We start from the raw sequence: 72,089 nt of genomic DNA on the forward strand, positions 1-72,089 counted from the left end.
CAAAAAGGCCCCTAACTTCCAAACGGATTCAAGATTCAAAATTATTTTAATAGCCATAGTGAATAATCATATTACAAATGAGGAATTTGTCTTTGTGAAGGAGCAGACTGAGACAATCTTCAAATTATAAATTATAATGTGCAAGTAAAAGTCCTTTAAAGTGACATAGCGGGTCCATGTAAATGTCCATGCAATAAGTCCACTTAAAATATACAGCAAGTCCTTAAGTGATATATAATGGGGGGGTTGTAAAATGTCCATCTAAGATGTCAAGTAAAAGTCCTTTAAGTGTCCGATGGCATAATGTCTATGGGTGATTTAGTGCTGAATAAGAGTGTCAGAAATAACTGTCTCCAGTAGCTCGGTTAACCTCACACACATGGAGTTTTGGTAGCAGCAATTTGTGGCTGGATCTCAACATGTTTAGAATTTGTCAAGAGCTGCTTGTTTGTTCCAAATGAGCCACAAAGATTTGTGAAAGAATTTCTCCCGGGACAAAACTTCATGGCTGTCTGGCTATACCACTTTATTTTACACCACCCCAAGACAAACATACTCCCACCATGCATTCTGAATAGACGGGGAGTGAATGTGACTTGTGACTTTGTTATGTAACATCCTGGCATAACCGCTTATAACCGTCTATATGTCCATCACCTATAACTTTTTCTTTTGCATGTTTTTAGCAGGGGGGTCCTATCTGGAGGAACCCCCAGGGGAGCACGGGGAGAACACGCAAACTCCACACAGAAAGGCCCTTTTGACAAACCCACCTGGGCAGTGGGGACTGAGGACATGGGAATGGGGACACACCCTCAGCACTCAGGTGGGAATTTAACCCGGGACCTTCTTGCTGTGAGGCAACAGTGCTACCACTGCACCACCGTGCCCACCATCACGTCTAACTTTGCGCTTGTGTTCTACAGGTATACCTGTGCTTGTCAGGTTGGTTTGGGCTCCACAGTCTCAGCTGACAGTGTGGACATCGCTGCAGATCCTCTTTAGTGACTTCCAAACAGAAGGCGTCTTCTGTCGTCACATCCGCTCCTCCTTGTTGAATGTCCCCCTCAGACATCTGGGTGTCAAGCTCACTCCTTTCACTCAGTCTTGTGGTTTTAAAACACACATGTCACAGTTACTTTGTGAAAGCAAAAAAAAACTAAGATACTCATCATAGAGAAAATAGCTTAGTTTTACCTCAGTCCCTGTAATTGTCTGCTTAAGTCTCTGTAATTGATCAGGCCATTGTTGCCGGTCTTCAGCAGCTGAGCCAGCACGTGCAGCTGAAACTGCTGACACGGGATGCCCAAGTCCATCAGACCTTCCACCAGTGACATGGGATTCAATGAAAAACAGATATAGCTCATAATATAGGGGTTCAATCCATATGGATTTTCAAGGGCTGATACCGATATTTTTTAGACTGACTGAAGTCTCCAATACCCAGTTTGTGCTATTCAATATACACTTGACAATTCTGTATCCCTCCAGAATTTGAAAAGGCCTCTGAAACAGCATGTAGTCCATCATGGGGGACACTCAAACTCTCCATCGAATCCCAGGATAATAAAATGTAGGGTTAGCAGCACATTAAGGCCTCACCTATCAATTATGGGGAACTCTGGGATAATTAGCCCTTTAAATTAAGAATTACTGTACAAAAACAACTGAATAATTGAATAAACAAACTGCAAAAAACACATCAATGTCGGTGTTACAGACTGTTTTTTGTAGCTGTGGTCGGGGAGGAAGCTCAACTCATATCAGAGTTGGTCCACATGCTGGCTGATATTGGATATTTAAAAAGAGCTAAGGCTATTGCTCATAATGTGTTTTTCATCCCTAGAAGCAGAATTTAATTTACTCGACAAATGGGTTTGACTCATTGCCCTCGCAAGGATGCTCTTGTGATGATTTATCTACGAGGACTCCAATAAAACCTGGACAAATGGAAATGTCTCCAGCAGTATACGTTTTCCTCGCTATAGATCTATGAAGAGAGGTGATGCTATCTACTCTGTGAATCAGCCTGGGAACTGGTCTGCAGCAACACACATATCACCATGTGGGCTCCATGGTCGACTTAAAGCTGACTGGGCTCAAACCTTCAGGAGGATGAATGCTGCCTTCAGTACCAAAGTACAGTTTACTCTGGTGTCTGTTGTTTACCAGACAAAAGGAACATTGTTCTGGTTTTGTTTCCCAGAGCCAGCTGCTGCTATCGACAGGGGGGATGAGAGGGCCACAGGGAGCCATCCAGGAAATAAGCAACTACTTGCATTATTAAAAGTCTGAGTCACAATGCTGCCCATAATACTTCAGTGAAACCGCACTGTGGCATTTGGTCCAAACTGCCTCGCATATCTCTTTCTAATCTCTTCTTCCCCCGAGTTGATCTCTATCTGACATTCAAAGGAGCCATAGTCGGCAGTGAGGTTTGCCATGAAAGATGACAACAGAGGTTTCAGTTTGAGCGGCCATAGATCTTCATGCACAGATAGAGTAATCCTACCAAATGCCATAATTGTTTCCACCGGAGCGACAAGACGGGTGGGAGCGATGTTTCCCACAGCGGGTTCAGGCTGGGAAAGAGGGTGTAGAGAGGAGATGGATTACCCTGCTCAAAGTGCTCTGGGCGGACTGATCCGCTTCTGTCTGGCTCTCTGAGGCTGAGCAGCTCCTCCACTGGCTGCTGCTGGACACCAAACCAGCGGATCATCTCCTCCAGGAAGCTGTCCAACTCCGGCCCGCTGGACCTGAAGGCCTGGCAGGCTTTCTCCAGGGCTGCCTAACGGAGTTTCAGTCAATCATACCAACACCAAGTTAATTTGTCAGTTCACGCCAAACCAGCTCAGTGGGAATATTGTTACAGAATGCTCTTCTATTATGAATTTTGTTTTTCAATATTCATATTCATCTTTGCTCTCCATAATGATAAATAATGTTGGTTAAAGTGGTCATCCTTCCTTTATTGTTTGTTTCAAGATTCTAGATTAATTGTAGTAGCCATAGTGAGTAATTAGATTACAAACGAGGAATTTGACTTGACTGAATTATATGTGCAAAGAAGTGTCATAAGGGGTGGGGTGGTGGGGTACTAGGATAGTGTCTTTGGGGTAATGTCCATGGGGGGGATCTCAGCCCATTACTGCAGCCGGTGGTGCTCAGAGGGGGAGGGAGTCCTGATTCGTGGGGGCTTTTGGATCACATTGAAGAGGCCTGTGGCAGTTTGGTCGAAGCTGTTCCTCTCTTGAGAGATTCTGGTACTGCCAGAGATGCAGTCTTCTGCCATGGGGGAGGACCTTGAAGAGTCTATGTCCTGGCTGGATTGGGTCGGCCATGATTTTCTCAGACCGCTTTAGCATCCTGGTAGCCTGGGAACCTGATCAATCTGCCAGCTAGCTCATGTTTCATTTGCCGTGGCAGCTGCATCTGCTGTCTGACCCCGCTCCCCTTTTAACACTTTTCCACCAGCCTAAAAAGGACCGGGCCAATCACAGCCCTTTATTACACACCACGTTGTTACTCATCTGATTGGTCAATCACAGAATTCTACGTCTTTTATTTATTTCCAAACCGCTGCTAGCAGCACATTGCTACTCCAACAGCACAGCAAAACGTGTACCTCCGTCAAAGGATCACTATAGGTGTCCCTAAGTGTGTGTGTGTGTGTGTGTGTGTGTGTGTGTGTGTGTGTGTGTGTGTGTGTGTGTGTGTGCATGCGTTCGTGCATGCGTGCGTGTGAGAGAGTGAGTGATCAAGGTAAAATGTAATCCTGGAGACACCTATTGTAGTGGGAACTACCACAGAAGTGGTTTGAGTAGCCTACTGCAGATGTAGTCTAGTCAAGACAACATCACAGTATTTATTTTGTACATACTCACATTTTTCTTCTGGTCTTTGGTGAGTTTCGAGGGTCTTTGCCTTGTCCTCATTGTGCCTGTGTCCTGTCTCATCCAGGACGAGGAAGGATGTAGCCTGAGCTCTGTGTTTACAGGAGATATGAGACTGATGATGTGACCAATCACAGATGCACTTCACTCTGAGGATGAGAACACATGAAATACTTGGAATTAGATTACGCTTTTCCAGTTCAGTTCAAAGTATCAGCTTTAATGGCAAAGAAAACTTTTCTCAAAGTTCACTTTATCTGCAGGGAAACATACACAAAGCTGGTCAAACAAGACTATTTGTAAGAGAGACGGGCAGAATGAAAGAAAAAGGCCAGCAGGAAATTAATGAATGTACATGGAGTCGTTACTGTATAGTACAGCATAAGGCGCATAATGCTAACCCGGCTGTGTATTCACTTAAAAAATGACTAACAAACTGTTATTGCAAGGTGAAAAAACAAGCCCCATAAAAACTGTATTTAAGACATTTCAATGCTTTTTAAGGCCTTAATAATTTATTTTAAGACTTTTTCAGACTTTCTAATTACCCTATTATCCTGTTTTATAGTGCAATTAGATTAGCAGAAGCAATACTTTTCCACCAGAGTCACCTTATAGACGGTTTTAACTTGACAACATAAACATTCTAAATTGAACCCCAGCTCACTTCCTGTTGCAGTGTTTGCTAATACAAAAGGACAGGACTGCTAGTCAGGACTGACAATTCTGTGAAAACCGTCTATATTGTAACCAAGTGAGAAAGGGAAGAAAAGCTCTGATAGTTTTGCAATGGCTCATCCTTCCTCCTCATCTGAAACAATGAGCACAGGAAACAAAAACAAAGGTGACCATGCCGCTAAACACCAAGAGGGTGAGTGTGGCCCTTGTGGCTTCCCTCAGTCCCAGGCCTGCCCCAGGTTTGGGTGCTGGGGTGGGGTTCCTGAGATGCAGCCCCTCCCTCAGACACAGGAAATCCCGTCTGGAGACGAAGGTGTGCGGGGTCAGAAGACTCACTCTGGAGGACAGCCAGCCGGGATGCCTCCGACTCTGAGTGGGCTTTGATTTAGTGGAGATGATGAAGTCCAGCAATAGAGAGGAGGGTTGGTACAATAAGATACCAGTGTGAGTCAGCTCTAGACAGGAGCCTGAGTTTGAAATGCCTGAGCACATACTGTACAGTAACACACTGTATAGACTGAGAATAGATACTGTCAGAGCTGTGGTCGCTGAAGGGTCCAGGAGAAACATTCTTTCCAGTCTGAATGTATTGAAAAATTGAGGATGGAGATGATGCTGCTGACGATAGGCTGAATGAGCTCGGTGAACTGTGGATGAAGAGTGTGGTGAACTGTGGATGAAGAGTGTGGCTGAACTGTGGATGAAGAGTGTGGCTGAACTGTGGATGAAGAGTGTGGCTGAACTGTGGATGAAGAGTGTGGTGAACTGTGGATGAAGAGTGTGGTGAACTGTGGATGAAGAGTGTGGGTGAACTGTGGATGAAGAGTGTGGTGAACTGTGGATGAAGAGTGTGGTGAACTGTGGATGAAGAGTGTGGTGAACTGTGGATGAAGAGTGTGGTGAACTGTGGATGAAGAGTGTGGTGAACTGTGGATGAAGAGTGTGGTGAACTGTGGATGAAGAGTGTGGTGAACTGTGGATGAAGAGTGTGGCTGAACTGTGGATGAAGAGTGTGGCTGAACTGTGGATGAAGAGTGTAGTGAACTGTGGATGAAGAGTGTGGCTGAACTGTGGATGAAGAGTGTGGCTGAACTGTGGATGAAGAGTGTGGTGAACTGTGGATGAAGAGTGTGGTGAACTGTGGATGAGTGTGTTGTTGTTTCTTTACACCTCTGAGAGAAATACGACCCTCCAGAAAAATGTGACATGCATAATGAGGCTATGGTCTTATGAAATTCCCTCCAAGGCTCGCATAACAAGTCAGATGATCATCTCCAAGTGAATTTCAGATACTGACAAACACTCCTCGTGTGAACTAAGGTTTTACATATTAACTCTATAGAAATAGAAGAAAAACATGATCTGAGAGAGATCACTAGCATGAGCTTCCTCCGATACATGTGCAGTCGCCAGCCACTTTTCACCTGACAGCGAGGAGTTTCACAGACAGGACATCGCACATGTGCATTGGAGGATCATGCTTATCCCCCCAGTTCCCCTCCCCCCTGAACAGGTGCCTCAACCTACCAGAGGAGGCACTAGTGCAGTGACCAGGACACATAGGCCTACCCTTAATCCGGCTTTCCACCAGTAGACACGGCCAATTGTGCCGACGCCCGACCAAGCTGGAGAGAACATGGGGGCTCGAACCTGTGACCCTCGTGTGAGTAGGCAGGGAATCTAACGCTGCACTACCCGGACACATGGGGAAATGCAGTCTCAATTTACACATCCCTCTTTATGTTGACATCAGCCTAAAATGTTTTATATTAGGCTAATTGATTTGATTTATATTATGTTTATTGATTTTATTTTGTTTTAGTTATTTTTACAGTTCTTATTGCTTTTATTTACTGTACCACTGTTGCTTGTTTGCTTGCTTCTTCTTTTAATGTTCCTACAGCATTATACATAAGGCTACATCCAGTGAACTCCTGGAGCGACTGGACTCATCAGTTCCACTCTGTTTTCTCAAAGGAACACAAAGTTAGGTTTATAGAGTCCCGACTTCCTCCTTATAGTCAGTTGTTGATACAATTAGGCTGCAGTACAGTAGACCATACTGTGCTTCTGCACCGTCTGTATGGTTCACAGAAAGCAAAGGTCAGTTCACATGATATCATCCGCAGGTTAAGTAGGCTATGTCATTTATTAAAAAAAACGTATTCTAGTCATCCAAACAAAGAATGCTCAACTCCTGCAGTCAAGTATGTCACTGTGTAAAATTATGTTACAGCGTCCTCTGTTGGCTCAAAACGGAACTGAAAGAGATGAGGAAGTCTCAGTTCCTGCTCCTCTATGCAGAAATCCCTGAAAAGGAGAAAACAGACCTGGGAGCAGTGATATTACCACACTTACACAATAGCTAAAGACGCTGAGTTCAGCACTCATTGTGTTATATAACCATCAGGCTTATTGCCCTGCACATTGTGTTCAAAGTAGGACCTACTTCTCTGCTTTGACAGATATGTAGGTCTTTGATGACCAATACTGATACAGAACTGATTGACACTGCCGATAGCTGAAAATGTTGTGATGAAATGCAATGTTTTTAAATTTACCCATTTTATGGAGAACATTTTCCCCAAAATTACAGTTAGGCTATTTAGGGTCTCTTTCCGAATTGTCTTCTTTTCATGTGACACTAAAGCTCCACTAAAACCCAGGATGATGATCTTAATTAAACATAGAATGAATTCAGCGGTTTCCCATATTTACATCGCCTCCTGATTAGAGCGGATCTGAAACATGCCTGCTGCAGAGTCATTTGACCCTTTAGTGAATTTCTCCTTGTACCTTTAGACCCAAAGAAAAAGCCGGTAGTGGACATTAGTGGGTTTTGGGGCCAATCGCCTGAAGCTATCTTTTGTTGCCTGAAGCTATCTTTTGCTCCAGCCTCCATCAAGCTGCTGAATTCTAATACCGAATATTAGTGCAATAGAGCAATGTGCAATAAACAGTAAACACTCAGGCACTTTAGCACTTAACCCTTTACATCAGCTGTCTAGTGCAATACGGCAAACGTGTAACAAACACACTCGCACTTTACTACTTTACAGTGTGCAATAGGGCAATGTGCAATAAACACACAGGCACTTTATCACTTTACAGTCTCTTGGCTAAGCCGTCATGTTGTCAATGTCAAAGGTCAAAGGTCAATAGGTCATACCGGTATGTATGTTTTTGGTTTTTATGTGAAGCAAGTGCAACCTCTAGCACTGTATCAAATGCTTCTTATGTTGTACGATGTTTCTGCGATGTTTTTTTATGTGAAGCAACTGTGTACTGTGCCCAAGACAAATTTGCCCTCGGGGTCAATCTGAACCTGAATCCAAAAGGGGCTCTAGATAACCAGCGATCAAATACAATAAACATGTAGCCTAATCAAGCTGCATCATCAGGTGGATGGGTTAATATCGGCAAACAGAATTAACAGTCGAACCCCACAGCCTCTGTAACAACTTGTGAATATGACTTACCGTACATTCAATTAGTATTCAGTTTCCATCAGAAAGGCAGGACCTCTCATCCGTCAGCCGTAACTCACTGTTGAAAGACAATTCTTCTTTCCTGTAATACTGTCGGGAAGCTGTTCTTTTTCTCTTGCCTGTTGAATCACTCTGTTGACTGGTTGCCAGGGGAATGGGACCTTCAGACATGCAGTGATTTATAGGAAGGTTTGACCGGGCAGGCGATGAGTGAATGAAAGGTCCTACTGCAGAGGATTCAGTGCACAAGCTCGTTCCTTTTGTTCCAGAGTCGTAAACACAAATTTTCTCACAGCTCAGATCTCGCATTGAATCAATTAACTGATGAGGCGCTCATTAGCATTTTACACACACTTGTTACATTTGCCACTAGGTGCCAGTGTTCACAGGTTGAATTAATATTTTCATGATTCAGGTTCAGATATTGGTTTATGAACCATAGTTGTCATATAAATGGTGCCCTACTGGTTTTTTAAATGGGACTCTTGGTTTTTTGTCTATTGATTTTGTCAAGTAGCCTAGCAGTACCACTCAAAAGCCAGGATAATTATATTCAAATGTGTTTGCTGCTCAGACCAACAACACTTTGCTGTTTCAGTATGTAGGCATGTACATGCAGAGTAACGCTAAAACAGTACTTTATAAATATTCACCCCTTTGACATTTTGCATATTTGTCTGGTCACAGAAACTCTTCCAATTTGTAAAGTTTGATCAAGGCAGGGGGGGTGCAATGATAGCTCGGCAAATTTGTGATGAACAGTGTTGGGAGTAACTTTAATTAAACTACATTTTGTAGTAACTACTAGTAATCTAATTACTTTTCCAAATTTAGTAACTCAATTACAATTACTGAAATTTAAATGGGCTAGTTACTTGTTACTTTAGGATATGAGAATAGTGGACAACTTCAGAGGATTATCCGGTTTATTATCAGACCTAGTCCGGAGAGAGACGCCTGGCAAAAATGCTCCACATCCCACATCTACAGCCAGAGCCCCAGAGACGAATGACCTTGAGTAGGCTATAAGACTACCCAATAAGCAAATGTTCAAGTATCCCATGGAGGTACAATGATAGATCAAATTTGACAGTATGTCAAAATAATGTAATAATTTACCCTGTGGCCATCTTGGGGTCTTTACGCAGCTCGCGCGAGATGGCACGAATAGAAGGGTTTCCCAGTTCCGCCTGCTAATGGAACGACTCCCTTTTGGATACAGCCTCAAGTGGCCATTCGAAAAACGACAGCTATTTTTCGGTGGGCGCTGTCCGTGGTGCTGAAGTGAGAAACAGGAGAGACCCCGCCGCTAACAGGCACATCGACAAATCGTCTATACCAGTGGTGCCCAATTTGGGGCCCGCGGGCCAAGTTTTTCTTTCTTTTTTTGGCCCGCCGCGGATTTGGGGGTGATTTTTTTTTTTTTTGCAGGCCAGGCCACTGGGCAGTTGCCCGACGTGCCCAATTATGCATTCCGCGCCTGAATGGAGATGTCGGGACTCTTCTATCTATGATTAACGTTAATTTTGTGCAGCTGGTATTCTCTCTCCCCGACTCTATCACACGGGTGTGAAGCATTGCTATCTGAGGATTGATTGCTCCTGATTGGTTGGCTGAATCACCTGGCTGGGGGGTGAGTTCTGATATTTGATCCCTCCCCAGTCACTGGCTTTACACCAGCTCAGCAAGATGGAGAGATCATGATCATGGCAGTGGCACACTGACAAAAGAAAGTTTAGGACGGAGTGGCAAGACGAGTATTTTTTTACCGAAGTAAATTCAACAGCGGTTTGTCTAATTTGCAGACAGAGAGTGGCTGTTTTGAAAGAGTACAATATACGTTGCCACTACGAAACTGATTTTCAAAGTACCTTGAGGATTTTTTAAGTCAAATTTCTCTCTTGATTACAAAGGTGGAAAATACAACTGTTTTTAACTGGGTGTTTACTGATTAAATGTTTAAGTTCCCCACTTCCATACCCCACAAATGCAGATGTTTTTTTAAATATATATAACCAATTGCAAATTATTACAATTACCAAACAGATAAAAAGTAGATTATTATATTGAAATGTTATTTTAGATTTAGAATGTTAATTTTCTATAAAACACAATACATTTTAATGTAATTCCACAACGTTTATTTTTGGCCCTCTGCCCTCCAGATTGAGTTTTGGCCCTTCATGGGAAAGAATTTGGGCACCCCTGGTCTATACAATTGTTTGTTTTTTCATTTGCTAAAAATCCTACTATTCACCTTATGCCCACTTGACCCAGTTGTGTTACGACTTCCTGTTCAAAACGCCATCTGTTTTACCTGGTCAAACCTAGTCTGACTCACCTGCTGCTCAGGGGTCTGCACACCCCTTAAGGCCCCTCAGCAGTGTTGGCCACAGTTAACACAAATAAATACTGTACTGTCACAGGAAGTGTAAACACAATAGGAAGCAATTGGCTGACCCCCTGCATTGGAACCACATTATGGTGAATAGAATGAAGGAAACTCGGTCCTAGCTGGGGTCCTTCTGTCTGTCTGAATCCATTTATTTCTGCAACGGGTTGGCCAATCTATCTGAAACTGCTCATGGGCATTGAGCATTGAATAGGCAAGAAGTGACTATGCCGATTTTTCCATTTTCCCAAATTTAATCTGTTCTGGGGCACTTTAGCTGTGGGGGACGAGTGCGAGCAGGAGTGCTTGCTGGAGGGAAGAGGAGGGTGAGTTAGAGGGCTGACACACTGAAAACACTTGAAAGGACCAGTGGCAACTAGAGGCCGACCGATGCGTCACCTCACGTCTCGGGGCCAAAAAGATGCACTTGAACACACTGCAAACATGACAGCTGATGGGCAACTAGCACGTATGTAACATATGCACATACAACGTATGAAATCTGATTCATGAAACAAAGTTGTGTCTGCCTACCATTTCGCTCCCTTAAATTGTTTCGTAATATTACTTAATTGAGAATATCTATCTATCTATCTATCTATCTATCTATCTATCTATCTATCTATCTATCTATCTATCTATCTATCTATCTATCTATCTATTTTGATTTTATTTTGATTTTATTAGCACCATACAGAAAAAAAGGCAAGCAAGAACACAAAAATAAATAAAAGACAGTGCAGGGAGAGAAAGGAAGCCCAATGGGCTTATTCAGAGCCCTCTCCCATGATAAAACATTAATTTCTACAGTTTATATGAAAGACAATTTAACAAGAAAAGAAAAAAAGAAAAAAAAGAAAGAAATATGTATAATCAAAACAAACACAAGGATTCAGGATAATTCAATATTACATAACCAATTCAATAATTACATTGACAATTAAGGTTGCGGTTAATAGAAAATAAAATATGAAAGGAGAAACATACAGATGGTCAGGACAATAATATGCTCTTTAAGGAGTTTCTTAAAGGATGTCAAGGATGTAATTGTTTTGAGTGGCAGGGACAGGTTTTTCCAGAGCTGGGGACCTCTGAAAGTGATGCAATATTGATGTTTAGATGTTCTGCAGTATGGTAAATAAAAATTGTCTCGATGTCTGGTTTGGTATGAATGAAAGTCAGAAGAGAGGTTAAAGAGGTTGAGTAGTGACACTGGAAGAGTTTGCTTACAGTTCAGAATTTTGAAGATAAATATGCATGTTTGGTAAATATTTAACTTGTCAGTTGTCAATAAAGAGTACTGTCTGAAAAGTGGAGCAGAGGGTTCACAATACTCAGAGTGAGAAATTATTCTTAGGAATCTCTTCTGAATAAGGAGTAATTTACTAGTATATGAAGAAAATCTATCTATCTATCTATCTATCTCTATCTACCTACTCGATCGATCAATCCTCTATGACTACGCCAGGAGCTGTTCCATCTTCACTACAAACACTCGATCCATCTGTGAATTCAACACTATAGGATTAAAGCAAGAAAATGAAGAAAAACACTGTGATTAGTCTCAGTGTCAGGAATAATTCAGCCTTTTGTCTGGGCCCTGCTGCTGCAGAGCTGCAGGCAGTCATTTATACATATAAATGGCCTCCTGATGAAATACACTGGATGCTCGCTGAGCACCTCAACAGCACAGGGAGCAAAGTGATATCAATTGACATCACTAATGGTTGAAAAGGTACTCTGACAGTTTGTTTAATTATTTTTTGGACTATCGTTTTGTGTATTGTGGATTAGAAAGAGAGCACTATAGAGCTTGGGAAAAACAGTGAAATGTGCCAACAGTTCCTGATTTATTCAGCATTAACCCCTGAGAATGACATAACATTCAAAACCTTCTGTGATTTACACCTTCCAGCAATTGATAATGTAATAACTGCTGGATTGTGTGATCCAATGTGATGAAATGCTCCTCGAAATGAATCAAAAATGTAATCAAGCCTGATGCTGAAAATTGAAATTATGTCTTTCTCCAGATATTAGGCTATAGGTTGTTTTCAGGTGACGTCACGTCAAGATGGCGACCGAGGCGAGACCATTGACTTTGCCATTGAACATTGGCTTGTTTGCAAACCACGTGGTCATGCTGGGGGGCAACCAGCAGCAGGCTACATAGGAAAGCGCCAGCAAAATCAGACAAGTTGCTGGAAAATGTGCTTCTCTTCATTGTATATGGATCATATATATGTTTTGCAATCTTCTGATGATACCTGCAGCGTGGAGCGGCATTCAACTCTCTTACATACTCGCTTTTCTCCATTCTCCATAGTAGCTCTGGGAGAGCTGCCCCCCAGCGACATCATCGGCCTCATTGGATTCACATGGTTGCAAACAAGCTATTGGTACAGTAGCTACATAACATGCAATTATTACATTGTAAGGGGTGTAATTTGTTTTAATTACAATATCAGTCTGCAGATGTTATCTGGGAATTTATTAGATTAACATAGCGTAGCCTGCGTTAACTGCATTTAAAACAAAAAGGCATATTTTATTTCATTTTGACCGGTTCGGCCTATCAGTTGCTACAGACCTCATATTCATTTTCAGCTGTGTTGTGCAAAACATCACCTGCTGTCAGAGATGCCCCCTTGGTCTATAAATCATGTGCTGCCAAAATGACTCGGGGGACAAAATAAAACAGGACTTTTCCCCAACTGTGTTGGTGGATATCAGCTCAAACACAAAGAAAAAGTTGAACACTGAGATATTTAGACTCGGTGAAGCAGTGAAGGGGGAAAGCAGGCGGCAGAGATGAGCGAGCGCCCTGTCATCCGGCCCGGTAGCGATAAGGAGTCTGGCTCGGGCCAGGACCGCGAGGTGGCGGGGTGACAAAAAGCCCTAACCGGCCTGCTGCTCACCAGTCCTGCCACGCAGAGACAAGAACACCCACCGAGCCTCAGAACACAGCAGGAGAATATCAACTAGCCTCCCAGCAGCCGCCGCACAGCACAGAGGATTGAGCAAACACTTCCACCGCACAATCAAGATGTAGGCTTTCTCTAAGCCGTGGTTCTAAAAGTGGGGTCCGGGGACCCCCAGGGGTCCTTGAGGGGTTTTCAGAGGGTCCCCAGCAAAAATGGGAATCATTTAGTAGTAGAGTACTGAGTACCATTGTAACTGTACAACGTGAAAATCAATCAAAAATATTTTAATAATAATAATAAAGCGGCGGGGCCAGGCGAGTTGAGTTCTGGTTCCGGTTATTCAGGTATGGAAACGATTTTGATCGGGGATTCAACCCCCGCAGTAAACGCACATCTGAACAGACATCTATGTCTACATGCTCTTCAATCCGCAATACTGTAGTGTAGAGCCGCAGCACCTTCCTCCGCTGGTGAGTCAGCCCATTGAGATATATGGCATTCCCCGACCGTCCTACTGACACAACAATACCGGAAGTAACGTTTTGTGGATGTTCCCACACAGACTGACTGTATCTATTGAGGAGGGGGCAGACCCCCGAGTCTGGAATCTGTGTAATTCAGACAGTCATACTTGAGCAATTGTGACAATCAGTGATGATGTCATCAGTGTGTGATGCCATCAATGAGAAATGTTATCAGTGATGATGTCACAAGTGATGTCACTCAAGCAATTACAATCTTACTACTATAATAGGGTGGCATTTACTATTATACTAGGTCCATGAGACTGAAAACATTGCTGCTAAAGGAACCAAAACATAAGGAACTTGTGAGCTGTGTTGGCTGGACCACAGCAGATGAGTTGTACTCATGCAGTGAGGACCACCAGATCCTCAAGTGGAACCTGCTGACCAGTGAGACCAGTCTGGTTGTCAAACTGCAAGAGGACATCTACCCCATCGACCTAGACTGGTTCCCGAAAACCGTGGGTGGCAAGAAACAGACCCAGGCTGAAATCTTTGTCATCACCAGCACTGATGGGAAGTTCCACCTGGCCTCCAAGACTGGGCACATTGAGAAGAGTGTGGAGGCACACAAAGGAGCTGTTCTGGCTGGGAGATGGAACTATGATGGGACTGCTCTGATCACAGCTGGAGAGGATGGGCAAATCAAGATCTGGTCCAAAAGTGGTATGCTGCGCTCAACACTAGCCCAACAAGGGTCTCCTGTGTATTCTTTGGCCTGGGGCCCAGATTCCGAGAGAATCATCTACACATCAGGTAGACAGCTGATCATCAAACCCTTGCAGCCCAGCGCTAAAGTCATACAGTGGAAGGCTCATGATGGGGTCATTTTAAAGGTGGACTGGAATTCCGTCAATGAACTCATACTGTCAGGTGGAGAAGACTGTAAATACAAGGTGTGGGACAGCTTTGGGTGTCCACTATACTTCTCGGCACCTCACCACTACCCGATTACCTCTTTGTCCTGGGCCCCGAACGGAGAGCTGTTTGCCGTGGGCTCCTTCAACATCCTATGCCTCTGTGACAAGACTGGATGGTCCTATGCATTGGAGAACTCCTACACAGGCACCATATTCAGCTTGGCCTGGTCTGCAGACGGCACCCAACTGGCTGGGGCCTGCGGAAATGGGCACGTTGTCTTTGCCCATGTGGTGGAGCAGCACTGGGAGTGGAAGAACTTTGCGATCACCCTTACCAAGAGGAGGACCATGCAGGTGAGGAACATGGTGAACGACGTGGTGGATGTGTTGGAGTTCAGGGATCGAGTCATCAAGGCCTCTCTTGCCCACAGTCACCTGGTGGTCACCACCTTTATGCAGTGCTACGTCTACAACTCTAGGAACTGGAACACGCCTCTCATCTTCGATCTGAAGGAGGGAACGGTCAGCCTCATCCTGCAGGCGGAGAAACACTTTCTGCTGGTGGATGGAGCAGGGTTGTCTATGTTCTCCTATGAGGGTCGACTGGTCTCCTCCCCCAGGTTCCCTGGGATGAGAGCCGACATCCTCAACGCCCAAGCTGTCTCCCTCAGCAATGACACCATTGCCGTCCGAGACAAGAGCAATGAGAAGGCCGTATTTTTGTTTGACGCCCTTACGGGGAAAGCCGTTGGCGACGGGAAGCCCTTGACTCACAAGCTGGAGGTGGTGGAGATTGCTTTGGACCAGTGCGGTCCATCTAATGAAAGGAAGATCGCCTTGATAGACAAGAACCGTGACCTCTACTTGACCTCCATATGCCGTCTTGGACGAGAACACAAAACCTGCAAGATTGGCACTATGGTTCACACTATAGCATGGAATGACACTGCTAACATCCTGTGTGGTATCCAAGACAACCAATTCACAGTGTGGTACTACCCCAGTGCTGTTTTCACTGACAAGGAACTGCTGCCCAAGACACTGTACATGAAGGATGGCAATGAGTTCAGGAATGCACCCCACATTCTGAGCTACGTGGGCACCAAGGTGACAGTGCGCCAAGGAGATGGTTCACTGATCTACAGCAGCGTGTCTCCCTACCCAGCCCTGCTCCACATATACAGCACGTCCGCACGCTGGGAGGATGCACTGCGCCTCTGCCGCATCGCCAAGGACCAGTCTCTGTGGGCATCTCTTGCATGCATGGCAAAGGCCAACAGGGAGTTGACCACAGCGGAGGTGGCCTATATTGCCATTGGAGATGTTCCTAGGATAGAGTATATAAACGTTCTAAAGGAACAGTCATCTAAGGTGTGTGGGAGGAGTGTGGGCCACATGCTGCTGTTTGGTCAGGTCCAAGAGGCTGAGGCCACTCTGTTACAGGCTGGCCTCATCGATCAGGCCATACAAGTCAACATCGACCTCTGCAACTGGGAGAGGGCGCTTGTGTTGGCTGTCAAACACAAGACTGTCAAACACAAGACCCTGGTGGACACTGTGCTGGCCTGCAGAAAGAAGTTCCTCAAGAAATTTGGTAGGAAGGAAACAAACAAGAGCTTCCTGCAGTACGCTGAAGGGTCTCTGCATCAGTGATGTCACCAGATGGTGCCATCATTGAGCCAGCAGCCATCAGTGACATCACTGATGACATCACAATTGCTCGAGTGACATCACTGATGACATCATGACTGAAGACATCACTTTCTGATGGATATCACTTATGCATAGAATTGGTGATGCTGAGGTCATCAGTGATGTTTTTATTTATTTATTGCATGAAATTGTTGCATCAATCATCAATTATGCACCATGAATTTATGGCATCTATGACATTTTTAGCATTTTAATAGCATCAATACACAATATGTATAATTTTCCATCTGTATTTTTATAGGTTTGTCTCTATCATAACTAGGAATCTTGCATGCTACGTGCGCACCATTTAAAAGGTGGAGACTCTGGAGATGATGTGCCATGGGCACAACATATTGTGGGATTGGGGCGTCTGGGTAGTGTAGCGGTGCATTGCCTGCCTGCCTTCCAACACCAGGGTCCCACAAACCAGGTACTTTGCAGCATCTAGGCCAAACCATTGAAAAGGTCATTTCCAACATAAGCGATGATAGCCAGTTTGGGATTTAGGGCTCTAAGAAAAATTACCCGCATTTTCATGAGAGGCATGGGGGCTAAATTTGGTTTTTAGGTGACATAAACTGAGAAACAAACCTCCGTCACAGAACTTCTGGAAATGACCCAACTACACACAAAGTGTTTGGACTTTAAGTGCAAGCCATTTTTACAGTGCATCTTTCTCTCTCTCTGTGTGGAGCTCTGCTGCCATGGGCTGTGCATCTTTAATCCTCCCTCTGCTCTCAGACAGCAGGACCTTGATAATAAAGACAGCGTTAATATTCTGCACGGCGAGCCAGGCATCAGAGCTCCAGGTTAGAGGAGTGGCAACCCTGAATCGAGCGAACTTGCTGTAGGTGTAGGCTACTGTATATCCCGGCCTCCTGGAGTATAAGAAGCATGACAGATATTCCTGAGATGCTGCGTACTTATGGAGAGGGAGCTATAAGGATCTGCATGCACACACTACACACACTCTGCACAACAAAGCACATTGGACACGGTGAGCTGTGCTAATCTGTGAGTGTGACTAGCATAACACATCCACAGTATACACATTCACTCCTCCATGGAGATCCCCCACTGTCCCACTTACTGCACGACTGCAAACGCTGTGTACGACACGTGTGTATGGTTTCCAAGGCACATAAATAGGCTATATCTATATGCAGAATTACTTCACTACACTGGACCAAAGCATTCCAGCAGTCACACTTCCCTCGACAGCTATGAACACACTGTGTGTCACTGCTTGTATTTGCCAGAGCATGCTGTGTAAATCTACTGTCCATAGTCTGTTTTTGTACAATACATTTGCACTGTACAGGAAGGCCTTGTTGTTGTGATTCTGAACTCAGCTGAGGCTCATTTTAGTCACTTTAATCATGATCAATCTCACCAGCTTGAAACCACCACATCAACAAAGCAATTGCCAGCTCATCTTATTTATTTGATTGTACCTTGTGAGTTTCCTGTGTAGGCTATTAACTAGTCGGTTAAATTAAAGAGATTTAAGATATTCTTATTCGCATGGTTTTTGGTATGTGAATTGGTTTAGCAGTGTGGATGGGATGAAAATGAACAGTCTCCCTACAATGCTGCTGTCAAGGAAGCGTTCAGGAAGAAGAAGAAGAAACACACACAGAATCAAGGCAAGAGTGAATGGTCAAGTTGCAATTTATTTTCCCTGCCGCACATGTGTCTACACGGCACGGCGAGGTGTCTGCTGCACGTGGAGCTCTCATTTGTTGGAGTGCTCAGTGTGCTCTGGCTGGCCTGTGTGGGGGCGGCCGGCTGCTGGCTCTACTGGTTGCAGCAGCACACATGCCACATGGCAGATGTTCACCATCACAGGGACAGATCCCAAAAACACTGAGCCAGTTTCCTCTCCTGCCTCTGCACCGTTACGACAAATCCATGTGCGCGCGTGCGTGAGAAGGATGGAGCCGATGTGATCCGTCCCGGTAGAGGGTTTGACCCGGGAGACTGGCTGACTGAGGAAAGACCAGTCTGGAGGTTTCTCATCAGCTCTGTTGCATAATCCCAGAATTTCCTGCCTTTATCAAGCACTCTGGACTGTATAGCTCTGGGCCGGACATGGTTGTTTTAGGTTTAGGATCTACAACACTGCAGCCATTGTTTGATCAGGATGGGAGCGGGAGGATGGGTGCCACCGGAGCTACAATACCAGAGAGGATAATGGCTTGCAGTTACGAATGACCAGGTGGTGGCGTCAGATGTCGCTTGATCTCGGTTGATGGTGTTTCCAACCCACTGTCTGTTGGATTCCAGTTCAGTGCAGGTTGCCAGATCACCTTTTAACACTCTGGCAAGCTTCTGCACACACACACACACACACACACACACACACACACACACACACACACACACACACACACACACACACACACACACACACACACACACACACACACACACACACACACACACACACACACACACACACACACACACACACACACACACACACATGCCCTGTCAGGTGAGGACAAATCATAACGTAAGCCTAAGTCTGACTAATTCCCCTCGCTGCACAGACACAACAGCCACCATGGCATACTTACATAAAGACGACAATCTTCACCTCATCTTTTCCCTCTGCCTCACCCTGCTGGTGGACAAGGGATGCAGTGTACTGAGGAAGATTGTCACCAGGTATGGAGTCTGGCTATCTGAAAGGGGGCGCAGCAGACAGCAACTGGCCCCCCTGTTGTCTGAGTCCTGCTGAGATTTTTAGAGCACTGGATGTCAGCCCCAGGGGATTCACACAGCGCTGTGCGGCATTCTGGGAGATTGCCACCGTAAGCTCGATTGAAGGAGCCCCAGATGTTCAGTGGTTTTGATGGCGTTTTCTGTTTAGTTGTTGTCTGGTAAACAAAGCGGGTGCCGGTGAGGACAAAGTGAGGCTGTTTGCCACACAAATCCTCAAAGTATTATGAAGCACTTTTGCTGAAAAGTCCTTCATAATACTTTGAGGCAACGATAAGCCTATAGGCCGCTCACAAGGGGGATAACCGACAGGGGCTATTTTAGGATCAGACCTTTAGGGGTGCTCAGCCCTAGTCTCGCTTGGCAGACTCCCTCCCTGCTCAGCCCCCAATGAGAATGTGGCTGACCTCGGACCCTCTAGGGAGGTCCGGGGGCATGCCCCCCCGGAATATATTTTTTTACATTTGAAAGTAAAATGGATCAATCTGGCGCATCTCCAGCAGCTCATCCTCTACCGTTCTTCACCAGGTGACCTTATAGGTCGACCTGGTTTCCATTTCTCTGGTGGTGTCCATCTGAGGGCCACTTTGGGGATCTGTGTCAAAAGTAATGTATAAATGAATCGAGCAAGTAAAAGCTAGGAAGGCAGCGAGCAGATTACATCATGATGATGTGTGTGATGAAGTCTTTCAGTGACATTCAGGACTAGACCAGATCATTTAACTTGAATGACCCTAACCGGCCGTTAGAGCCTGCTGTTTTCGGTCACTAAAAAGTTGTTGACATGACGTCCTGGTGGTGACGTCCAGGAAATGACGTCTAAATCATCCCCATATTGGCTGTGATCTGGCCTATAGTCCTGAATATCACAAGACCTCATCACAATGTCATCATTCTGACGTATTTGACTTGCTGGGTTGCTTTCAAAGTCAAAATAAAAAAAACAGCAAGTCATTGAAAGATGCAGACTGTTCATCTAATCTTCCAAGTCAATACAGAGATGTTAATGACAAAAACAATATAATCAACAATGGCATGTGAATTAATTCAGCAGTGATTGCATTGTGGGGGAGGGGGGGGGGGGGGGGGGGTCAATGTTTTTCCCTCCCCGCCGCTGCTTGCTTCCCTGTCCCGCTGTGGCTCTCAACTTGTCTTGAGACTAATTCCTTTGCCTGCAGAATACCAATCCATAGTAGTGACGCAGCCGATGACTCAGGAGCAGATGAATTAAAATTATACACTGGCAGAATGTTACCGAGGGAATGGGCCATCAGAGGTGAGCAGGATGTGTGCAGGATAACCAACTTACTGCTGCTGACCAATATCGCCACTTTGCTCTCCCTTCAGTACGCATTAGTGTCAACACTGTCTGCTGCTTTAATGCCACATAAGAGGCAATTATGTCTCTCAGACGCATAGAAAATCATCCACTTCTAAATTATATTGAATACTATGAGATAATTGCCATTTTCTTCACACCACGCACACTGTAGTCTACTATTACCTTGATCTTTGCCCAACACTCAGATGTACAAATCCATATTTGTGAATTGAGGTTTTTGTTATGTTAAGTCATAGTATGAATCATAGTAAGTAGTATCAAATTGATAGGTATGATACACTGATTAGATGTAGGCCTAATACATACATGTTCAGTGAGAACAAACTCTGGCTGTGCACACTTTTGTTGATTTCTGAGACATAAATATTTCTAGCGATATCAATTGGCTTGATAGAATGTAAAAGAAAAAAAATCAAAAGTGTCATTACAAAGTGCAAATAATATAATTTCAATTGGGAGTTTGTAAAATTGTGATGGACAAGCGTCTCATTTGTGATGACTACAGCAGAATAAAAATGATGCTAACATCATGATGAATTTTTCTGCCCACAATGCATACTGTCACATTTTTATATTGTGATATATTGAATCTCCATCCCTACAAAGCGATGTACCGGTATGTATAGGACACAAGAGATTTGCTTGTTGAATGGTGCACAATACAAGAACGAACAAAATCCAACAGGACAAGGCTTCCAAAAAATGAAAAATTCATCAAGAATCTTTTTCAGAAGAAATCAAGCATGCCTGAGGCACTTTGCAGTCAGTTATTACAGTAATGTTTGTCAGTTTTCAATTGAGAATTTCAAAACCGGGCTGTGACAAAAGCCATGCACATAATAGCTTCAAGATTGAATTTCAATAATGAGTGAAATGTTCGTATACACAACAATTAATTTATCACTCAAAATAAATAATTCATTTAAGCTTTTCTTGGATCACACCCATTTTTGTACTCTGCCTTCATTTTGATGTCAACTGCACTCTGCACACCTGTAGGCTACATTTCCGTGACTGCATCTTGCACAGTTTTGACACCTGGCAAAGAACTCAAACCTGCTTCTGTGGTCCTGCTACAATAAATTAGTGTCTCCAGGATCACATTTTGCCATGATGACACACACACACACACACACACACACACACACACACACACACACACACACACACACACACACACACACACACACACACACACACACACACACACACACACACACACACACACGGTGAGAACAACACCAGCCACCACACGCTGTCGTGGCTGGTGAAAACACATTTTACTATTTAGAGATTTGTTTACCTGCCTTTTTTCTACCTAGTCCTAAATGCCCCAGTAATTTACATAATAGCCCCAGGCCTCCCACCAGAGGGTGATCTGATTGGTCCCTTATTTAATTCCCAGACGCGCCCCCTCTAGACCTACATTAAATCAATACACTAAACCACAGTGTCATGGAATATGGCACATGTCTCTGGACTCTTGTAGGCAGCTTTCACATAGGAAACAACTTACAAGGCAATGTTAATGATACTAAAGTCTGAGTGACATCAGATGTATCATTCATTAATTTGCATAGCTAAGTGAATGATACAGCTGACGTCACTCACACCTTTCCCTTCACACCTTCTCCTGCTCCATGCCTGCACACGCACACAGCCGTTCATTGTGATTGAATACTATGCGAGTCACTCACACCGGCACGTTTTCTCCGGTACATGTTGTGCTTTGCTTTGTGCTTTGATCCTAATGCTGCATTCATTGTACATGGGAAACATAACAATTAAGTCTAAAAAATGCCGTTGTTGTCAGCTTTCAGATTGCAATGCAAATGCAGGTTGAAAACGACTGTTCACTTCAGCTTTCAGGGGATAAATAGGTCTACTACTTGGGAAATCGGAGGTTTTTAGCAAGTGATGGATTGCTAACAAAAAATAATGATGCAGTCGTAGGGCAATGATTCTGAACCATTTTCATATCAAGGACCCCTTCAGTGCCACCCCCATTTGATGAGATTATTTTGTCCCTCGAAACCAAAACGATGGTATTTTATTGTTAGATTGATTATGATTTTGTCCAGAATTCCATGACTATCTTCATTGTAGGTATAGAGATAATCGTGAAACTATTATAAAAACAGTCATTATTCTACATTCTCTAGCCTATAATTGTGTTCTTGTAAAAAAAACAATGCTGATCGAAGTTTGACAATAGATCAGTTTGGATGATCGGATCCCACACTGAGAACCACTGCTGTACAGCCTACATTGATTTTGAGATCAAATGAACAAAATTAATGATCCATAAGCGTGATTTTGTGATCATAACTCTGGACCATTAATTCAGGGGCACTTAGCTCAGTTTCAAACAGGTCGTTAATTTAATAAAATCGGTGAAAATTTCTACAAGCTCTGAAGGCAGCATGGATGCGGACACAGGGCAGAGGAGCGCACCGTCGCTCTGCGCTCTGATTGGCCGGCGGGAGCAGGTGGGCGGGCCTGCCGGTGGAGACAATAGAGCGGCTCCAGGGAAAGCAGAGGCTGTCACAGGCATCATCAGCGGTCCAGCCAGCACGGCACAGCAGCCTGGGAAGGGTTGAACCGTTCAGCTTCCCTTCTGCCTCCTCTGCAGGTGATACAGTCTGGGGAAACAAGGAGGGGGAAAACCCAAGGATCTCAGCCTGCGACATTTTCTCTCTAGTTAAAAGAGCCAAGTGTTTTCTGGATAGATTGACAGCCGTAGATATTGCATGCAGCACAATTTGAAAGGTAAGATCCCATCTGATGCATTCTCATTTCTTCACTGGACCAAAACAATTAGCTCTGCTTGTGCATTAATTGGCAATGTGCAGTTGTGTGTGTCCAAACGCGTTTTCATGTGTCGACATCACAGAATGTGTTTTGCATTAGATGTGGTGTCTCATTGCATGCTCCTCATGTCTTTGTGCTGCTGTGTGGCTCCAGTGTTTCATTGCACAGCATTACACTGGACTACTGTTGTGTTTACAAGCGAGCTTTGTTTGGTTAATGAAGGCTTTGCATTGTTGCAATTCTACAAATTAATAATGTAGACCTATATTTTCGAACATGATTGCTCCCCCCCCCCCACCCTCAATTGTCATACAGCAGTATCTACTACACAATATAAAAGTTATACATGCACCATGTGACAATACACTGAGCAGAACAATGAGGCTTGACAGCAGCTGCTGCTGTCAATCTATTGTGTACCAAGTGCCCAGCTGTAAACTGGATCACATGAGCACTTTAGTTTTCCAATTTATAGGCTATTTGTAAATAATCATCATCATCATAATGATTTTTTTTGTTTAATTACACACTACTGTATACAGTATTTCTGCACATTATACGAGCTTTCTCCCCTCCCTCCCCGCCCCCCATGCACACACACACACACACACACACACACACACACACACACACACACACACACACACACACACACACACACACACACACACACACACACACACACACACACACATGCTCAGTACACAAATACACACACATCCTACTTGATTTATTTTGTAAATGTTGTCACTGGTATTGGTATTGCTTTGTGTTGGCAGATCTGATGCACAGCTCATATCTTTGTGCTGCACAGCCATGCATGGTTATCATCAGCCAGTAGGTTTTCTGTGGCAGCTTTCTCAGACAGCGGTCAGCTTCCCTTGCTGCCTCTCAGATTATTCTTGAAATGGCCTCAACAGATACTCTGATGCATCCAGCATTATTGTCAGTAATAGTACTGTGAAAAATATAGGAGAAACGGCAAGTAGGCATTATAAAAAGCAATTTGGAGAAATACATTGGGCTGCATACATTACCGTCAGGGCCGTTGGCTGTTTGTTTTTGAAACCTTGGTGACCTCTAGCTGCTGTTTGTCATTATACACTGCTGCATACTGTACACACACAGCCCTGCAGGACAGATCACATACTGTACCAGTGGAGGAGGGAGTGAAACTGAGAAAGTCAGTGAAGGGGAACCAGAGTGAGACAGAGGGAGATGCAGAGATTACAACTGACAAAGGGGGAACTTTACCTAGTGTGAGTTCACAGGGATGGGCTGGCATTAACGGAGTGCCCAGTGATGTGCCGCTGAGCGTGCAGGCACAAAGCCCCAGTGTTCACAGATGGAGATGGCCTAGCCAGTCCAAAGCCTTGCTGCTTTGAAGTGCTCCACAGCTCCGTGAACGTGGTGGGAGCGGATGGGGCCGGGGGTGAACAGCAGCAGCCAGCAGACTGGCACTAACGCTCCTGAGGAGGGACTGAACCGATAGCCGCAGGGACAGACAGAGGAACTGCAACTTCCAGATAAATCTGTGACAACGTCATTAAGAAAGGCACATTGGAGGTTCAGTTTATACAACACTTTCTCAGACACAAAGCTGCTCCGAAGGCAGAAATAATCTCATGGGATGGGTTGAGCCAAAGAACCACAGTTTTTCGTAGCTTATGCAAAACATATAAATAAAATATACATATGGATTTATTTTTTATTATGTCATTCATGACCAAGGCATTCATGTCATTATACATTTTTATTCTGTCATTTGTGACCATGGTATTCATGTTCTTGGAAGCTCAGTTTAGTTGAGTCTACTAGCACAAGTAAAGGAAATTATAAAAAGCTAACTGCATACCTGGATAGCTAGAGTAAGTTATAGCTAGAGGCTAGCAAGTTATAGCTATAGTTTGAACATGGAAGCTCAGCTAGGGCAGTAGTTCTGAACGTGGGGTCCGGAGACCACCATGGGTCTTTCAGGGGGTCCCCAGCAAACTGATGAATTGTTAAACTTCACCATTATTTCATTGGCAAGAAGTGAACATAGAGAATGTATAAGAATAACTGTTTTGATCATAGATTGTCTTACCTCGCTACCTGCATTACAGACAGTCATGGCGTTCTGATCAAAAATAATATTGTGACAATAAAAACATCCTCAGATTTGGGTCAGAGAAACAAAATAAAATCAACTGTGGACTGAATTTGGGGTCCTTGATGTGGAAGAAGGTTGAGAATCACTGAGCTGGGCTAACTACCTAAGACAACTTATGCTTAGATTCTGTTAATAGCAGAAGGCTAAACTTCATAATATTAGCTCCCTCCTTGCCTTTGGCTTCAGTCTGTTATTTAACCAGAAAACGTGTGGTTCTCTGGGTCGGCCCATTTCAACTTCACTCCACCAGTGAGATTCTTTCTCCATGCAGAGAAGGTCTATAGAAGTTCTGCCTCATGTTTGTTTAACTCAACTCCAGTCTCTGTTTAGGGTTGGGGCTTCCACACACATGGCTTCCCATCATGCTTTCTAACGTTCCATATTAGAGAAATGGTGGCCTCCATTATTCACGTGTTAATGAGTTAGTACAAATCTGCAGTGTTTTCAAGGGATGAACTATAACATTAGTTACACTTGAATATTCAACTTGACTTGTAAAGGGAACATCTATAATAATAAGCACTCAGCATATTTGAAGGGTTTCATACCAACACTATAAATCTGATATTCATGGTTCAACATGTCAAACGTACAGATTACATCCTTTCAATTCAATATTAACCTTTTCTGAACAAGGGTGCTAATGTAGTTACAACATAAATTATATTTCACTGTGGGTTTTATTTTCTAGCCAGGAACCACTTTGTAGTTTGTATATCTGATTATGGAATGAATGAACCTCTGCATTTTATTTCTGCTGATTAAATTGTACAGTTAATAGAGGTTAAATGGTTTCGACTCTCCCGTTAAGAAAAGAAACCCTTGCGTTTTCTGGATGTTCTCTCTCTTTGGGCAAAACAAAACACAAGCTCCACTGGCCCAGGAGGTCAATGGCTCAGGTCATTGAACAACCTGCCAGACCAGCAAAACTCCAACTCCAATTCCACTGAACCAGCGACCCTCTCTTGTTTCTAATATTACTAGTGGTGGACCCATAGGAGTTAGACCCCCCTGGGAGTTAGACCCTCTTGCTCTGGTGAGGATATCACTTACAGTATGTATAGAATCGATTGATTGAGTGATGTCACCAGTGATGATGTCACCAGATGATTCCTCAAGTGACATCACATCATTAGGTAATTAGGGCAATTAATCTGACCTAATTACTTAATTAAAAATCCAAGCTCCGTTAGGTCACTGACAGGGTTGCTCTTTACACTTTCTGAAAGATTCAGCCCGATCGTACGCAAGACGGCATAGCTGTGGCCAAACCCAATTCAAACACTCACACACAGTCAGACAGACAGACAGACAGACAGACAGACAGACAGACAGACAGACACTTCACATGTTATAAGATTGGATCAACACTAATTAACTAACAATTAATTTTCTTCTGAAAGGAAACCACACAATATTGTTTACTGTTGAAAAAGCTGCAGTTCGGTATCTCATTTGCATGTGAGCAGCTAAGACAAGGAGGCTGAAAGGACAGGGGCAGAGTAGATGACAGTGCCAATGTCTTCATTTAATCATGATGAGCAGGCTATCATCCACATCGTAACCATGCGAGACATGCTCTGTCAGAGTTTATAAATCAGCACTGATGCCATTTAATTTCTCCTGTCCTTGTGTTTTCAACCCCCTTTGAAACGGACACAGCATCCTCCTTTTTATGTCCAAATAGATAGCAGAGAGGACACACATGTTACAGCGTAGGGTGAGGACACAGATGTTACAGCGTAGCGTGAGGACACAGATGTTACAGCGTAGCGTGAGGAGGACACAGATGTTACAGCGTAGCGTGAGGACACAGATGTTACAGCGTAGCGTGAGGACACAGATGTTACAGCGTAGCGTGAGGACACAGATGTTACAGCGTAGCGTGAGGACACAGATGTTACAGCGTAGCGTGAGGAGGACACAGATGTTACAGCGTAGCGTGAGGAGGACACAGATGTTACAGCGTAGCGTGAGGAGGACACAGATGTTACAGCGTAGCGTGAGGACAGAGATGTTACAGCATAGCGTGAGGACAGAGATGTTACAGCATAGCGTGAGGACAGAGATGTTACAGCATAGCGTGAGGACAGAGATGTTACAGCATAGCGTGAGGACAGAGATGTTACAGCATAGCGTGAGGACACAGATGTTACAGCATAGCATGAGGACACAGATGTTACAGCATAGCATGAGGACACAGATGTTACAGCATAGCGTGAGGACAGAGATGTTACAGCATAGCATGAGGACACAGATGTTACAGCATAGCATGAGGACACAGATGTTACAGCATAGCATGAGGACACAGATGTTACAGCATAGCGTGAGGACACAGATGTTACAGCATAGTGTGAGGACACAGATGTTACAGCGTAGCGTGAGGACACAGATGTTACAGCGTAGCGTGAAGACACAGATGTTACAGCGTAGTGTGAGGACACAGATGTTACAGCGTAGCGTGAGGACACAGATGTTACAGCGTAGCGTGAGGACACAGATGTTACAGCGTAGCGTGAGGACACAGATGTTACAGCATAGCGTGAAGACACAGATGTTACAGCGTAGCGTGAGGACACAGATGTTACAGCGTAGCGTGAGGACACAGATGTTACAGCGTAGCGTGAAGACACAGATGTTACAGCATAGCGTGAGGACACAGATGTTACAGCGTAGCGTGAGGGCACAGATGTTACAGCGTAGCGTGAGCAGGACACAGATGTTACAGCATAGCGTGAGGACACAGATGTTACAGCGTAGCGTGAGGACACAGATGTTACAGCGTAGTGTAAGGACACAGATGTTACAGCATAGCGTGAGGACACAGATGTTACAGCGTAGCGTGAGGACACAGATGTTACAGCATAGCGTGAGGACACAGATGTTACAGCATAGCGTGAGGACACAGATGTTACAGCGTAGTGTAAGGACACAGATGTTACAGCGTAGCGTGAGGAGGACACAGATGTTACAGCGTAGCGTGAGGAGGACACAGATGTTACAGCGTAGCGTGAGGACAGAGATGTTACAGCATAGCGTGAGGACAGAGATGTTACAGCATAGCGTGAGGACACAGATGTTACAGCATAGCGTGAGGACAGAGATGTTACAGCATAGCGTGAGGACACAGATGTTACAGCATAGCGTGAGGACACAGATGTTACAGCGTAGCGTGAAGACACAGATGTTACAGCGTAGCGTGAGGACACAGATGTTACAGCGTAGCGTGAAGACACAGATGTTACAGCGTAGTGTGAGGACACAGATGTTACAGCGTAGCGTGAGGACACAGATGTTACAGCGTAGCGTGAGGACACAGATGTTACAGCGTAGCGTGAGGACACAGATGTTACAGCGTAGCGTGAGGACACAGATGTTACAGCGTAGCGTGAAGACACAGATGTTACAGCATAGCGTGAGGACACAGATGTTACAGCGTAGCGTGAGCAGGACACAGATGTTACAGCATAGCGTGAGGACACATATGTTACAGCGTAGCGTGAGGACACAGATGTTACAGCATAGCGTGAGGACACAGATGTTACAGCGTAGTGTAAGGACACAGATGTTACAGCATAGCGTGAGGACACAGATGTTACAGCGTAGTGTAAGGACACAGATGTTACAGCGTAGCGTGAGGACACAGATGTTACAGCGTAGCGTGAGGACACAGATGTTACAGCGTAGCGTGAGGAGGACACAGATGTTACAGCGTAGCGTGAGGAGGACACATGTTACAGCATGGCATGAGGACACAGATGTTACAGCATAGCGTGAGGACACAGATGTTACAGCATAGCATGAGGACACAGATGTTACAGCGTAGCATGAGGACACAGATGTTACAGCGTAGCGTGAGGACACAGATGTTACAGCATAGCGTGAGGACACAGATGTTGCAGCGTAGCGTGAGGACACAGATGTTACAGCGTAGCATGAGGACACAGATGTTACAGCGTAGCGTGAGGACACAGATGTTACAGTGTAGCGTGAGGACACAGATGTTACAGCGTAGCGTGAGGAGGACACAGATGTTACAGCATAGCGTGAGGACACAGATGTTACAGAGCCAGATTCTTGATGACCAAATGTTTATAAACTCAAGCCTTCCCAAATGCCAAATGCCTTCCCAAAGTTCTTGACATGGCTAAGGGCCAACATAATGTTTGGTGAACTTTTGGCCAATAATTGGATGGACAAAGATAGTAAAATGTTTCCATGAACATAACGATTTGGCGTTACAAACAAATGGATGGACAAAGATAGTAAAATGTTTCCATGAACATAACGATTTGGCGTTACAAATGGATGGACAAAGATAGTAAAATGTTTCCATGAACATAACGATTTGGCATTACAAATGGATTGACAAAGATAGTAAAATGTTTCCATGAACATAACGATTTGGCGTTACAAATGGATGGACAAAGATAGTAAAATGTTTCCATGAACATAACGATTTGGCGTTACAAATGGATGGACAAAGATAGTAAAATGTTTCCATGAACATAACGATTTGGCGTTACAAATGGATGGACAAAGATAGTAAAATGTTTCCATGATCATAACGATTTGGCGTTACAAATGGATGGACAAAGATAGTAAAATGTTTCCATGAACATAACGATTTGGCGTTACAAATGGATGGACAAAGATAGTAAAATGTTTCCATGATCATAACGATTTGGCGTTACAAATGGATGGACAAAGATAGTAAAATGTTTCCATGAACACAACAATTTGGCGTTACAAATGGATGGACAAAGATAGTAAAATGTTTCCATGATCATAACGATTTGGCGTTACAAATGGATGGACAAAGATAGTAAAATGTTTCCATGAACACAACAATTTGGCGTTACAAATGGATGGACAAAGATAGTAAAATGTTTCCATGAACACAACAATTTGGCGTTACAAATGGATGGACAAAGATAGTAAAATGTTTCCATGAACATAACGATTTGGCGTTACAAATGGATAGACAAAGATAGTAAAATGTTTCCATGAACATAACGATTTGGCGTTACAAATGGATGGACAAAGATAGTAAAATGTTTCCATGATCATAACGATTTGGCGTTACAAATGGATGGACAAAGATAGTAAAATGTTTCCATGAACACAACAATTTGGCGTTACAAATGGTTAGTTTGGTGGTACAAGTTGATTTTGGCAGGAAGACAAATAAGGTGGCACAGGCAGTACTGAATGTGTGTGCGTGTGTGTGTGTGTGCGTGCGTGTGTGTGAGACTGAATGTGTGTGTGTGTGTGTGTGTGTGTGTGTGTGTGCGTGCATGCGTGTCTGCGTGCGTGTGTGTGTGCGTGCGTGTGTGTGTGTGTGTGTGTGTGTGTGTGTGTGAATGTGTGCGTGTGTTTGTGTGTGCGTGTATACCAGTGGTGTATACACGTGTGGCGACTCTGGCGAACAGCAGGGAGCTAGGCGATTGCTCAGCACTTTTGGCTGTCACATTTACCTCCAGTCACATGGCGCTCAGACCGGCAGGCCACTTCGTTGCCATTGATGCAGGAAGTGAAGTGAAATGCTTTTGGCCACTCTGCTGGCCTTCAGGGACCCCCTGCTGTGATTGTCCCACCTTTCCTCCCAGTGTTCATCTTACCTCCTGTGGGCTGTGCAACAGGCGAGGAACACTGGGCGAGGCACACGCAGGAAGAGAAGCAGCTATGACGCAAAGCAGATTGGCAGAGTCTCAGCCGTGCTGTGAATACAGATGCGTTATAAACCATTGAGAAGAAACATGGCAAGCCGGTCTGAGCCCCCCCACCCCCACCACCGAACAGGGCCTCCTCCCTGTGGCCCTCTGGGGAGCAGCCATGGCACAGTTAACCCTAAGAAGGCTGCTGGGAGCTGCATCACAGCCACAGCAGAGAAAAAGACACTCCTAATTAGTGGCGGTTGTGTCTGCTTTCATCTCCATGCTCTTTTATATGACAGCCGTGTGTGTGTGTGTGTGTGTGTGTGTGTGTGTGTGTGTGTGTGTGTGTGTGTGTGTGTGTGTGTGTGTGTGTGTGTGTGTGTGTGTGTGAAATTGAGCATATGCACGCATGTCAAGGTAATTATGGTTCACTGAAACTAAAAACATGCTAGCAACAGTAAACAAGTTGTCCATCATGAGTGATGCAGTCAGTAACAGATTCATCATCTTGCCCCCCCCACCACCAGATTTGTCAAATCCAATCAGCAATGTCTGAGATGCTCATCCAAGGCAATTCTCTATTCATGTGCATCCAAGACAGACACATCCAGCATATTCCGGCATTACTGTTCATATTAAGGCTTAGTATTTAAACTGTATAACTGACTTTTCTGGCAGATGAAAGTGAAACCAATGCAAGAGAGCCGATCTGAAATGAACTTGAAATCAAAAATTTAAATCACAGTCTAAAATTTTAAGACTTAAACTGTTAGATCTCTAGAATATCAAGTATGTTTCTGCTTGCAGATGCTAAGATTGACTAATATATAACTGACCTTTTTTTGCAGATGGAAACTAAATTAATCCAAGACAATCTGAAAATGATCTCAGAGAAATGAAAATTGAAATGGATTGTGTGAAGGTATTTCTGCTTGTAGACCTTGTCAGAGGGATGCTGAGTAGCCCGGTGCTGTGACAGACAGCCAGCTGTCTCCTCTAGGTTCCACTGACTCCTCACTTCTAGCCGCTTGTTTTTCCTTATGCCTGCAGCTACATACTGTGCTGCTGCTGTCCAGAGCCATCTTCACAAGCCACCGCCAATGCAGTGTAACCAGTGCTCATTTTGGCTTTAAATAAAAGAATAAAGCAGAACATAATTTATTTTTACCATTGAAGTTGTATCTAGTGCAGCAACCAGGGCACATAGGCCTCTATCTTCCCAAAAGCGCAAATTTTGCATTTGCGCTCGTTTAACGCCTTGCGCAATGCAAATTGGGGGCGGACACAAGTGCATGCCTGTGATAATTGTACTGGGCATTGGCTGCCCCATGCCAAAGCAGGCGTTTCAGCGCTAAAATGTGGGATAGATGGCGTTACCCTATCGTCAGCAGCGCGCAATTACTTTGCGCTAAGAGCTTTGAAAAGGACCTCTTACGCGCAAATACCTCTCTGTGCTGGGCACTCTGCACGGAGATTACGGTTGCGCTCCCAGCGCAGAGAGGTATTTGCGGAGTGGAAAGTGGAATTCCTTTTGGATATGTCATTACGCACAGCCTTGCCATGCCAAGACATCAAATTATGCTGCTAAAATTGGGTATTAGCAGATAATTCAGTGAGGCAATCGACTATAACTCACTGAGAAACTTTTATCACATAGCAAAGATGGAAATGAATTGAGAACACTTGTGGGACAATGGACATAGGCTATTTACCTTCATAACCCGAAGGGTCATTGGCACCACAGATGATCTGTCAATAAGCTCCCTCTGTCCTCGCACGAGTGAGTACACTCTATTACGCATGGAGAGAATTACAGCAAATTGCATGCCTCGGCGAGGCAACCTCGCGCAAACAACCATTGCGAGACGGGAATGTGATTGGTTTTGATTGACGTAATGCCCAGCCTTGCATGGCCATGCCTGTGAATAATTCTGGTAGTTAAGACCGCCCAAATCCCGTTTGCGCAGGCATTTTGGGGCGCAGATGATTTTTGGCAGAATTGGCACGGCTCTAATTTGCGCTTGGGACAGGTGCCGTGAACGTTTCCGCATGCCCGCCGAGAATTGCATCCCCAACAACGTTTTAACTTAGAAATCAGGGAGGTCACGTCTACCAGACAATTATATCACTTTGAATTAGTTACATTTCTGTATAAATCATTACAAGTAGCTCCCGTGAGGTGGGGATGTTTTTTTTTGCTGCTCGGCGGGGGAGCAAAACTCGGCAGAACACCTGGCGGACGGCGCAAGGCGGAATGCAATCTTCCGTGACTTAAGGCATGTGCAAACAGTGCGCAAAGCGCTATTTAGGGATAGCGCCTGTCGGAAGATAGAGGCCATACCCTCCAGTTTCGCACCCGCAGATACAGCCAATTGTACTTGTACTGTATGGATGCCTGACCAAGCCAGAGATAACACGGGGGCTCGAACCTGCGACCCTCATGTTGGTAGGCAGGGAATCTACCACTGAACTACCCGGATGCCCCGGACATACTGTTTATATCTGTTTAATTTCAGTGTTTTCACACTCTTCTTCGGTCTTGTACACACACCTCCCTGACACACACACACACACGCACGCACGCACGCACGCGCGTGCGCGTGCGCGCACACACACACACACACACACACACACACACGCACACACACACACACACACATGCTGTCTGTGAGGCGTAGGCAGACAGGATGTGACTGAGCATCCTGTCTCATTCAACACTTTCTCATCCTCATTAATGAGAGATGCTGCACCATCAGGCTGCAGAGTCTGTCCAGTCACTGGGATGTCTTGGCCACCACAGGTGATGAAAGAAAGGATACAGAAAATGAGTGTTGCTTGGCTTGTCTGCTTGCAGAAGGGGGGGGGGGGGGCTGAGACAGATTTGTAGAGAGTGAAACCAGGGGGGGGTGGGGTGGGGGGTGGGGGGGGTTTGAAGGCAGGCAGGCGAGAGAGAAACAGATCAGATCAGAATTAGACCTTCAATAATGCAGGAAGGACATCAGTCAGCTGTTGCCTTTCTGCACAGGATCAGCTCCACAAATAGCAAGAGTTTATTTACCCTCTAAGATCCAATTTAACCCATTTGTTTGAACTGTCATCGCTTTGATTTCTTTCCCCGCTTCATCATTTTCAGGGTTCAATGTATCCCAGCATGCATTGGGGCAGAAGGCAGGGAAACACCCGGCCATCACAGGGCCAACACACATGCATTCATACTTACAGTATGGGCAGTTTAGAGTCTCCAATCCTCTTCCTGACTTGCATGTCTTTGCACACGGAGAAAAGCCACTGACATGCCAACACTACATACATACACAAGCTACCATGCCATGCTTGAACTTGTTAGCAGGATAGCAATGATTTATAGACAGGAATTCACATCTTGTTGCAGCCATTTATAATGAAGGTTACTCCAGCCTACTTTCTGTAACATGCTGAGCAACACCTCCAGCTCCAAATGATATTTGGGGGGAGATGTTGTTATGTTTACTGACGACGTCGATACGACGACTGTCATGTTGGTGCAGCAGTGTTCTCTGTTAGGTAATGTGTCATGATCCTGAACACGTGAAAGTGTTTCCTCAGAGCAAGCAGCAGATGTGTGTTTACTACAGGATTCAAAGTTACATAAGGGCACATTTGGCACAGAGACAAAACATTTTGTCTTCCCCTTGATGGCGATAACAGTATGGAGGTTACATACGGTGTGTGTGTGCAGTGTGTAGGCTACAGTAGTGCTGTGTATGAAGGGCTGCATCCTGTTCACAATAGTGAATGCCTTTCTCTGTAACCTGGCTTTCTTCTGCTCCCCCTCCACAGGAAGGAACCTCTGTCTCCAGTCCAGCCCTCGGCCCCGGCCTTCCCCTCCAGAAGAATGAGCTCCTCCCGTGCCTCCATCGACATCCTGGAGGAACTGCAGCTCATCGCTGCACAGAACCTGGAGAAACTGGATATCAACAAATACTATGAGGTCATCAGAGAACTGGGCAAGGGCACCTATGGGAAAGTGGATCTCGTCATCCACAAGATCAGAGGTAAATATTTTGGACGTTAGCAACTGTAAAGCTTACTGATGCAGTAGGCGGCTTTGCATGTTAGCGGCTCCAAATGCCACTGAGATGTAGCGGTTTGAAAGTTTGAAAAATGACCGGCGTCTGTGTAGTGTAGCGGTAGATTCCCTGCCTATACCAACAGGAGGGTCGCAGGTTCGTAGCCATGTGTTACCTCCGGCTTGGTCGGGGGTTCATACAGGCACGATTGGCTGTGCCTGAGGGTGGGAAGCCAGATTGGGGGTACTGTACTGTACTGTGTCCTCGTCACTGCACTAGCACCTCCTCTGGTCAGTCGGGGCGCCTGGTCGGGGTGGAATGGAACTGGTGGGAATAGCATGATCCTCCCACGTGCTACATCCTACCGGTGAAGTTCCCCCTGTCAGGTGAAAAAAAAAAAAAAAACTTTTTACAGCAGCCTAGCACAAATCAAGATCCTTAGATCCAGATTCCGTATCTAAATTCACTACTTTACTAATGGCAAATCTGTCCAACCTCTTCACATAAAAAGCAAGCCAAAATGTTGACCATCTGCTCCAAGCCTCTTAATAGTGTATTTTATGGAGCACAAAGCCATCGCAAAATAAACCATCTAGAGTGCTTTGTGTTCTGTCACCAAGAGGAGCTGACTGACCTTTTAAAACCACTTACGAACACAGTTGAACGATGGATGTCCCCGCCGCTTGAAAGCCAATTGAGAAAACATCACATGTCATCGTACAAAATGTTTGTAATGAAGTTTTCATTATCTGGCATCACACACACACACACACACACACACACACACACACACACACACACACACACACACACACACACACACACACACACACACACACACACACACACACAGCCTTACAGAAGCAGCATGGCTTTAACAGCGTGCCCTACAATCCCTAATGTTGCTTAGTAGAAATGTCACGTTAAAGGACCTACCGGTATATATATATTCACTGCACTAAAGATGCTATACTAAAAAAAAAAACATGTCTTACCTGAGATTTAGGAAACCTGCTAAGTTGAAATAATGGTTGAAATACTGTTTTGCGGTGTAGAAGGTCTGCTTTTGTTTTGTCCCCGGGTTGCCAGATATGAAACACAGCATGATGCAGCCATGGAAGCAAGCAAACAAACTGGATAAGCCAGATATTTTTTACCTGACCTGAAAACCTTTAACCTTGCTTGCAAGATGATAGTGAAACGTATGTGGAACTTTACCGTCCATCTGGCAGCGTCAGGTTAGAAAACCTTGTCCTCTGTCGAAAAAGCTCCATGACCAGACAGCCGTGGTAAAACACGGGTAAATGTTGGAGATGCATTTGGAATATGGAACATTATGAACATAGCTTATCCAATTAATAATATCCATTGACTATCCTGATGCTACGAGCTGCAGATAATGGAAAACTCTACTGCAAAACAAGACTAAACACATACAGTATAACTATGGAAATCAATTGGCTGAATTTCTGACCTTTGAATTATAATATAGTGTAAGAGTTTTAGTGAGGCAAGGAACTCAGAATTCGGAAATAGTTCAGGAATGGGGAAGATGTTTGTGTGTGCGTGCGTGTGCGTGCATGTGTGTGTGTGTGTGTGTGTGTGTGTGTGTGTGTGTGTGTGTGTGTGTGTGAGAGAGAGAGATTAGTTGAATAGTTGACTTTTGCTCACTCAATTTAAAGTATTCATGTTTTAATCTGATATATTATTGAGTCCGTAGGTAAATTATCTCTCCACAGGGAGGTCAGAGGTCAGGTCACTGAGTGGTCCATTCTTTAGATTGGTCTCATCTGACGTGGCAAGTTAAGTTTTTGTTTTGTTTCGAAAAGGATACTGTGAAATAACAGGGCGGAGAGAATAGTGCCATCATGCATATTTATTGTCATTTTGATTATTCTTTTAATACAATATAATATATGTTGACTTTTCTTTAAAAAATAAACCAATAATAATGATAATAATCATCATCATCATCATCATCATCATCGGTATAGGAAAGGGTGTAGAGAGGATGGGGTAGCGGGGGATAAGGGCAATATGGGGGATGTTTGCTGGGAGAGTCTGGAAAGCGAGACTAATTGGATACTAATGGAGGGATACAGGGTTAAAAAAATAAAATTCTGGGCATTGATTTTGTAATTTTGTACTGCTCTTTTTTTATATATATATATAAAAACTATGTTAAAAATGGGGGGTGGGGGGCGAGAGCTAGGCTTAAAATTAGTCATGGTGTTCAGACTAACAGCCCATTGCAGCTTTGCAATGTGTCACAAATCTAGCATCCATGGCTAAAGTGCCATGGCTAAATATGTAACAACCAGGCGAGAAAAATATCTGAAGAAGATTGTTGCAGTGTAGTTATTTATATAGGTCAATTCAGTGAGAACGTCTGAGGCAGATTTGCTTCCAAATGTAGGTTACTGTTATACTGTCATCATGTCTTTAGCCTAGTTTCTACTCAAAAGCACTCTGACGTGTAACTTGAGAAGAGTCCGCTCAGTTGGTGTGTGCTACATTTGCCAGCAGGATTATTTAGCAAATAAACAAATTTTAATGAACATACGACTAGCGACTAAAGCTACTGTAGTTTCTTCTTACTAGATACTTTAGCTATAAGACATCGATGGTTAGCTAATGAGACACTTCAAACAAGCTGACATCTAATACAGAAAGAGGCTGGCCTGAAGAAGACCCAGCGGTGTCAAAACATTGATGTGAAAGTGTTGGGGTGGTTTTATGTCTTTTACCTGCTAAAGAGGTTAATTGGTGTGACACACAGGAGCAGGTGCATTTGCAGGATAGTGGAGAATTAAATGCTCGTCACAAGTCCATTTTGTTCACCTCTGCATTGTCTTTTTTTTTTAAATACTTGCCTGCTTTTCTCGTTATATCAAGTAATGAAGAACGAACAGAAAGCCTCTCCTTGTAAACTGACCTTTCCTAGAAGTGGCTGCATGCTGTAAAATGCACAAAGCGTTTTGCACAGCTGAGCCAGTGGTATTGGAGAAGCATCCCCCCCTCACCTCCGCCCCCTCTCCTCTTCGCTGACAAGACGTCTGTTGGTGCAGGGAGAGGCAGACGTGGCAGCTTCTGAGTCTGGCAGCTCTCCATCTTATTGTCTGGGCTATTCCTCCCTCTCTCAGATGAGTCCTCTGTCCTCACTGTTCCTCTGCTTTTGAGGAGCAATTGGCTGGTGAATAATAGAGATGGGGTGGTGAGTCGAGGCTCTGGACCACGTCTTCACAAAATTGCCTTCCTCTATTCCCTCCGGACCACCAAATGTGTTTTGGTGCATCCAGTGTTTTTACATTATATATGAAGTCCAGCAATTTACTTCAGGCCAAAGAAGACTTCTCCCCCCTTGTCTTTGCCCCTCTAATCTTATTGTCGGCTCTACGAAGTTTATGGCTGATGGCTGTAAACACCATAGTCGCTTTCAATTTTGCTGCAAAATCCCCTACTGTACATCAAAGCAGATCATCCCCAGTTTGATGCTGAGGCGCCATTCTGCTCCCCCTGTAGATATACTCTGTCAGAGGATTTGAAATATTCACAGTATAAATCCCTCTGGATTTAATTCTGTGACCGTGCTGATTATAATTTGAAATGAAAATTATTTTAATTAGGTTTCATGTATACAACTAATGCAGACAATAAATAAATTCCCCACCAGTTTAATAGGGAAGAGAGGAATGGGGTCGGAGTTATGTAACCCGCTTTTTTTTTTTACCCCATTTTAGGCACAAAAATGGCGCTGAAGTTCTTGAGGAAGAAGACGACCAAGCTCAAGAGCTTCCTGAGGGAGTACAGCGTCTCCTTGTACCTGTCACCCTGCCCCTTCATCATCAACATGTTCGGCATCGCCTTTGAAACCGACGACTACTACATCTTCGCTCAGGAGTACGCCCTGGCAGGAGATCTCTTTGACATCATTCCTCCACAGGTGAGATGAAAAGAAAAGAGACACACTGTAGCTGATAAAGGAGCATGAACATGAGCTAGTCGTGTTGCAGCTGTAGAATAATGTCAGAGTGTAACATGATTAATATTTCAGCAAACATGAGATTCTGTTTCCATGATTGTGTCTTTGGAAAAGGACACTTCATTGTAATGTACTGTAATCCAAATCATTATCTCTTAATACTTAACTATTTTTAGACTGTCATTTCCACCCACTGCTAATGTCATTATGCAGAGTCCCTGTGGAGTACAGCCTGGCATCCTTCTGCATGACATTAAATTGTCGGTTTATGGTTGACCAAGTGTTGTCATGAGATGGACCAAGTGTTTTGGAATTATAAAGCCAACTCACTGTCCGGCTCTCTCCAGGTGGGGCTTCCTGAACCGGTGGCCAAGCGCTGCGTTCACCAGGTGGCCATTGCCCTGGACTACCTGCACTGTAAGAAGCTGGTCCACAGGGACATCAAGCCTGAGAACATCCTCATCTTTGACAGAGAGTGCCGCAAGGTCAAGCTGTCGGACTTTGGCATGACGCGGCGCGCCGGCTCCCCGGTGAAGCGCGTCAGCGGCACCATCCCGTACACCGCCCCCGAGCTGTGCGACACCTCGCGGCACGAGGGCTTCTGCGTGGAGTACAGCACGGACGTGTGGGCGTTCGGCGTGCTGCTCTTCTGCATGCTGACGGGAAACTTCCCCTGGGAGAAGGCCATGCCGGCCGACACCTTCTACGAGGAGTTCGTCCGCTGGCAGCGCCGCCGGACGGGCACCATTCCCTCGCAGTGGCGCCGCTTCACCGACGAGGCCCTACGCATGTTTCGCAGGCTCCTTTCCATCGAGCAGGAGCGCCGCTGCTCCGTCAAAGAGGTCTTCAGCTATTTCAACCATTGCTGGATGCTGGACACACAGAACGGCAATAGCAACAATAGTAGCGGGAGCTTAGGGAGCAGCGGGCCGCCCCTGGACATCAGCTCGTCCTCGTCTGAAGAGGACGTGCTGGTGGACAGACTGAAGCAGCAGACCCTGTCGCCTGCCTGTGTGGTGGGCAAGGGGAGCATCCTGATGGACACACATTACTCCTCCATGTCCACTAACAGCTCCCCCTCCTCCACGGGCAGCTACGAGCGGGTCGCCCGGGAAAACAATGGCGGCGGGCGCATCCTGGTAGCCACGCCCATCGAGATCTGTGTGTAGAGGCGGCTGCTTCTACTTTGTAGGCTACGTGCGCACACATGTTAGTTGTTGTGACCGCGCCTGTGTAATACGAGGGTTGGTGTGCAATGGAAGAAGATCTTTCCGAGTATGAGAAAGAGGAGAAAGAAGAAGAAGAAGAAGGAAGTATGGCGGCTGGTGCTTGGCATCGTGAGACTTCCTCGCCGGTCTGAGATTGGTTGTAGCTTCACTGTGGATTCATTCGTTTCTGATGAAGATGCACTCTGAGGGAATGACAAGACGGTGAGACAATCACACAAGCTGTATAGCCTCCTCATGTGCTCATGTGGTTTACGTCAACAACAACAACTTTGAAAGAAAGAGCTGCAGGACAAGACAAAAAACAAAAACATCCACAAGCAATACGTTCAACATTTTGGGAACAATCCAGTGACTGCAAAAATGATATGTGAAGAGAAGGGGAAAGAAATAACCTGCTTTAACGACATCGGTAAGAACATTTGTGCATAAAAACGGTCTCTCCAGTGTGACCTCATGTGACCGAAGGTACTATTGTGTGTTTGTAGTAAACTGTACCATTGTCATGTTCGCTAGGTAGGATGTTTCTGTAAAGTATGTTTTTGTTTTGAATTTTGATTTGAATTTAAATTATTAATTTGTGTTGATGAATATATTTATGATTTGATTTATAAAGTAGCATTAGAGATCTGAAGCCCATGTTAATTCTTCCCCCCATGTTTCAGTTATTGTGTCATGTAGCCCTACATCTACAATTACATCTTCCGCCCCAAATAACTAAGAGAAACTGTTCATCATCCTGTCAGAAGCTGCATTCAGTTTTGTTTGAATAGTCGCCGTTGGTGTTCTGTGACCCATGACCTTTATGTAACTAGATGTAGATGACTGAGTGTATGTTTTGTTCGCCTTAATGTCCTCTTCATGTTTGCCTGTGAGCCCTAAATCTGTACAGTAGCAGTCAGACCACAGCAGGAACGGCTGAAAACACATCTCATGGTCAACAGTCAGTGTTTATTAGGTATTTCCATGTTAGATACAGAGTCACAGAGGGCTGGAAAAACTGCAGTATAGCCTAGTTGGAAGCATTGCTGACTACTGAGATGGCTGCCAGTTCTATTCAGTCAAGTTATCCTAGTGACATGAATCGGCGCAATTTACCACTTTTTTTTAATGGTTCATTTGTAAGGTGGCCTATGATGAATAAACTAAAATGGACATTTCAAAGGAAATGAAACTGAACCACACACGTATATTTATCTACTTGGTAAATTGCAAACGGGGGAGAAGAAAGCAGACCGAGGCAAAAGGAGTAGCCCTCATTTTTTCTACTTGCATGGTTTATAGAGAAAAATAGATATCTCAACTTTAGAGTTTGTGTGGCAGTGGAAATAATTCTCATAGAAATGACTTAATTGGAATAATGCTTTCAACGTGGGAGAGATAAAATGCAGTATTTCAGGACTCTGTTGGCACTTAGGGATTCTACCTGGACAACCTCAACCTCAACAAAATAGAGGCAGTGACTGCTTTCTCCTCAACTTCTTATTACATTTTTTCAGCTGTAAAGTTTGTTTGACAGGTAAAGCTTTGGCTACTGTGAAACGATGGACAAATATGAAGTCCACAAAAAGCCCCCCCCCCCCCCCCCTCTCTCTCTCTCTCTCTCTCACGCTACTGTGTTTTTCCAAAAATATGTGCATGAATTGATATTGCTCTGGTGGAATATTGTTGAAATAAACATCCCTAGAGTCAAAAGTGGCCACTGTTTATTTTTTTCTTCATGATGAAAACCCCCAACCTTCTTTGAGTGGAGGAAATATAACTATGCTTTGTTATTAACCACACTTTTGAAGTCAGAGCAAATGGAAAATAGAAGTTTCATCAGCTGTGGCCTCTCAAGCCTGATAATTGTGTCATGACATGTGTTGTGTTATTAGTGACACATCTTTCCCCTGTGTTTTTGTTTGATGACAGTCTGTGCTGTGTTGTGTCGTCGTGCTGTAGCGTTTGAGGTGAAGCACCACAGGATATAACGTCGGGTTAGTTTGATCCATAGGACCTCCTGCTCATCCTTCTCAAGTCTATCTCTCCATTCATTAAAAATGAAATAATGCACTCAGTAATGGAGCCTGAATGTGTTTCCTTGTGACTCTGAAGTGTGAAATTATAGCCATGAGAGGTGGTGTGCTAACAGAAAATCCCTTCGTATTGCAATGTGTCAGACTGCAGATTTAAAGTCAGAGGTCAGCTATATCAAGCAGCATGTTCAACTAAATGATAAGAAATGACGATAATAACAATGCAGGAGGCCACTGGTTCTCAAACTTCCCTGATTTCTGAATCCATGTACCCTCTTTACCTGACTGTAACATTTTGCTTAGAAAACTGCAAGAGAAAACTATAGCATATGATGTAATGAATGAATGATAATAACCCACCCTTTGAAGAATATAACATTACAAAATAAGAAAAGTGAAAGAATTGGAGTTAGTGCCTCCTGAGCAGTTATTTTAATTTTTCATTTATTTTCATGATTTCCTCTTACATTTATCCATTTTTCCCTTTCTCTCAAGTACCATTTGTAGTACTCTGTAGTACTGAAGCTACTGAAGGGCTAAAAATAAGTTAGACTCCTAGGTATGGATTGTTGAGCAGTGAGAGCCTCCAAAACCTACTGTAGTTTATAGCTGAATTGCATAGCACACCCACCGGGTAGGACCGAGGCAGTTTGGCTGTTACAGTGAGAGAAACATCTACAAGCTTCATTGGTGAGCTAGCAATCAGCCAACTGAGGCTAAAAAAAACGTATTGCTTATGCAGCACAGAGACAGCAACACTCATCCAGAATGCAGATGGCCGCTCTTTTTGCAGTCAGCTGTGAACTTCACGGCTTATTTACAGGCTGATGAGAGGGAGGAGGGATCACAGCATCAGCCCAACCCAAAGCAGCCGGATTCTGTGGATCCGCTCGAGTATACAAGGGACCGAACACAAACCCCGAGCCGGAGAGAGGAAATCATCAGGCGCCGCTGCTGTATGTTCAGCATAGCAATTACCGCAGAGGGCCACACTCACTCATCTCACTGCTTTCTCCCGCCGCATATTCAGCACAAGGAGGCAGGAGGGATCATTTGGTATTTACACAAGTTCCATCAAAGCGCTATCTCACAAAAAAAGGTGAAATAAACACAACCTCTGAACAACACATTATGTGGTAGTAGGGGATATACTTTCTTAGGCGGCTGAGGAAGTTCAAGGTGGCAAAGGCAGCATTGGCTCTACACCTCCACCGTCGAGTCCATCCTCACCTGCTGAGGATGCTGAGATCATCATCCGTCGTGCTGAAAAAAGGTGGTCGGGTGCAACCTGCCGTCCCTTCAGGACCTACACACCCAGGATGCTAAAGCGGTCTCAGAAAATGATAGCTGACCCCACCCACCCAGCACATCAACTCTTCCATGGCCCTCCCCCATGGCAGAAGACTGATGTCTGGCAGTACCTAGACTCAGCCCTCAGTCTTAATCCGTTGGTGGCGCAGCTCACCAAACGTCTGGGAGCCGAGACTAGGCAGTACCAGAACCTCTTGTCACAGGGACAGGCAGCTAATATCCAACTTCCATCCACCTCTTCAATGAGCTCTAAATTTGGTCCAATTTACCGATGGCATCTGTGGTCCCTATTTAGCTAAAGATTATATGTACGGCCTTCATTTAAGATGATCTAATTGGCAGATGACACACAAAGTCATTTGAAGAACCACTGGGTCCAGAAGAGAGGATATTTTGGGTGTTTGCTAAACAGTCAGTTGGTTCCAGCAGAGCAGACAAGCGATAGTGATTTATCAAGACTTACTTTGGGCCATGACAGCGGATGCCAATCTGTAGTAACAGGGTGGGAAATTGATTGTGGTTTTGTGCTGTTGAGATGATTTATACTGCTGACATTAGAGGGGCACAATCAAACTGTGTCTCCATAATCTACTGTGGGCTCGCTGACATGATTGAAGCTGTAGTTTGATCTGTAACACGTTCACCCAGCCGCTGCAGGTACATCTTGTGGGAGAGAGAGAATGTCTTTCATATGAGTGTATTTATATTTGTTATGCAACAAATCGTAGCTCGGGGCGGGAAGATACTGCTTTCAGAGTGGAAATCTGAATGTTATTTGCATATTTGACTTCTGTCTGCTTCGGCATCAGGCTGGCGGCAGCGTTTTTATGTAAATTGTGCAGAGTGTATGGGACGGGAGAGGTTGTGCTGAACAATCTGCAAAGGCAACAGAGCTGCGCTGCACAGATAGTGAGGGATTGTGATCGAAAGAGTCTGTCAGGCCTGGAAGCACAGATAAGCCTCTGCCCTGAGCGAGGGAGGGGGTTGTGCTGAGACAGGAGAGGGGCGGGGGGGAGGTGAACTGGTAAGAGAGGCAGACTTTGAGAAGTGGAGATAAGGGGAGACAGCGAGAGAGAAGGAAAACAATAAATACGACTAAGTAAAATAAAAACTTAGTATATGGCTGGATCGTGTGTGATGTGATCACACAGACACACACACACACACACACACACACACACACACACACACACACACACACACACACACATACACACACACACACACACACACACACACACACAGGTTAATCTGGGAGTTCCTCCATATAACATCAATATGGACCCCCACTAAAAACATGCAGAAGATCGTCATCTGCAGCGGTGGTTGGACGAAGTTGGTCTCCGGGTGCTTCACTGCAGCTGGCCAGCCCATGGAGGAGGATGAGCCAGGATGGAAAAAATGCGGAGGACAAATTTCACGGTGACTCTTAAGCATGCGTGTGTGAATAAAATAAATACAATACTAAAACTATGAAAAGGTTAAGAAGCTCTAGTTTCCCTTAAATCTCCAACCTCCCATTTCTCTCCAAAATACTGGAATGTGCCACCGCAACACAACTCATGTAATACCTCCGCACCAACCAGATATATGAAATATTCCAATCTGGCTTCCGAACACACCACAGTAGTAGCCTACTGAAACCAATCAAAGTCACAAACGACCTCCTACTCTCCTCTGATTCCGGTTCCCTCAACATTCTCCTCCTCAACCTCAGTGCAGCCTTTGCCACCATTAACCACTCCATCCTCCTCAGTCGCCTGCAATCCTGCATTGGCATAACTGGTTCAGCACTTTCCTGGTTCAGATACCTTTCAGACAGATTTCACTATATCTCCATCAGCTGCACATCCAATACCACCCATGTCACACGTGCTGTCCCCCAAGGCTCAATGCTTGGTCCCCTCCTCTTCATGTGTGTGTGTGTGTGTGTGTGTGTGTGTGTGTGGCAGGAGGATTGTAGCTATGGACACCAGACGGACTGATAGATGCACATCTCCATTTCATCAGAGATGTAAACCGACAATCGGGAGCTCCTCCACACACTGACACCACCGGGCGGCATCTCAGAATAAGACCCATCAATTAAAAAGTGCACTGCTGACTTACAAACGGATGAAATATAGGTCACTGCTGCTCACTCACTGGCTTTAGTTTAGACTATAAAACTATATAGAGCAGCGTTTCATAAGCCTTTAAATTACAGGCCATTAGTTACACACTTGTAACCGGGCTAGGAGGAGACTCGACCATTTGTATTAAAATGTTCTTTCACACAAAGAATACCACCTTAAACATAGGGTAAACCCACCCACACAGGAAAAAATCAGAGACGTGAGAGAGAGTATATACAGATAAAAGAGACATTTATTTTATACAGTAAATAAATCAGCAGCAACAGATCTTTTATCAGAAATCAGATTAAATTATTTAAAAAGAATACCATAATATCAAATTAACATAAATAACTAAAACCAATACAAAATTGTTGATTAGTTTACGAGGAATTACAACCAACTCAAACTGGAGGCCACACTATTGTGGCATAAACACACACACAGCACACTAAAAACAATAGAATGAAACAAGGCACACTACTAAATGTACCATATGTAGATTTAAAAAAAGAAAAAAGAACCACTGGTATGCCTCACTCCTATGCTAAAATGACTGAGCCACCTCTTACAGGATTTAGACAATTATCCTCAAGAAAACATGTAATTATAGCTTTAGCATGACTGGTAATTACTGTGTGAATGGGTGAATGTACCTACTGATTATAAAGCACTATGGATAAAAGCGCTATATAAATGCAGGCCATTTGCCAATTGAGCATGCTGACGTAGATGTTGGGTCTGACCACGTGAGACTAGATTGTACTTAATGACAATAAATTATATTGAATTATTGCCGAATCCAGACCTGTAACTAAGTGAAATAACACTGACATGGGAACGTAAGTTTATTATAGTGTTACTGCTGAACTATTCAGCTCAACCAACAGCTTCTGCTGCTCTCAGCAGCAGCATACATTAGCTCTTGACATGAAGGGTGATTGCGCCCCCGTGTGGACTAACACCCAAGTGTTGAGCAACTGTATAATTTATCTCATGCGTGGATGGATCTCATAAAATGTCCTTTTTCACTAAAGGTTTTGTGAATTTTCATGCGTAAACTTAATGTTCCACTCTGGCTGAACAATGTACCACAAGTTCAAATGTGTTTACTTCTATAACCCATCACATGGATGACTCAAAGGGCTTTATGTATATACATCATATACAGTACTGCATCCTATAATACGTATACAGTACATGTTCATATACCTCACATAATACATGATATACATGATTTTCCTAAATTATTTGCATATCTCTATATAATAATAATGATAAGGATGATAGAAAACAAACATAATAATAATAATAATAATGACAAAAAGAACATAATTACTTCTATTCATCGTATTCCCATGTCACATGCATTTCCTATCAATAGAGGATTTCAATTCGACAACATAAACATTGTAAATTGCCCCCAGCTTACTTGCTGTTGCAGTGTTTGCTATTACAATAACTGACAGGTTATAACTAGGTTCCAAACTGTTCCATAGCTAGCAACACAATTATCTGAAAACCATGTATATGGCACTTTACAATACACGCAGCTCATTCAATGTGAATGAGCTGCGTTCCCCTGTTGTTAAATCTTTAATTATTCCATAAATAGTCATAATTAAATGGTTACTCTACTGTGTGGACTTTCACGTGCCTCTTCAAATTTCCTTTACGACCAAAATCTTGACCACAGACTGAACAATTATATGGTTTCTCTCCTGTGTGGACTATCATGTGTACCTTCAAGTGTGCTTTTTGAGAAAAACCTTTACCACAGAGCGAACAATTAAAACGTTTATCTCCTGTGTGGAACATCATCTGTATCAGCTCCGTTCTGCAGGCAAATCTTTTACCACAAACAGTGGAATTTAATTGTTTCTCGCCTGTGTGGACATTCATGTGTGACTTCAAGCGTTTCTTTTGACCAAAGCCTTTACCACAGACTGAGCATTTAAATGGTTTTGTGTGGACCCTCATGTGTTCCCTCAAGTATTTATTTTGACCAAAACCTTTGCCACAGATTGAGCAATTAAATGGTTTCACACCTGTATGGACTTTCAGGTGTTTTTTCAAATCTCCTTTATAACCAAATCTTTTACTACAAACTGCGCAATTAAATGGTTTCTCTCCTGTGTGCATTACGATGTGTCGTGCCAGCTTTTCTCTATAACCAAAACTTTGACCACAGACTGAACAATTAAATGGTGTCTCTCCTGTGTGGACTCTCATATGTTTATTCAAGTCTGCTCTATAACCAAATCTTTTACCACAGACTGAGCAATTAAATGGCTTCTCTCCTGTGTGGACTCTCATGTGTATCAGCAGAGTTCTCCTGATGTTAAATCTTTTACCACAAACTGAGCAACAAAAGCGTTTCTCTCGAAGAACTTCATTGTTTTTCAGTGAGTCTAAACCTGACTGAGGTTTATTAGTTTCCTTACAACCATTATCACTGTCTGCAGTCTCAGCTTCAGAAGAGTATGAGGTCTTACCATCACCAGTTGGTTGGAAATAACTAGGTGGATCTAAGTTCCTGGTTGGTTCTGATACTCCACAGTCCTCTCCATCAGCTTCTGTTTTCATCTGTTCAGTTGAGCTGCTGGCTGGAGGCTCTGCCTCTCTGTTCTCCTCAGTTTGGCTTTGATGAAGCTGTGAGGACTGAGGTTTGTCTTCCTCATTTCCACCCTTCACAGGGACAGAAGTGAACTTGGTAATATAAGCCTCCTCCAGCGCTTGAAGCTGCTCTCCCTCCTGACTGGTCCAGAGTTCCTGCTGTTCCACTTTAATGTGTGTGGGCTCTGGGTCCTCCTGGTCCAGACTGGGGCTGCACTCTTGCTGGTCAGCGGGAACCTCTTCTTTAATGACCAACAGCTGCTGGAAGTTTGGAGGTACGGCTGAAATACAGACATACTGTACATTAAGGAAAACCTAACCTTGTTACCATCACTTCATAATGTTAATGAGATCCAGGCATCATGAATGGGGGGAAGGGGGGGTCTTATTTATTGTCCCTCCCAATACTTTTTCTAGAAATGATTCAAGGGTACCAAAGACTGTTGGCTGCTGATTGGATGAAAATGTCTTTGTTCCCACTCTAGTGGGACAAAAATTGTAGTAGTTTCTAGATGTTGGGGCATACATGCACACATAATGCATGAAAATATCACCCATACATTTTGTTGATGTCAAAGCCAACATAAAGCTGTTTTGAACAACAGTGGCTTCACGTCAATCTGCTTAATAGGCTCAGCTGGATGACTTACCACAGCCTCCAATACAACAGCCAAATCCCACAAAGGGCAAAATGGTTTTGATGGTAAGTCCACTATTTACTTGTAGAACTGCATGTAGCGCATTGATTCGGACAGCCCCTGAATTCCCAAAAAGAATACCGGTAGTTAAGGTTACTCGGAATTCAGCAGGGTTTCTGAGATTAGCGCACTGTCTAGCTCAGTGCTGACCAATTTGGGGCCCGCGGGCCAAGTCTGCACTGATTGCAAAGGGTGGACGAGCTTTTTCATGTGGTGACTTTGTGAAACAGTGTCTGAATGTGGCTGCGGATACTGTGTTCACTCCTGAGATTGCATCCCTGCAAATTGTCATGGCAAATTGTTTACAAAAGATGGACAATAAAGCTGATTTTCAAAGTACCTTGAGGATTTTTCAAGTTGTGAATTAAGTCAAATTTCTCTCTTGATTACAAAGGTGGAAAATACAACTGTTTTTAACTGGGTGTTTACTGATTAAATGTTTAAGCTCCACACAAATGCAGATGTTTTTTTAAATATATATAACCAATTGCAAATTATACCAAACAGATAAAAAGTAGATTATTATATTGAAATGTTATTTTAGATTTAGAATGTTAATTTTCTATAAAACACAATACATTTTAATGTAATTCCACAACGTTCATTTTTGGCCCTCGGCCCTCCACCCAGATTGAGTTTTGGCCCTTCATGGGAAAGAATTTGGGAACCCCTGGTCTAGCTGCTAGTCAGTATACCGATAAGGTTAATATAAACTTTTTGACTCTGAATGTATTCTCTCTCAATCCAGATTAATATTGAAAAATATTTTCAAAATATCTTTTTGAAAAGGACTCAAGCCCTGAGCATAGACTGTATAAAAAAATATGGAAGTACCATGACGTCACCCACTGCTTTGTGGACTCCCCGTTCTTTTGAAGCCTTGGTTTTGACATATTAACCATCCCAGTTTCTTTTTTTTAAGCCAGACAGAATCGCAGCACCGCCTGTTATTGGTCCGTGATCGGTGAGCTGCATGATCACAAACAGCCGACCTGTCAATCATGCCCCAAAACATAGTCTGCTTCATCGTATTTTACTCTAAATGGGACCCTAATTGGTAACCCTTAATTTTACAGGTCCCTAACAATGTATGAACTATTTGTAATTAGACATGAACACCAAAGTAATTACACAGTAATTGCACCGATAGTTATAGGCTACACAAAAAAAATGTTGCATGCATATGTAGTTACATGGTTGAAGCGATCTCTATTCAAATGTAGTTCACATGTATTTAGGCCTACATGGTACCAGACCTCATGCATGAGCATAGGACCTTTTCACAGTAGGCTAACCGTTTTGAGGTGGTAAATCAGGAAGTAAAGCAGGTGTAAGCATTAATGAGGGCCGGTGTCATGCCGAGTTTTGCACCCCCGCCGAGAATTGCATCCCCACCTTCCGGGACCATATTGTAATGATTTATACGGAAACTTAATTGTTTAAAAATGATATAATTGACTGGGTAGACGTGATCTCCAAGCCAGGGGGTCTGTCCTGGCTCATGGAGACCGACTTTGATGCATTAGATCCACGTGGAGGTGACTTCCATGCTTGGGGCTCTCTTCTGGCTCATGGAAGCCGACTTTGGTGCTTAGAATCCGGGTACAGAGGACCTCGAGACCTGGGGATCTCTCCTGGCTTTATGGAGGGGGGTGCAAATCTCGGCAGTTTGTACCTGCCGAGATTTGCATCCCTGTTTTTAAGTTAAAACAGTCCCAAAATATGGTGGGGGTGCAATTCTCGGCGGGGGTGCAAAACTCGGCATGACACCGGCACTGGAACACCGAAATGGACTGGAACCGTCAGTATTGGTTACACCTGCTTTTTTGGAAAACTTGTGGAATACGGAAGAGGGCGCGACTTTGGCTCTAAGATCGCCAGTGCGCATGCCTCGGGTGACCAACCGGTCTTCGTCTAACCAGTCTTCGTCATACTTTGTCTTTAAAAGTTAGTTTTTGAAGCAAATTCCGTTAATTTCTGTTTGTTCCATCTGACCCGACAGAAACCTTCAAAATGCAGAAATGTGAGTTAGTGCCCGATACTAGCCGCAAAACGCGACTATTTCACTCGAGTACCTCTCCCATCATAGTCGCGCTCGCCCGACCCCTTTATCGAGGGAAAGTTGCACATTTAGCGATCTACAAGCTTCAAACATGCACCAATCACTAATATAAACTACGCACCTTGTTGCCACGGATGTTGTCGAGCAGGCCGCGCTGAGGCCGCGCTTTGTTAACTCGTATTTTAATAAAGTTTGGGTTATTTGTGTGTCCGGAAACATTATTTTCCCTTCTCCAACGACTCTTCTTCTTTTTTGCTGCTCACCGGTTCAACTGCTCAACTGCGCCACCGCATCATGGGGTATTACATCATGTGTCAAGTATGGGGTTTGTCCTGTGTCGTTCTGTCAGTCACAGGTTTCTGTTGGGTGGCGCAGTTGAGCAGTTGAACCGGTGAGCAGCAAAAAAGAAGAAGAGTCGTTGGAGAAGGGAAAATAATGTTTCCGGACACACAAATAACCCAAACTTTCTTAAAATACGAGTTAACAAAGCGCGGCCTCAGCGCGGCCTGCTCGACAACATCCGTGGCAACAAGGTGCGTAGTTTATATTAGTGATTGGTGCATGTTTGAAGCTTGTAGATCGCTAAATGTGCAACTTTCCCTCGATAAAGGGGTCGGGCGAGCGCGACTATGATGGGAGAGGTACTCGAGTGAAATAGTCGCGTTTTGCGGCTAGCCCGATACAGGACTCCACAGTTACGGAAGAGAGAGCTTTCTCCAGGCTTTTCAATATCACGCCTGAGGAAGGTGAGGTGAGCAGAGCAGCACTGAGCCAGAACGAATTTTTAGGAAAAATATAACTCCACAACATAAAAACATGAATGGATCAATAACATCAAATGTCTAGGCCGTGCTGCTTTGCAGTTGCTCACGATATGAAATTAACATTTAATGTCACAAACCTCTTCTGTCGATCTCCTCTTTTGAACGATAAGCGAATTCCTCCTCGTACTCTGCTATCATTCTTTCAAACAGCCCAAATATCTCTTCAGCAGCCGCAGTTAGTCGCTGATTCACCAACACTCTAAGCATCTGGACTTTAGACATCACAGTGATAAGATTGACTGCTCAACTATAACTACAGACAAACGTTATCCTTCAAAGCTCCACAACCATTCGCCTCGCTTCTTCTTCTGGCTCACAGGCTAATCGTGCATTCCTTTATAACTGGGGACTGGTAATCTTACGACTTCAAAGGTCATGAGCTGGGCGGTGACGTCATCAGAGCTGGTATGTCCCATTCCAAACTCGTAGGAGTCTCAGCAGCCCCAACCTCAAAAATCCAAGATGGCTGCGCCGCGCAACAACAGTAGTAGTATAATCGTAGTAATGTTGTTTAGCACTTCTGTTTTGTTTGTGTCTCATTAAATCAGCTGTACACACACTGCCTAACATCTATCTGTGTGGACATGAGGCTGCAGTGTTTGTATGCGCAAATTGCCGCGAAATGCCATGTTGTCAAATTTATTGCTAACAATGGCTAACAATGGCTAGCCTGGCTAGCGACTGGATCTGACCAATGAACAGTGAACTTCCCAGCTCAAGTTTTCTGCAAATGGAACGCTAACAAAACGGATGTGATGTCATTTAGCCTCCACATCCCAGTTATTTTGCGATAAAGGAACGCACCATTAAACAGAGCTGTCAAATAACGAGAGCCCATGTACAAGTTTACCACAGCTAGAACCCCAGATTCAGAACAAATCGTGGGCAAGCTGTTACTTCCTACTTCCTGAATCTCTCCGCCAATCCTGGCTCCGCCTAGATCACGTGTGGCAGAACCCCCTTTATTCTAATCTCCCTCTTGTAAAAAAAAATAAAAATAAAAAAGAATTACCATAACCCTGGACAATACTGTCCTATGAATAACTCTCTAATACGCAACCACTTAACTTTGACATTATTATGTATCAATCTCCCTCCCTTTAAGAATGGTGTGTGTGTGTGTGTGTGTGGGGGGGGGGGGGTCCAAGATTGTCTTTACTGTAGTGTAATTTTCTTGATACTAGCACGTCATGGATCTTCCTTTATTCTGCCTCGTTTCAAGATAGTAATGATACAGTAGTAACTGCATCATAAGTGTGGTATTAGGCTACATCACAGCTCACACAGTTGGCAGATCTTTTCACTTGTTTTAGGAAAAATAAGATTTGTAAATCTACTCCCCCACCACCACCCAAACTGTTTTCTTATACATGTAGGTGGAATGACTATCAACTGTCACCAATACCTCTCTCCATCACATATCAGAATATTTGAAATGACTTAAACAGAGTATTAACAAATGACAAGGTTATAAATCACTTTTTTTTTATTTAAAGAGAAAGACATGGGTTCAATTTTATTGGTGTCTAATTACATAACATTCTGAACTATCTGTGCTCTTCAAAGAAATCTAAACATGAACAAACCACCGAATAATCATTCTGAGAACTTAATGAACCCCTTACGTTTTAAGTAATCAATACATTGAACTGATTGTTTGTCAACAGATATCTTTCATATCAGCCTCAACACAGTAATGTGAACTGAAATAAGAGCACAAACATTCCTAGAGCTGCACTAGGCAATTTTATTAGTGGCTCCAAATGGCAGCGAGAGCAGAAATGGTGTAGTATGTTGTCACTAACATCATGTCAGTCTGTGATGCTTCAGACCACAGATACAAAAGAGATAAGTGGAAAAAGATCAGGGCACATGACATGCTTTCATCTGGATATCATCTTCCCCTAAATGGAGGAATGCCCCAAAATGCCTCACAAACAAAGTGGAATTTGTTTCCAACTTGTGTTTAACAAGGGAGCATTTACTCTCCCTTGTTCTTCCACCTTTCCACAAAGGGTAGAAAAGACTAGCTTGAAACCTCACTGAATGATATGAATTGTTGGGCATGTCGTATAAATCTAACCTGATTTGGCAGCTTCCAGTTTTCATCTAGTTTTGCATTATTTATTTTTTCATAATGCTACCCCATTCATAAGTGGGCAGGTTCTCAAAAGATGGGGCATTTTAAGGAGTTCAATATTAACCCAATATCCTCAAAAGGCTTTATTTGATTTATAGACTAAACTATTTATAGAAATTGAGATATACCAAATTTTATTTGGTACATCAAAGGAGTAAAGCTTCTCCTTGGGAAAGCCTTTTTTCTGTTTCTGAGAGTAATACCAGTAAATGTATCAGACGTCCTTCCTATATAAAGTTATGAGGATGGAACGCTCCTCTCTGTGACAGGCCAAACATTGTGTTTTAGGCTGAAAAGAAGTTTATTTTTTACATAAAATCCTTAGTGCAGCTTTAAAATAATATTTATTCCCATGAATTACATTACCGTAGTAAAGAGGGAAGAACAAAGTCTATAAATACTAAACATGTATAAATAGTAACAGATTTTTTTTAAATTATATATAAAGTGCATCGTATTAAAACAGATTAACAGACATCAACTGCATGCACTGATCAAACAGAAGTTAGGCTATATGTGATGAAAACTAGTAAAAACAGTAGAAAACAAAACCAAAACGCATCTTGCCTTATCAGCGATTTTTCTATACAACCCGTCAGTAAAGCTTCGTTGAACCCCTGTAGAATTACTCTGTTTACAAAGTAAATAACATTTGTGACACAGCTAGTCCAAAAGTGGATCTTCGAGGAAAGGAACACACACGCAGACAGACAGACAGACAGACAGACACACACACACAGTAACACTTTACAATAAGGGTACATTCATTGTTAATTATTAACTAATGTATTCAGTAATCATTTGCGAATGGTGTTTGTGTTAACTAAGTATTAATTCATTTCTTAATTATTTCATAGTTTACGGATAGTTAATGGTTACATAATGGTTAGTGTCAATTACCCCTTAATAAGCATTTACTAAGGGTTAGTTAATGCTTATTAAGCAAAATTAAGCATTATTAAGCATGAACTAACTGCTAATTAATGTACCCTTATTGTAAACAGTTACACGCACGTGCACCCGCGCGCACACACACACACACACACACACACACACACACAAAATCGCAGGTCGGTTTGTCAGCCCAATTGGTGAAACTGCCTGTGTTAAAGACCTATGAAAACAGAAATAGAGACAAAAAACAGACATCTTAAAAACCCTAAAGTGCCCCCTGGTTTATGTTGGTCTCATGATGGGTAGAATCTTACCACAACATTTGCCTTCTGCCCGGGCATTGCAATTAGTGTTAGTGTTAGAAAAACAGCAGAGGTGAAATCGGGGGGAACCACGTGTCACAGCAGGAGGAGATGCGCAGATCGTCCCGGGACCAATGTCCCAAACACAGGAGGGCCTGGAGGGGCATGTCAACATGAAGTCCGGTCCCGAACACATACACATCTGAGAGGTCAAAGGAGGAACATTTGAATGCTGGGAAACTAATGCAACATTAACTACACATGAATGGATCAATCAAACTGAAGAGAAACAGTAGGGAGTTACAGTAGGGATGCACCGATGTGAAAATTTTGGCCGATAACGATAACCGATATTAACATTGCTGTTATGGCCGATAACCGGTATTTACTGATGTCGATATGATCTGTATAAAAACAAGTTTCTATGATACTCAAATTTTGTAAATACTGAAAAGAAACACATGTAATGTAAACACTGTGAAATTTGAACAAATGTCTTTTTTTATTTCCAAAACATTTGGAAAAGCCCATAAATCAGTGATTTACTGATTGTTTCCTCTCAATATAAAAATGTTGGCCAATACGATAACCAATATTAACATTGCTGTTATTTTGCTCATTGGACTGATAGCGATATATTAAAAAATGACAAGTATTTCTGGAACGAAGCTACTTTTTTCTTCTAAATCTATAAAAGTGACATCCCCCCACCTCCCAACTACATTTATATTGGTTCAAAATGATCAAGTAAGCAATACACACATACCTCCTGTAGTCCCACATGTCTTTCTTGTCACCTCCTGGATTGTCTGCTTACACTTGTGAACAGTTTGTTCTGATGGATACAAACACACATCACTGGAAATATACTCACGACCAGGACAAACACAGGACATGCAGCGAAAATCTGATACATGCAGTGAGTTGTGGGGGGGGGGGGGGGATGTTGCAGAAAACTAGTACAAAAGAGTAGAAAACTAAATGAATCCATGTTGCCTCATAACCAATCTTTCTGTACAACCAATCTGTTCAACCCACCTTATTTCCTACAAAACTTTGTTGATCATAAGATTTAATTTCATCAACTTCAAACAAGTATGACAAAAGTGTCGTTTCCCACCAAATTCACATCTCCCATTGCAAATACATTTTACACAGTCTTTTTAACAGGGAGGGAAATGTTAAAATGTTCAACATCTGCTAAATTAGATGCCTAAAAGCCAGAGTTTTTACCTTGTGCTCTGGACATCTCATCGAGAAGTTGTCTTCATTTAAGACACAGCCTGAAAAGACAGAGAACAAAATATCCATCATGATTGATCATTTCAAAGCGGGTGAGAATGACAGCCTTCCCACACACACAAGAAAAGCAGAAGTGAGTCAAGCTCTCAGCCTAGAAAGATGCAGCATTTTCAACAGCATTATCACCAGCCAGGCAGAAATACATTTTAGGCAACTGCTAAATCTAAAATTGCAGTAGACAACCATAATCATCAATAATTTTGGAACATACATAATAGTGCTGTGCAATTCTATAACTGCAAAAGGCTGTAGCTTAATTAAATAAATACAATTTGCAACCGTTTTTTTTTACTGGCACTGAATACAGTACTGTACACATTTATTTTAGTTTGACTATTTTTATGCTAATTTAAGTTTGTAGGTTTGAGTTGAGAAATACACATTTCAGAATCATCAGTAATCTGTGCATTTTCCTTGATAACCAAGCAAGAGTACACTCATGATACCATTTGCTTATTATATCGCAATCGCAGATCACTATAATGTCTAGAATAATCGCAATATGACTTTTTCACCAAATTGTGCAGCAGTACATACATACAGTGGAATTAACGACAATGACAAGTCCACTGGGTAACACTTCCCATTTTATGACTACATGATTGATACACTACCAGTTAAACATTTGGACCCACCTAATTGAATGTACCATGTTTTGCATCCTGCAATCTAAAGGCGTATGCATAAATGATTGAAATCTGTTTCTTAGACAAATAAAAATAGTGAAGTTGATGCCTGTGTATGAATTTCTTTCCAAAGCCTTTGCCTTCCCATCAAGGCAAAGGGCGGCTTTCCTTCAAGAACCTATTCTAAAATATAAGATAGTTTTGATTCATCTAACATTTTGATGGTCACTGCATGATTCTGTTTTATTTCATGGTTTCTGATGTCTAAAATCTGTATGTCTAAACTTCTAACTGGTAGTTTTTATGCTGTACCTGACTGAGTGGCACATCTGTAGTGATAATTTCTGGGACAGCCCTTCTGGAAACAACCCATTATTGCACCTGTTTGTTGGCATGTGGAACAGACCTGAAAAGAAGAGCATACGGTGAAGGAAAAAAACAGAGCAGACATCTTTTTTATGATGATCTTGAGTAAAAAAAAATAGGGAAATCTCTGTCACTCACTGTTTCCTGTGCGAGTTGAGCTGCCTCTCCCAACCCATACAGCTTCCCTCTGACCAGGAAAATACCAGCCGACCAGATACCGCAGTCCTCGTGGATCCAGCACTCATCCGGGTGAAGAGGCACCTCTGGGACACTGTCACTCCCGAGCGGACTTTTGACAGACGGCACCGTGGAGCCGTCGCCATCGCAACACTCATCTGTGGAATTTTCCTCTTTTTGTCCGTTCTGCCTTTCCTCTGGAGGTGGCGCTGTGCAGGTCTGCCGCTGGCTCTGGCAGTCCGGCAGCGGCTGCCCGGCGGGGTAATAAGGGCCATGAAGGTCCCCGAGGCCCATGACACTGGCCGTCTGACCGCACAGGCAGCATACCTGCATGGGCCGACAGTTGGATTCTGAGCCGAGTCGACCCGGCTGGAAACAAGAGGTCTTGGGGACAAACCCAGACAGGGATGCGGCGGCGGTTGCTGGATGCCGGCCTCTGCTGCACCGTACAGTCGCTTCCTCCTCCTGGTAGTTGACCACGGTGCACAGTCTCCGCTCCATATGGACGAACGGCCGAAAGCCCTCCGATTTGCTGTCCTTTTTCTTCTTTTCGAACTTGGCGAACTTGAGCTTGATCTCCGCTTGCTCTTTGGGGGAAAACAGAGGGGATGGCCCGGTTTGGGCGCGCCTCTTTTGCCTCCGTCTCGTGGCGGCGCTTTTGTTTCCTGATGCTTTGCTGCCTGAGACCTTTGGGTGGCGCTCTGAGGGGATTCTCCGGCAGGCTTTCTGTTCAGTTCGCACCGTTGTACTCTCATGAATGCTAAGGGACTTTTTCTGTTTCCGTTTAACGGTTTTCACGTAGCAGGCCTTGTGGCGAGGCTGATAGGCATGGGATGATTCACTCTGAGACGATTTGGATGGACATTTACTGTCTGTTTGAGTGTCCATATCAGAGTCATCTGAAGGACTGCTGTCTTTTTGCGGGAGGTCTGGCTGTAGGACGGACTCTGCCTCTGAACTGGACAACCTCTCTGTGAACTCCAGTAGATCATCAGAATCATAACATTCATTATATAAACCTACATTTTTCACTTGGCTCCTCAAATTGTGCTGAGAGACACTAGGGCTGAATTTAGGCATTTCTGGAGGGGAGTTCTTAATTCTGGTGCTGCGTCGTAACTCTCTGAGCAGGGGTTCATCGGCTTCACTTTGACAACATGTTTCTCCTACCAGGCTTTTCTTACAAGGAGTTCTGCCAGGGAAAGTGCAACTCTCTTTCTTTCCGTTGGAGACAGAAACTTCAATAACGTCGCTGTCGTCACTAGAAATATCCACCGGGGATTCAACGGGGTTGCCGTAAACAGCGCTTAGGTCTGACAGGAGCACTATGGGCCTGGTGTGATGCACAGGTATGTCTGCTGAGCTGTCTGAGGAGTCTTCTGAGTACGTGCTCTCAGGACTGGGCGAGCTCAGTGGCTGAGGTAGGAGATAACAACCTCTCCCTTCATCCAGCGAGGGAGCAGCAGGCGTCAGGGGCTCAATGATATGGCTCACACTCTCCTGCAAGAAAGAGCTACATAAGAGTGAATCCTTCGCCGAGGAAACAAGGAAAATGACATCGGAGCCACTGTCACTCTCCTCCCCGCCGCTGCTTTCGGGAGTCTGGCTGGCTGCTTGGTAGAAGCCTGGAGGCCACATGCTGTCGTGAACCCCCTCGTGGTAAAGACCCAGCCCTTGAGCTAAAGTCGAATTCATGTAGCTGCCCAGAGATTCGGCACCCGGCTCCATGCCTCTGCAGTGAACAGGTCCGACCGCCTCGGGGTGCAGCTGGATAACGCTGCCATCTCCTATGCTGCTGTCCATTATCCGAGTGGACAGCGAGTTATAGTTGGACGTGGCATTGGACCTGGTGTAAGGTGAGCTCACCTCTGTGCTGCAGATCGAGGGCCGTCTGTGGTACCACTCGGGCTTCTTAGCCAGGTCCATGGCATCAGTGTGGATGCAGGTCAGAGGATTGACTGAGTAGTCCTGTGACAGATCCATAGCCATGGGAGATGAATCCTGAGAGGACGCTTCCATCACTGTGGGAGGGGGGAGGGGGGAGGGGGGCGGGGGACACACGTGGACATTACCATTACAGAGTTTCCCCTATTTAAAACCAGTGTTCCACAAAGCATTGGACAATTCATCACATAAATTGCGTTAATAGCACGCATCCAGTACTGTAAGTTTAACAGAAATGTAAAATGTAACCAGGGTTGTAAATCACTCTGAAGTGCTGTGGATCTAAATCGGATTTCAAACGTTAATACTACTGGCAATCTTACCCCCGTGGGTGCCAGCAGTGTTGGTGTTTGACCCCAGTGCTGGCTGAGGAGGATGACACTCGGGTAGCGTAGCTGGCTGCGTAGCTAACACACCTATTCAGGCCCATCAACTGGATGTAAACAAAAGCAGCGACAGCTCGACTTCATGCTAGCAGGCTAGCTACCGTTAGCAAGCCCATGTTATTTCCAGATGTAGACGACGTACACCTCAACGACCAGATCTATCAACATTGTCCTTAAAAGTGTAGCTAAGCATTAATGTCCATACTAGTCTTGGTATATTTTAAAGTTGTCATCATGGATACCCCCTCTTCCTAGTAGTCAAGCATGCCTGAGATAGCGACAATAAGACCGGAAGTACAAAATTAGCTTCACAATGAAAGCTTCGCGAGGCTTTTTACACTAATCTCTTGGCAACTGTAATATACTGTATAAACCATTGTCAATGGCTTCTGTATGCTTTAGTGGTCAGACCCAACGTTGACGTCAGCAAGCTACTGCGAGACGACTTGTGCAGAATGGTTCTTTTATTTTGAAAAAGTCTTACCGGAGGTCTTATTATTATTATCGCTAGCGGATGGACGATGCTAGAATGGATCAGCCGGAGGAACACGAGGAGTGATGATTGGTTGGGTTTAGGCATGGGAAGTGATGATTGGTTCGGGTTGGGTCAGAGCGGGGTTACGTCTATGGTTACGTCCCCCCCATGGCCGCCAGTCGATCCATTCTAGCATCTTTGCTATGGCGTCCCAGTTCAGCGGTGTGTTACAGTTGACAGATCTTGATGATTTTATAACGCCTTCTCAGGTACTGGACATTAACGTTTTACTATGTGATCAACTGTCAATATATCCGATTTAATTTGCCGATATAACATAATTGATTCAATACTTGCCGCTTGTAACAGTTGCCATAATAGCAATTCATATAATAACTGATGTAACGTGACATGACTGCAGGTGGCACAGGGTAACGTTATGAATTCGTGGCTAGTGGCTACTAAACTCTTACAAATGTGCCTTTGATCCATTATTACTCGCCACAATGTAGCTATTATACAGTAGTAGTAGTTAATGTTAGAAGCATGCTAAAGTAGCTAGCTTGTTACTTAGGTAACCCTATAATGTTAGGTAATGTCATCATGATGTAACGCCAGAGAAATAACGTTTAGTAACCGGAGTTTTTTTCTTGACCAGTGTTACTTGGAAGTTCTAATCCAAAGTTTGCTCTTACCTCAGTGGCACTGATGGGTCTTTTTCTGTATAAGCAGAGTTGCCAACTTTGGGTACCTGGCTGGAGTGAGATTTTGATAGCCTCTCTTTTTGGTGTTTAACGGCGGTTGGGCTTCCACCACTTATATAGCCTCAGCCAGGAAGGATTTATGACATCACTGATGATATCACAATTGCTCGAGTGACATCACTGATGACATCAAAATTCACTGATTTACGACATCACTGATGATGTCACAAATTGTGAGCAGACACCACCCGCAAAATCACACTACTGCCCACTTGGGCCATTTTAATGATGATGATGATGATTTAAATCAACATTTTAAAATCACAACACAACGTTCAACTTTCCATTTTAAATTAGGTATTTTTTACTTTTAAAGTACATCTTACACATAGGGAACACACACAAAGGAAAAGGTTTATATTACATGCAGCATACTGTCAGTGATGTCACTTATCCTTATGGAATGAATTAATGATATATCCTCCCTCTTTTCTCTTTTGGCATGACTATATTCAAGTACAGTATTGCCAAAACCTGTTACAGGCAGAGTGAGCGCGTGAGATTGAAGGTGAAAGAGTGTCACACGCCAGAAACATGTCAGTTGGCAACCCTGATTAATGTTAGTATATGCAGTTAATAAATGTGTGTTCTCTGTTTCTGTTTCATAGGCATGTATTAAACCAGTCCAACTAGAGAAGAAAGAGGGTGCATCTGTGGCCAAAATTCAGATCGAAGATGATGGCAGTTATGTCCAAGTCAACAAGGTGGGTTTGGAGCGGTTAATCCAAGTATACTAATTTAGTAGTTATTATTTAACCCACCATCAGTCTCGCCCTTTTGAAGTAGTCCACCAGAGCGTGACTGGTTTGTGTTTGTAGGACGGTGGAAAGCAGAAGCTGCAGAAAGCAAAGATCACACTGATGGACTGTCTGGCGTGCAGTGGCTGCGTCACCTCAGCTGAGACCGTCCTCATTGCACTGCAGAGCCACGAGGAGCTCCTCAGGGTGCTGCACAACAACAAGGTACAAACCCCACCGGTGGACATGTGTGTGTGCTGATATACCTCCGCTCACGAGCGGTTTTGCGGTCTCTGAAATGGGATGATAATGTTTTTGTGTGTCTCCCTCCGCAGACCAGTGCCACGGAGCAGCAGGTGGTGGTGGTGTCTGTGTCGCCTCAGTCCAGAGCCTCACTGGCTGCACGCTACGGCCTCAGCAGCAGCGAGACGGGCAGGAGGCTGACTTCCTTCTTCAAAGGCCTCGGTGAGTGAGTGCAAATATAAGTTGTTTTCAGTCCCATGGAAATCATACAACTCACAGCCATGCAGGAAATGAAGAGGAGACGGGTTGTTTTAGAGAGATGCAGCCACTTTTCAGGATGATGGTTAATTAAGATGTATTAAGCCTAAAGAAAGTCAGTGTGTTGAACACAATATTGTAAGGAGATATCTAGGCCTTACTAACATGATGCTTCTGTTCCAGGTGTTCACCACGTGTTTGACACTGGCTTTAGTCGGACCTTCAGCCTGCTGGAGAGCCAGAAGGAATTTGTAAAGCGTTTCCAGATGAAGGAGAAGGAGAAAAATGCCCTGCCCATGCTGACATCCTCCTGTCCAGGTACTGCACTTCAAACCTTAACTATTGTATGTCTTTCTCATTGCAAACACTAGTTGGCTCTTTAGATGACAGACAGTTCACAATAAGGCAACACACGGAACATGTTGTCTAACATGCATGGGTGGGTCAGCTCTGATCCCTTTGCGATACAGTTCCTTATGTATGTAGTGCGGTCCTGTTTCTCTCTTGTGTAATAGAAATAATTGTTATAGTGTCTGGCGTCTCTGTTAATGGGGAGACGGCGATGCACTTCGGTGTGCTGTGTATGTAACAGCAGACCTTTTGGATGTGTAGAAGAACACAGAACATGAATTAACCTGAGATCCTGGCCGATCCTGTCGGTGTGTCTGGAGATTTAAATAGGTAATTAATGAAGTTACACTGCTGTGCCCCCCTCGTCCATAAATGCGCACTGTGCGTTAGTCTGTTGTGGACATGACAGCGGACGAGCAACAAAGCCGAAATGAAGCTTAAAATGTGTTCACAATTTAGAGAACATAATTAATATTGTCCTCAATGATGTATTATTTTACCCACCCGCAAACCATCCGCTTTTAATCAGAATGTACGCTTTAGTGTCAGTTGCTTGAGTGAAGTGATGCCTACATGTTTGGGATTTTGTTTTTTCAAGAAAGAGCGTGTGTGTGTGTGTGTGTGTGTGTGTGTGCGTGTGTGCGTGCGTGCGTGCGTGCCTGTGTGTGTGTGTGCGTGCGTGCGTGCGTGTGTGTGGGTCTGTGTGTGTGTGTGTGTGTGTCTGTGTTCAGGGTGGATCTGCTATGCGGAGAAGACCCATGGGCAGTTTATTCTTCCGTACATCAGCACCACCCGCTCCCCCCAGGCGATGATGGGTTCCTTGGTTAAAGGCTATTTCGCTGAACAACAGGTATGGAGAGACAACAGATGAGGTTGATTTGATTCATGTTAAAGCAGCTACTAGGTTATGTTATGAAACAGTCTAAATTTAATACTGATGCATCACATCTTACCTACATCAGCAAATGAGACCATCGGCGAGGAGCGAACACTACAGTACCGCTTTTGTCCATAGGTGCCGCTACAATCAACACAAAATGAAAGTTCCTCCTAGCTGCTTTAAAGTGATACCTGACATGGAAAAGTTTTCATAATTGAACATGAACAGTAACAGAACATCCAGTTCACATCTGGATCACGCCCATGTTCGAAGTCGAACCCGACCTTAATTTTTATGTCAAATACGCACCTGTAAAGTTTCGTGACTGCATCTTGCACGGTTTTGACGCTATCGCACTAACAAAATCTGTCCACAGACAGACAGACAGACAGACAGACGTAAACACCTTGCCTTTTTGAGTGACTAGCCTAGGCTCGCCCGCTGTGCGGCCTCGCCTGCCTGCAGCTCGCATGATACGCAGCTCAGCTGCTGCGTAGTATTGGCATGCGCAGCGCACAATTGCCCAACTTTGCATCACTGATGACATCACTCGCTGATGACATCACAATTATGTCACAATGTCTATGATCACTGATGATGTCACAATGCCTATGACATCATCAGTGCCTATGGCATCATCAGTGATGTCATCAGATGATTTTGCTCTTATGACATCACTATGACATCATCAGTGGGACAAAAATGGAAACAGACAGAGATTGCCCACTTGCCCCTTTTATAGATATAGATAGATATATATCTCATGGTAGGAGGAAAATGACGATGATGATGATAAGTGGATGATGAGCTGTCTGTTGTTCTTGTTGTTAGGGGATGAGTCCTCAGCAGATCTACCATGTGGCAGTGATGCCCTGCTTTGACAAGAAACTTGAGGCGTCCAGGTCAGAATTCTACCTGGACAAAGCAGAGACCAGAGAGGTGGACTGTGTCATCACCTCATGTACGTTCCCTCACATGCTCTTTGTGTGATTGAGTTGTGTGGCGTCCTCTCTCTCTTGCCATCTCTACTTACTTTGGTCTCTCTGTGTTGTTACAGTGGAGGTTCAGACAATGCTGGAGGAGAAGAATTTGTCCCTTAATGATATGGAGCCTGCCCCCTTAGACACAATGTAAGTGTTGTGCCGCTTCATTTCCTTTCATTTAGCCTCTAATAATGCAAGTTCATTTTGACCATGTTAGTCTGAGAAAAGGCAAACAACATTTAGGGTATGTGGTATAGCTAATATAGGTGTGGATTGAAATAACGAGAGATGCAGGTATGATACAGACAAACTAGTAACAAGTAACAACAAAAGACATACACACATTCCTGCATAGTCAAGTAAGTCAGGCCTATATATTCATGTGTCTAGTGTTTGAGGCACCACAGCAAGAAAATCACCATTCCTAGAGGGAAAACGAAATAAAAATAATTTACCTCTGAAAAAGAATTATAGTTCTGAACACTTTTAATGAGCCAATGAAAAAAAAATAGCACCGCAACTAGCAAGAGAGCCATAGCTGGAACCCAAACGGGGAACACATTTGGAACTCCAAAGCAATACCATAGTAGCATAAAGAATCAGTGATGTATCATTCTCCCTGCAGGTTCAGCAATGTGTGTGGTAATGAGCTACTGACCCACACAGGGGGCGGGTCAGGGGGCTACCTCCACCATGTCTTCACCTATGCTGCCAAGCAGCTGTTTGGACAGGAGGTGGCGCAGCTCACATACAAGACCCTCAGGTAAGTTTGGCTTCATTGTGTAGCTCACTTGCTTATATGCTTCCCGCCTCACTACTAATCGAGTTGCAGTGCTCATTAAGTACATTTGAAAAGGTCTAATGATGAGAATAGCTTTCCACTTAAGTCACAGTGGATCGTGTGGTCAAGTGACCAGGGATCCTAGATCATTTGTGCCATCTCAGAGGCTTTATATGTGCACGTCCAGAGATCTGTAGGACCAAATCTCTATGCAGTGTTATAGAATCGATTATGAAGAGCACAAACTTACTTCTCTGGCCCCTCTTATGTAAAGTAGTGCTGCACACTGAAGGCCCTCTGTTTTCTCACCTCAACTAACCCCATGCATCCACCATAGGAACAACGACTTCCAGGAGGTGACCCTAGAGAAAGATGGGAAAGTCCTGCTGAGCTTTGCTTTGGCCTATGGCTTCCGCAACATCCAGAACCTGGTGCAGAAACTCAAGAGGGGCAAGTCACCGTACCACTTTGTAGAGGTCATGGCCTGTCCCTCAGGTGAGGAGAAAAATGCATTTAGCATTATTATACATACACATATTATGTGTACAGTAATTGTAGCGTCCCCGGCTGAATGATGATCTGACTCTCCAACTGATGGTTACTAAAGTGTTTATTTTAATCTTGAAGTTGAGCCTTGTCCGTGAACCGTAACATACCTTTTAATCCCTTTTTAGCTTATGACAAACTCTGATGGAGTGCTACTGGTAAGTATTATTAAAGGAACACTCCGCCCATTTTCAACCAGCTTTGTATCATTAGAACATCAGTAGTATATCAGAAAACTGTAAACGGTTTTGAAGTCTGTCATTTAATTGGACAGTTATTGAGTGTTAAAGTCCACACTAACTCAAATTAATAACTCATTAACTCAAATCAACTCTCAATAACTGTCAAACTATTCATCATTCATCTAGTTTGACAGTTATTGAGAGTTGATTTGAGTTAATGAGTTATTAATTTGAATTAGTGTGGACCAGTGATGTCACTGGTCCACACTTTAACACTCAATAACTGTCAAATTAAATGACAGACTTCAAAACCATTTACAGTTTTCTGATATACTACTGATGTTGTTCTAATGATACAAAGCTGGTTGAAAATGGGCAGAGTGTTCCTTTAACTTAAGGTAAATACATTTGAGTTCTATGAAATGAAATATTTATACAGTATTTTACGTTGCATGTGAATATTTAACCTTGGGCAATAATATTACAGTCAGTGTAAAACCCACAAATACTGCATCTCTTGATAGCATAACTTGCAAACTCCACCAAGCAATTCCCCCCGACCACATTGCCTTGTATACAGTGAAGCTAATGTAGCAGTCATGCTAGCCTAAACACATTAGCAATAAAGCCCAACAGAACTAATAGAATGGCTTCAAAACATGGCTGCAGATGAAACACTACATGAAATGAAAACATGACAAACCTTGTGCCCTTATCAGCCAGGTGCTAAAACAAAATAGCTTATAATTTTCACGTTATTCCTTATTTTCTGTCAGCGACTTCTTCTGTCTTTTACCGCACGTACAGACTTTATCAGTTTCCCGTTGACTCTTTCAAAATAAACGTCCCAGCCTTTGACCACAAACGTGAATTAAATGCAACTATGTACTTGGCGCAGTTTCACACGTTAGTTTCTCATAGCCCTATGGAATTACTGCACAAAATACACGTTTACCTTGATATAAAAAATAACAGGTGAATATAATACTTAAGCTAATGAGGATACTTGTAAAATGAATAAACATGAAAAACAACAAATGAAATGCTGGACCATACTAAAGGTAATTTACAGTAATATTAGATGTACAGTAATCTGGGGAAAACTCTGATACATGCAGTGAGTTATCAAATGTGTTTGTATCACATTGAACAGTACAATCATTGGCAAATCGATACTACGCACCTTTTACTAATGAAATGTTTGATAATGCATGCATGCAAATGAAAGGCGTCCATCCATTGTTTTCCATCCACCTCCTGTCTCTGTATCAGGTTCTCTGAACGGAGGTGGACAGTTGAAGGCGTTACCTGATCAGGACAGCAAGGGACTACTCCAGAAGGTTGAGGAGCTCTACAAGGAAGAGCAGACCCGAGCGCCGGAGGACGACACACGCGTGGCCGAACTCTACCAGTCCTGGCTCCACCACGTAGGGGAGGAGAGAGCCAGTGACCTGCTGCACACACGGTACCACACTGTGGAGAAGATGACCAATGGACTCACCATGAAGTGGTGAAGAAAGATGGGGAAGAGGAGCATTGTGCTGTCAGTTACTTCAAAAGTAATTCTTGCCACAATCTCTGTTTCACTGAGAAAGTGGTTCTTCTGCAGACAGTGACTACAGAACCGTCCAAATGCTTGAATGAGACACACTGTGGGCAAAGTCACACAGGAAGCTTTGTTAGCTCCCCTTTTCACAGGCTGGTAATACACGCACAAGTCACAACCCAAACCACATTTTATATGGTTTGATAATTACATTTCATGTTGTATCTGATAATTGCGCTTTCAAGTACCATACCTATAGTTAATGCACTGATGTGGAACCTATCTGCACAACATTGCAGATGGAAATGCCTTATTGAATCTATAAATTATATGTATTTTAAATAATAAAGACATTTAACTGTTGCCATGTTCGCTGTGTGAAGAATATGTCAGATAACATACAGACTTGGACTGATATGTTTTATTGATTATCTAGCAAACTAAGGATGTAAACTTGCAGATGAAAAAAGACATACCGGTACATGTTTGTGATGTACACTGCATCTTTTTTCTACCTGTGGTGCATTGTTAGTATTGAAATACTTTACAACACATCAGATCCAATCCTGTGAAATTTGTCAGAATGTTACATGAAAGTGACTTAACATTAACTTGCAAATTAGGCAAAATGCATTACAATAAGGATACAATACCTGATAGTAAATAAACATCCGTTATGAGTGCAAACGTGCATATTTAATTGAAGGAACAATCAAATACAAATCAATCAGATAAGTCATAAAGAAATAAAGCTTACTTTCCTCTTCATGCCAGATGTCTTGAAGAGAATGATCTTCTCGTGATGGGTTCTCATCCTGACCAAGACCCAGAAAGGTGTCTCCGCTGTACAGGAGCATGACGAACTGAGGCTGCGATAGTGGACGTTATGTGACTTTCAAAGTAGACTTACAAGGCCAGTAGAGAAAGGAAAGGTGTATAAGTCAAAAGACCCATATTAGGAAAATATTAGAAAACATGAGGAAGTGTATTTCATTGGAAAGTTCCGCTCTTTTCACTTTGTTGTGTTAGGACCAGCAGATGGCAGTGCTGCTCCACCTTCAGACTTTTCTATGCTGCCTGAGATTTATTATACTGTAGTTGAGATTACTGCTAGAATAGAATCACTCTCTAATCATTGATTGATCTCATGAAGTGAGTTAACAAAATGAAAGGAGTACAATTCTGATCTGTTTAGTTTACTCTGATCATTCACTAAAAAGAAATTGAAAACTGATCTATGTTTTTTCCAGCTCACATTTTTAGCCACCATCACATGAAAAGCAACATATTCATACTACTGAATGTGTAGGCCTACACATCACTTAAATCTCCAAGGAGCATGCAGCATGTATAGCATTTTAAACTGTTCACACTGTAAACAGAAGACAGATGCTGATGTTTTGTGTAACTTGTGTGCTCCTCATCAAAGCCAAGAGGATATTAATTATAGTCACATCAAACACCGCACACTGAATATGTGCAGGCAGATATCATTCTGAGGCTTAAACTTCTCAGTGAAATAGTGTTGTCAACAGATGAGTTAAAGTTGAAGACTTGTCATGTTAGTGAAGGGATTTTAGAGGACATGGAAGGTTTGGCAGCGGCTACCTTAAAGGAGGACTAACCCCCAAAACACTTTTTTTCAGCTTTTAACCAATATATATGACTTTGGGGGTGATGTGTGAAGAATTCTGGTCAGAATGTCCACATTTGACACCAAACTGTTGCCATTTTACCATTTGTATCATTTTTCAGCAGCATATCTGGCATAAGCGCCCTCTAAGGGTGGAACACTGCTTTTTTTTTCTCAAATGAATGGGAGATTAGGAACACACTGACGTCACAGTGTTCCCAAAGACTATGGGATTTCAAGATAGTTACTCCACTCCTCCCCCTGTACCCTTTCGGCTCCTCAGAACTCCAAGCCTATTCCTATTGAAGTTTGCTCTTAAAATACTGAACCAAACGTCGTCAAAGTTGGCACATGTCTTACCTGTTAACCCCTAAGCCTATTTTTCAGCTCACCTGCCGAAAATGACATGCCTGAACTGAATTGAGTATATCTCCACAACTACAGGGTATTTTCTGAAATTTATTTTTTTCAAAAGCTAGCCAACACCTGTGAGATTGCTGTAGAAGTGTCAGAATCAATTACAAATGTACTGTATCAGAGTAAAATCAGTTAGAACATGGCAAAAAAAAAAAAACACTATTTTGGATGAAAAGCACCTGAAAATCATGGGTTGGTAGCCAAATTATTCTATGGAGCAGTAGACTAATGTCTTATGAGTGCTTGTATCAAAGCAAATCCTTAGAAAGTGAACCAGAGCAATTTTACAGATGATTTACTACATGTAGGCCCAGGCGGACCTGATCTGGGCACATTTTGGGCATCATGGGTGCCATTTGACTTTTCTATGGTAGAACACTGAAATACCTTTTTTTTCTCCTACTTACATATCACTATAGGTACTCAGTTAATATGCGTTATGGTTTGGATAACCCTCAAGCGTTATATCTGTATTTTTACTCTGTGAAATGCATCAGAAAAGCCTCTTCAAATTGCAGGCAAAGCCTGGGACGTTACGCAGAGGGATATCTCGGGACCCCATTGGCCGATTTCGATGATTGACACCTCTATGGAAGCGTCAGAGCCAATAGAATCGACGTGAACTGAAAGAATTTACGTCAGACAGTTTTCCAGGAAATGCTGTCGACTGAACCCAAAGCTCGTCTATTCTGTGAAGATGACCACTCCATGTAAAATCCTCCATATGGCTTTGTAAACACGATGACTGTAAAAAACAACGCTTTAAGATGATGAAGAGGCATTAGGAGTAGCAATTAGTAGCGTTTTTATGAAGTCAAACACAACTTTTGATTTGAAAACAGCAAAGGAAGACATAACTTGTAGTTTTATCTGTAAAACGTTAAACACGTTTTTGCTGTTCTTTGACAGCCTACTGAGTGAGTTTTCATCTCTCAGAGACGAGCTATACCTCTTTGGAAAGAGCAGAGCTAGCTATCGAAAGCCGTCTCGAGAGAAAAGATTCACTCGCAAAAACAAATCACCACATGAATGCAGGCATGCACGGTTTTCTTGTTTTTGCTACATGGTGATATTGTTGCTTGGGGTTGGAATTATTTTTCGTTTGAATACAAATGCTTGTCAGAGTCTTGTAGCCACGTTTCTTCCTGACATTTTGGTGTGCTGTATGTCTCGCTGCCTGCTTCCTAAACTGCTGTAGAGAGTCATTTGTGAGAGATGACAAGGGCTCAGCCCGCCGGCGGGCCCGCTAGGGGGGAAGAGGTTTTAATTATAGTTAGTTTCCCGCTGAATGTGTCACTACTTTATTAATATCTTACCTGGATAAGCTCGAATGATAATGTTTATATTATCAGTCCGAGTTGGAAGCACTGTCTCCAGCCCAGGCAGGCGGGAGCGGGCGGGAGAGAGTCGTACTGTAAACCTCATGCACTAGCCCCAAGCTCCGGGGGCACGCGCAGCAGCAGCTGGGCTCTCTCGGACTCGGCCAGAGCAGAGAGAGCACAGTCTGACATTTCCGCGGCTATCAGTCCGACTTGGAAGCACTTTCTCTCGGCCAGTCAAACGGGAGAGTCTGCTCTCTCATGCACCCGCGGGGGCACGCGCAGCAGCAGCACCACACAGCAGCAGTGAGAGGCGGGGGCTTTCAACAGTCTGACATTTCAGCAAACAAATCTCGTCGCAGTTTAGCGGACATGTAAAATATAACGCTATACTACGACGTGACAACGTGACAAAGCTTCTCTAAACATATCGGCTAATATAATATTGTAGCGATGTGGGTTTGTCAGTAAACATGGGGTTGTCTAGTTGTCACGTTAGACTGGGGTTGACATGTCTGTGGGGATTTACGGGGGTACGTAAAGGCAGCATGCGAGCCAGTGGGTGTGGTGGAAGAGAGGGATTCACCTGTGATTGGCTGGGGGAAGGGGGAACGTGAACGGGAGCGTCAGCTCGTGGTTGTTGTGTGTGGGAGCCAGGAGGGAAGGCTGTGGTGTTGGGAGCTGCGAAGCTAGAGGAAGCTAGCTGGGTTTGGGAGTGTGGTTGTGGGGTGTTAGTGGCGTGGACGACGGCTGACAGTCGTCCTGTAATAGCGATCCCTGAATAAAGTGCGGTGACA

At 43.7% G+C, this 72,089-nt stretch overlaps 3 protein-coding genes and 1 pseudogene across 4 annotated transcripts; 3 read left to right on the top strand and 1 right to left on the bottom strand.

The window, feature by feature from the left end:
- Positions 1-14,156: 14,156 nt before the first annotated feature.
- LOC310788452 (intraflagellar transport protein 80 homolog pseudogene) lies at positions 14,157-16,412 on the top strand (annotated as a pseudogene). Its single transcript has one exon. The product of its transcript is annotated as an intraflagellar transport protein 80 homolog pseudogene (transcript).
- Positions 16,413-35,014: 18,602 nt separating this feature from the next.
- LOC310787643 (serine/threonine-protein kinase SBK1-like) lies at positions 35,015-40,340 on the top strand (the record flags this gene model as incomplete). Its single annotated transcript, XM_083649121.1, has 3 exons — positions 35,015-35,174; positions 38,930-39,132; positions 39,519-40,340. 3 exons carry the CDS (start codon positions 35,015-35,017, stop codon positions 40,338-40,340), a joined length of 1,185 nt encoding a protein of 394 aa, XP_083505247.1.
- A 13,260-nt stretch (positions 40,341-53,600) lies between these two features.
- Positions 53,601-60,397, bottom strand: LOC310788453 (uncharacterized protein). Its single transcript, XM_083650005.1, has 6 exons — positions 60,115-60,397; positions 57,809-59,868; positions 57,617-57,710; positions 56,610-56,659; positions 56,143-56,211; positions 53,601-55,578 (listed from the first exon to the last, which is right to left on the bottom strand). The coding sequence occupies exons 2-5, from the start codon at positions 59,864-59,866 to the stop codon at positions 56,170-56,172; spliced, it is 2,244 nt and encodes a 747-aa protein (XP_083506131.1). The 5' UTR covers positions 59,867-59,868; positions 60,115-60,397; the 3' UTR covers positions 53,601-55,578; positions 56,143-56,169.
- A 458-nt stretch (positions 60,398-60,855) lies between these two features.
- On the top strand, positions 60,856-68,253 carry LOC310787326 (cytosolic Fe-S cluster assembly factor narfl-like; the record flags this gene model as incomplete). Its single annotated transcript, XM_083648714.1, has 11 exons — positions 60,856-60,921; positions 62,025-62,120; positions 62,235-62,378; positions 62,489-62,618; positions 62,838-62,972; positions 63,737-63,855; positions 64,717-64,846; positions 64,943-65,015; positions 65,494-65,631; positions 65,987-66,144; positions 67,650-68,253. 11 exons carry the CDS (start codon positions 60,856-60,858, stop codon positions 67,889-67,891), a joined length of 1,431 nt encoding a protein of 476 aa, XP_083504840.1. The 3' UTR covers positions 67,892-68,253.
- Between the last annotated feature and the right edge of the window lie 3,836 nt (positions 68,254-72,089).

The sequence above is a fragment of the Poromitra crassiceps genome (genome assembly GCF_964638095.1).
Source record: "Poromitra crassiceps genome assembly, chromosome: 13".
Taxonomy (NCBI): domain Eukaryota; kingdom Metazoa; phylum Chordata; class Actinopteri; order Beryciformes; family Melamphaidae; genus Poromitra; species Poromitra crassiceps.

What these genes read in the sequence shown, in the direction of transcription:
- LOC310788453 (XM_083650005.1), bottom strand. Translation starts at nt 59,866, where the DNA reads ATGGAAGCGTCCTCTCAGGATTCATCTCCCATGGCTATGGATCTGTCA. An exon ending in CTCAACTCGCACAGGAAACA is followed by an intron (nt 57,711 to 57,808) that starts GTGAGTGACAGA and finishes TCTTCTTTTCAG; the next exon opens with GTCTGTTCCACATGCCAACA. An exon ending in TGAGATGTCCAGAGCACAAG is followed by an intron (nt 56,212 to 56,609) that starts GTAAAAACTCTG and finishes TGTATCCATCAG; the next exon opens with AACAAACTGTTCACAAGTGT.